Source organism: Taudactylus pleione, unplaced genomic scaffold, assembly GCF_031769625.1.
Source record: "Taudactylus pleione unplaced genomic scaffold, aTauple2 ptg000585l, whole genome shotgun sequence".
Lineage (NCBI taxonomy): Eukaryota > Metazoa > Chordata > Amphibia > Anura > Myobatrachidae > Taudactylus > Taudactylus pleione.
In genome coordinates, this window is record NW_028284987.1 from 3,807,431 (window position 1) to 3,879,519 (window position 72,089).

Sequence of the window (72,089 nt, forward strand, 5' to 3'; positions counted from 1 at the left end):
TATCCCTTTCTCATTGTGGCTTTTCAAATTTATCTGTCATTGGCTAAACAAAAATAGGGGAGGAGCATACAAAGCCATAGGAAAACCTCTTAGATGTCTTCACAATTATTTCTTATTACATTATAAGTCATATCCCTCACTCTCATGTCAAAACACTGATGGTTAAAATATCTCTGAAAAAAGAAGCAGACTGGGTGTATTCCATTCCCTGTGCTGCTTCTGGACCAGATAGCTCTCAGCTAAATATAACATATATATTTCTATTAATACATTATCTGTATTAGGCAGAGTTATAAAAAAAAACTTATTAGACCTGCAAATGCAGGATTTCCAGAGGTACATAGGTGCCAGTGGTCCCAATGAGTGTGTGTGGCCGGTCCATGAAGAGGTCTCATAATTAACACTTAATAAGCTATAGTCTGCCTCAAAGGGAATCGGTATAAAATCCCCACAGTCGGGATGCCTGCTGTCATTATACCGACAGCGGCATCCCAATGCTCAGGATCCCGACAAGGATCCGGTACGTATGGTAATTTTTCCCCCTTCTCCCTCTAACACTAACCCTCCCTACCCTGCACCCTAACCCTCACTGTTAGTGCCTAAACCTGACCCTCCCCTCTAGTGGTGCCTAATTCTAGCCCACCCCATGGGGTACCTAACGCTACCCTCACCCCAAAGTCTAACTCTAATATCCATGATGCCTAAACCTAACCCCCTCGCGGCTTAGACCTAATCAGCCCCGCTATACTTATGATAAGAATCCCGGCTGTCGGGATTCCGGCGTTGGCATATCCATGACTTTCGGGATTACAGTGCAGGTCTTCCGGCTGGGTAGTGGCATTTCGTTGTCGGGATTTCGTTAGACAGGATGCCGGCTGTAGGTATAATAACTGCATCCCGGTAAGACACCTGTCTCCTAGCTGGCAGCTGCTCTCTGTTCTCTCTAAGCTGATGAGTACTCAGAATCACACACACAGCACACTTGGTAAGAGAAACTATGAGCACTGGGCATGTACAGCAGCTTTGTACTATCCCCTAAACTGCATATTGTATTAAATCATTTAATATAGTTCTGATAATGTGGCAACTTGAAACCCCTGTGTTTTCCTATGTGCTATGCCAAATACATGTTTTAAAAATATGTTTTTATAGAGAACCGATACATGTTCATTGAACATGTTATACATTCTTCAAATTCTATTTCTCTTATGTATCAAAAATGGGTGATAACATTAATTTTAAGTACCTCTGGTCATATCAGGTCAGTAAAATACATGATGACACCTGATAGCTACTCTGCACCTGTTTGTTTCCTGCAGATATATTTGCACTCTCCGTGATGGACTGCATGAAGACAGACTGGAGCTTCTGGGGAGAGCTGGCTCTGTGTGTCCTCTGTGCAGTGGACAGTGCTGCCATATTCACCATGGCCTACGTTAACAATATCTGGGTGGGATATGCTGGCTACATTGTATGTAAGGCCTCCTATAAGATACTTACCACAATAATAATGTAAGTATGCACTCTGTACCACTACTACTGTCATGCCTATGAATGTCATATTTCTACCATGTATAGATCTATAACAGTCACAGACTATTTAGTTTCTTTTGCATATAAAATAAGCAACTTCATTATTATCCCGTTTGTTAGTCATTATATGCCCCAATGTGCTGTGTACAATGGCCCTGAGTCAGAGATGGACACAATGCTGCTGTTTGCACAGTTATAGTAATTACCTGTAACCTGCACACACATATGAGTCACACTGCGCATGCGTCTCGTGTCATTACTGATGTTGCTGATGTCACTCGCAGTCAGGATTTATTCACAAAGTGATTGCCTGGAAGGGATCGTTTATGGGCGACAATGCGGAGGTGACGACTGAAATGCAGACGTGACGCGGCCGTTTTCAGTCTCTGTCAGTGACTGAGATCCTGTATGCAGAAAAAATGGCTCCAGCGTCTCAGTTCCTGCGCCCATTCTGTATGACCATAGGGTTACTTTGAAGTCAGATAATCAACTGATCTGCGTCCGAGCTGTTGTTTGGATTTGCCAGGCTGCAGATGTGACGTCTCATTACAAATCCTGGCAGCTGTGGCATTTGCATATTTTTGCACAGCCGCTGTGTACAAATCCGCAGTCACTGTGGCATTAGTGTATATTACTGAATCAGGCCCAGTACCACTTACACATTAGAACAATCCGCAGTCACTGTGGCATTAGTGTATATTACTGAATCAAGCCCTGTACCACTTACCCATCAGAACAATCCGCAGTCACTGTGGTATTAGTGTACATCTCTGACCTGGGGCATTTTAAGAGAGGAAGGGGTCCGCGTGCACTACACGTGCGGGGCCCCCTCCTCTCTCCCTGGTGGCTGGCAGCCGACTGACGCAGCTGGCCAGCCACCGGAGCATTAGTAGACTCCAGGCACTAGAGTGTGCCCGGAGTCTACTGCGCATGCACAGAACGCCAGAAAATTGGCCACGGCAGCCATTTTCCGGCGTTCTGTGCATGCGCAGTAGACTCCGGGCACACTCTAGTTCCTGGAGTCTACTGTGCATGTGCAGAACACCGGCAAATGGCCGCGGCGCCCATTGTTCTGGTGTTCTGAGCAGCAGTGACACCCGACTCGGGACCTCAGACAGGTAAGTTTAAAAAAAATATGGGTGCAGTGTGTGCGGTGCAGGGCCCCCCTGGACCCGGGGGCCCGTGTGCCCTGCACACACTGCACCCATTATAGATGCGCCACTGCCTCTGACTCTGGCCCAGTACCACTTACCCATCAGAGCAATGCTGATTTACAGTTGTAGTACCCTACAGTTCTAGCACCAATGATGATTATGTATAAATACTATTGAAATGTACAAATCATCAGTACCAATCACAGCATATAATCAGACGTCTGATTTAATGACCTAACTTACACCATACTTTCTGACATTAGAAAACTCCTCTTGCGGAGCCCTGTTCCAGTCCTGTATAACACAATGATATATGTCTGGTCACACTGCTATGACTTACAGTACCCACAGTATCACCATGTCTTGTTCTGTGTTATATAACTGGTGCATGTCCCACTCCTATCCTAGGGTGAATATTGCTGTGAGTGTGAGAAAGGAAAGATACGCTTTGGTTTCTGGGATAAACAATTTTGCATCCCTGCTGCTGCTAGCGATTGTGAATATAATAATGACTGGCATCAAGCAAGATATCCACAATCAGGTAAGGACACCATGGCCACCATCACATTGCTTCCAATAAATATGTGCAAACTATTAGGTATATTAGGATGTGGCCCTGTGACATGTCCCCATTGTCATCACTCTAATGGTGTGCCCAGCACTCCCAAAGATGCTGGGCTGCCCCCAGGCTCCCAGTGCTCCCCCTAAACTTCCTGCCCTGTCTGCGGGAAACTGTGACCCATGAGTGGGATGGCAGGACAGTCCTAGAAAAGTGGGACAGTTAGGAGGTATGCAATAAATAGGCCCCTAGACTACTTGCTACTATAATAATTTCTCGGCTCATACTGTAACTTTACTTTTGTAAGATTATATTTTCTCTGTTGTGTTTCTTTTAGTTTATCATCTATGCCAGCTATTTCCTTATACTATCAGGGATCATTGGTTTCATCGCAGTCTGCATAATGACTAGCAAAAGGAAAAAAAACATCAGAGACCAGCAGATCACCGATAACAGCACAGGGTGTCCATAACACAATGCCATCAAATATTTCTGGCGGGTGGTCCCAGCATCCAGCGTATCTAAGCAGAGCTTCTCCACCCTCCAGGTGGCTAAAACATCTTTACACCCAGAGGATACCCTCAGGCAAGAGCAGCATGCTGCCATGGTCCCTGTATCTATCTCTGACTCAGATTCCAACTCTGCAAGGGTGAGGTGCTGCTATGGTCCCCATTCTTGATCAGCAGCTTGGTATTTCCCAACACCTGTACTCAGTAGAAGGTGGAAGAGTCCCGGGACCTAGGCTGGTAATACTTGGAAAAGGTTCACCAGCAGCGACAAGTCACCAAAGTCATCTATCGAGAGGTAATAATAAGTGCTATTACTGTATCAATGTGGGAATAGGGAGGTTACTAAACAGTTGTCTAGAAGCAATGAGCAGTGATGTTTAGCGAGTTTAATAGTTGGGGTAGTTTAGCAGTTACTGATGGTCATGATAAAATGCAAGGACCAATGCAAAGCCCCTCTCACTAAACTGCATGTCATCCAGGCTTGCCTACCCTCCCGATTTGGCCGGGAGTCTCACGATTTTCGGGTGCCGCTCCCTGCTCCCCGGAAAGGCAGGCAAGCCTCCCGGCAGCCAGCAACCCTCCCGACCTCAGCCCAGAATAAACTGGAAACTCCCGCAGTGGGGGTGCCAATGACACGATTTGCGCTGAATTGCGTCATCGTGGCCCCGCCGCCTGCTTCACAATGCTGAAAATAACGGTATTGTGAAGAGGTGGCAGGGCCACGATGACGCGATTGCGCATCTCCGCCCCCACTGTGATGACGATGACCGGGCACGCCCCCAGCTGTTAGCCGACAATTAGCTCCCTCTCGGAAGAAGGGAGCTAATTGTCATCAAGAATGATGTCATCTACTGTAGTTGGTGTAGCTGGACAGCACAGTTTGAATCAGCAATTAAGCTTTGCTCCAGTGCTGGTCTGAATCATGTCATCTAGAGGGATATATGAAGATCATCTCCCATCACTGCAACTTTGCATGCACTGTCCAGTCAGTGTGGAGTGTGCAGCACATATTCTTCTCTCCAGTCCTGGACTGCTGGGGGCTGTTGCCCCTCCTCTGTGTACCATGTGACAGGGGCTTTGAAATTGTGACATGTCCAATGGCCATTGTAACAGCATCCAGCTATAGATCATACAATACTACTACTTGCAGTGTTTGGAGCCTCCTACCGGTGAATGTGGTCTGTGCTGACAGTGTTGTCCAAATGTCTGCCTAGAAAAAGTCCAGCACCCTGCCCTGCACTGGCACCCAGGGCACATTACGCCACTGCACTGGCCCCACCCACATTACACCACTGCCCATCATACATATTCTTAAAAGGCAATACTTGAAGTACTCACAAATAATCACATTCATGTTTGTTTTTTATAATAATCTTATTAAATGAGGACTTTTTTTGCAAACTGCAAATAAATGCAAATAATACTGATCAACTTAATTTTCAATAAAATATTCCTAAATATATGTAATAGAAAATATTAAAGATTTATTTCACCCTCAAAAATATAAATAAGCACACATAAGATAAAACATACTTATTAAAAGTAAGCTATAACATAATAACATAATAACATAAATAATAAATAATAATAAATAATAACATAAACTTATTAAAACTACTGTATAACTGTTAACTTTCCAATGAGGCAAGGCCCACACTGTAGTCCAATGAACTTCTAATCTCAGAAATGGCAGGTGTGGATGTCCTGGTGCAAAGTTGAGTGTTAATATAGGGCCCCTCATATTGGTGGTGTGTTCCCTTTTGAAATGACAGATAGGAGGTAGGGAGGTAAACATGGCGTATAGTGTTCCTGTTGTAGCCTAGGAGGCATCTCCATTAGGACACTATAAGGGGTAAGTAGGCCTCTGGTCCCCTTATATAGCACATCAGCCAATATCCTCTCTGCCTCAGCTCTGTTGCTGTCATTCAATTTTCTCAGCTTCTATGCTATATTGGCTGCCACAACGTCATACTCATCTGCATTCTTTTCAATTAGTCAGTTGGTGGACTCCAGAATCCAACAAGTCATGACCTCTGTGCTCTCCCCTAACTCACATAGGGGTCTATTTACTACGCTGTGTTAGGAGATAAAGTGAACGGAGGTAAGGTACCAGCCAATCAGCTCCTGTCGTTTTTCAAACACAGCCTGTGACTTGGCAGTTAGGAGCTGATTGGCTGGTACCTTATCACCGTTCACTTTATCTCCTATCACAGCTTAGTAAATAGACCCCATGGTCTTTTCCTTACAGTATAGAAAAGGCAGATTGTTGTGGGTTAGGCGAGGCAGGAAGTACTGAGACTTGGATAGATGGAGGTAGGGTCACTTGGGTGGCAGTTGTAGCCTCATCTGCTTTAGTCACTATCATAGTTGATGCTTCATCAGTAAAAGCCGATGGTTTTTGGGGAAAAAAAATACAAATAATTTAAATTAATGTTCTAACAAATCATTTTGTTCTTGTCATTTAACATTTACATTTTGTCTTTTCAGTTACCATCAACTCCGAGGAATGGCCTGCAATGGCCCATTTTCTGGATTTTCCACACTGCAATAAACCTGTACCTTGATAGACTTTGTGGTGCAGGCATGTTGTGCCATACACACCTATATTCATCGCAAAGCCTCAACCGCACAGCACAACATCCTGTTTTAGTGACATTGCAGAATATCCAGAGTATGACGTAGGATTTACACCAGTGGAGCCAAGTGAAGTGCGAAACATCAGTGTTGAGGCAAATTAAATAGGGAGCAGTATTTCAATTACTGCAATGGTGAACTATTGACCCTGTTCTTGTAATGTTTCCATATTTTACATATATCTTGTATAATAAACATTGCATACAAATTTGTTGTTATTGTTTTTTTTTTTTCAAAATAATTTTTATTGAAACACTGCACATATTCACATTCAAGAATTTCAATCAGATCAGTACACAGCATTTAAAGACATCAGAAATGTAACACAATTACATAGTATTGTCACTATGTTCACAAGTTTTTGAGATCATATAAACCTTATAGCCGTATTGCTCTGTCAGATGTTACATAATACAGACTTCATAATAGTATATTGTAATATTCAATCTAGTCACATCACAATTTTTCATATAACATAAGAAATTCTTAATATGCATACAAATACAGTCAATAATGAACATTAACTAAAGAAAATAAAGAAAAATAAATAAATAGAAACTCTCTCTTGCCCTCCCCCCGACCAAAACCAGAAGAGTCCAGATTCCGTATGTTTAGTGACCAACCGAAGTGACATCTATTGGAGGGTTATTTCCAATGGTTTGAAGTGTGTACCATGAGGTATCCTTCACACTATTATAAATTTGCCATCGCATTTCCAGGGACAGAGTAGATATAAATGATTCCCATGTGTTAAAAAATTTCTCCACTTTGATTTCTTTTTCTAATATTACCTCTACCCAATCCATTCGAAAAACATTAAATAATTTTATCTTAAATAATGCAAAAGATGGGGCAGTGGACGAGATCCACTCTTGTAGTATCGTCTTGCATGCTGCCGCACTGATTGCTAAGAGCATTCTCCTACTCCCCTTACTCGCCCTCATATCTGTGGGAATAATGCCAAAGATTGCCCACTCTGCCATGAAAGGGACATAATTGAGTATTGATGATTCCGCATATCTTTTTATTTGTAACCAGAATCCTCTAACCAATGGGCACGACCAAAAACAATGATATAAATCGGCATTACTTTCCCCACACCTATAGCAGCAATGAGAAGTCGTGCGTCCCATTAAGTAACTTCTGTGCGGTGATAAATAAGCTCTGTGGAAAATGTTTAAGAACATCTCCACATAGATAGTTGATGTTAGAGTTTTACAAGAGTAATTAAGGGCAGCCATTAAATCTTCAATTGTGTACGTAGGAAATTTCTGAATCCACTGCGACAGTCCCCTAGTATTGGATGCATGATCCATGTTTGTTTTAAAACACAGATAATAGTTAGAAATGGCTTTCCTCAAAATTGGTGGTTTGGAAAGAAGACTATCTATTGGATTGTTCCAATCTCCCTCTGCAAACACCTGTATCACAGAATTAACATAATGTTTTGCCTGTAGGAAGGCCACAGGGTATCCTGATAAAGTATTATATTTTTCCAAGGCTTCACAATATGTCCTATGTGCCTCTCTATCTACCAAACATCCTATTCTCTGTATACCTCCTACTTGCCATAGTGTAAATGGGTATGTTGCCTGTCCATTTTGAAAATCGGGGTTTCTTACAAACGGAAGAAATAATGATTTATGTGAATTTAGACCTGCCTCATGTCTCAATTGATGCCATAGTCGTTTTGTTTTCCACAATAGTGGGTTATTCCTCACAGAGGCAGAAAGTTCTTGATCGTGAAGATGCAAAAATGTAATTAGGTCCCTTTGTTCAAGAAACTCCCGTTCAAGTGACGTGTTGGCATAGTTTTCTGTTTCGTTTATCCAGTCGGACAGATAACGAAACATAACTGCTTTATTATATAACTTGATATCTGGAAAGCCTATTCCCCCATTTAATTTAGATTGTTGTAATTTCAAGAGGCTTATCTTAGGTCGCTTACCATTCCAAACAAAAGATCGAAAAATCTTATTCAGGAGTTGCAAATCTTTTGCTGTAACAAACAAAGGCAAGGCCTGAAGCAAGTACATCAGTCTCGGGAATGAGATCATTTTGATTAAACATGCACGTCCCATATATGATAGGCAGAGGTCCCTCCATCCCTCTAGCTCGTCCGAGATTTTTTTTATAATAGGTTTGTAGTTAAAGGAATATAAATTTGCTAAGTTTTTAGGAAGTATAATACCCAAATATGTGATCCTGTCACTAGCCCACCTAAGTGATATGTTTTCTGGTAGGTGTGGTATTGTATTGCGCGTACCGAGATAGAGCGCTTCCGATTTACTTATATTAACTGCAAATCCTGAAATTTCTTCAAAACTTTTTAACACTTCAAATATGTGGATCATACTTTCATGAGGATTAGCGATATAGAGCATTATATCATCAGCGAATGCTGTTAGTTTTATTGTTCTGGAGCCTATATTAATCCCCTTAAAAATACTATCTTTTTCTAATATTCTTATTAACGGGTCTATGGTCAAATCGAATAAAAAGGGTGAAAGGGGGCACCCCTGTCTTGTACCCCTAAACATCTCTATTGGGGTGCTGATATAACCATTTATTAGAAGTGTCATCATGGGGGATAAATATAAATATTTAATTAAATCAATAAATGTTGACCCAAATCCACGCATTTGTAATATCTTAAATAAGTGAGGCCATAGCACTGTGTCAAACGCCCTTGACGTGTCAAGACTCAACAGGGTATTAGTGGAACTTGAGGATATTCCTGACGTTACCACCACTGCTGCTATTGCCGCTCTAACCCCACGGACCGAATGTCGCCCTTTCACAAATCCCAGTTGATGGGGAGTTAATATATCAGGTAAAATAGTTTGCAAACGATTCGCCATGATTTTGGCCAATAGTTTGGCATCCGTATTTAACAGATTAATCGGTCTGTACGAATCTAGTTTTTGTGTGTCTCTTTGTGGTTTGGGAATCAACACTGTAGTAGTATTTGTGAAGTATTGAAATGGGGATTTGTTATCTATCATATCATTAAACAACTCCTTAAGGATCGGAGCCACCTGTTGCTGCAATAGTTTGTAGTATTCATTTGAGAATCCGTCTGGTCCAGACGACTTCCCTAGTTTTAGTTCTGATATGACAGACAGCACTTCAGTTAATGTCACTTCTCCTGAAAGTGCCTCTTGTTGTTCTGTAGTTAATGGAGGCAACAAATCCTCAGTGATTAAAGTATCATGTTGGAGCTGATTAAAGGAAAGATCGCTATATAATTCCCTATAGTATTCCTCGAATTTCTGTACAATATCATTATTGGTAGTGAGTAAAGTGTTAGTGCGTGGATCCCTAATGGCTGTGATATAATTCCTTTTCCGCCATGATTTGGACATGTTAGCAAGCAGCTTTCCTGCTTTGTTCCCCCATCTGTAAAACTTATGCTTAGCATATAGTACATCTTTTTTAGCTTGGGACAGGAGGTGTGTGTCTAATATTTGCTTCGCCTGAACATATGTTTCTCTAGTTAGCTCAGTAGGATCTGCAATATAATTCTGTAGAGCTAAAGTGAGGGCCTCTGACATTGATCTATACTCAGCGGTTTGTGCCTTACGTTGTTTAGAAACAAAATCGATGAACCGTCCTCGCATTACAGCTTTAGATGCACCCCAACAAATGGTTGGTGTATCCCACGCTTCTAAGTTGTCATCCTGATAGTTCATCCACTGTGTAAGTAAATATTCCTTAAAGTTAGTTGATTTGTATAAATAGGACGGAAATCGCCAATGTCTTAGGCCGCCCGTTGATTGCGGTATAGTCAATGTTATGGTAATGGGTGCGTGATCAGAGATTAAAATTGAATGTATCCCGGAATCTTTTATTTTAGACACTATGCTGTCCGACACAAGAAATAGATCAATTCTTGACCAAGATCTATGTACGGCAGAGTAAAAGGTGTATGATTTATCTGTGGGGTTTAATAATCTCCAGACATCTGTAATGTGATGGTTTGCTTTAAGAGACTGGAATTGTCTCCATACTGCCGAATTAGATGATTGTGGGGTCGGTTGTCTATCTATTGATGGGTTTTCTACCGAATTGAAATCTCCTGCAACTATTAAGGAGTAATTAGTGCGCTGTGCCAAAATACCCATTATCTGTCCGATAAAATCTTGAGGTGAAACATTCGGTGCATATAAGTTTACTAGGGTATACCGGGAGCCCCAAATTTCCACATCTATAATTAAAAACCTACCATTGGGGTCGGCTATGGTGTTTATGATAGTATACTGTAAATTTCTCTGAAATAGTATAGTAACCCCTCTGACTCTTCTGCCGCAACCAGCTTTTACGCACTCCCCTATCCAGGATGCCTTCAAAGTAGAGAAGTCGCCCTCTGCCCAATGCGTTTCTTGTAAAAACATAATATCTGCTTTAAATTTTTTTAGGTGAGTAATTACTCTTTTTCGCTTAATTGTGGAATTTAAACCCCCCACATACCAGGATAAAAATTTCAGCTTACCATCATGTATCCCAGAAAACCTGGTGCTCATGTTTAGGGACATATCTTATCCAATACCCTGTTGTGAGATAAAAAATGTATTGAACATTATCAAAGCAAAGTACAGAACTCTGCCCCAGCCAACAGAGACCGTCATTTTTGATACAATGAAACCCCATATTCCCAGTATCCTCCAGGATGGGAGGGTGAGAGCGAGAGAGAATCCAACAAAAACAAAACAATAAAGAACATAGAAAAGAATAAACCAACTGAAATCAAAGGCATTACACAATTTTGTGCAGCGCTTCCACCTTTTTCTTTTATTTTCCCAACTATGGCCCTCATTCAGAGCCGTTCGCTATTTGTGGTCGCTCGTTTAAAAACAAGGGGTGGCTATTCAAATGATCCGTACGCACATTGTAGTCTGTTCACACCTCTAAGTCTGAACGAGCGAGCAAAACATACGCTCGTTTATTTGTTAAAAACGCCCCCTGGCCGCTCGCATCCTACGTCATGTCCGCTATTTATTAGATTAATCGAGTACATCGACCAGCGTATGAACTGCTCGCTATTCTTGTGGTTGGTGTTTGCTACCACAAGTTTGCGAGCAGTTCTGGCTAAAAAATAACCCAGTGACGTGGTCACTGACGCTGCTGTTTTAAATATGCACACCCATAAAACGCCCGTTTTGACCTTTAAGCACGCCTGCGTTCGGATCTCCACTCCCCATTTTCAAGCACCTTCCCCTGTTACCACCCACATACGCCTCATTCTGTCACTCAAAATAGCAGGCACTCGCTATATTGCGTACCAACGATTTTCGGCCGCACTGACTGGTTCGCGCATGCGTACTAAAAACCGTACGCATGCGCAGATGTGCAAACATCGCTCGGAACGAGCGTACTGCCGCTAACGAGCGGCTCTGAATGAGGGCCTATATTTCCATGTGGTGTTCATCACCTGTAACTTGTGATGTACACCAGAACTTTGTAACATATTCTACTCATTGAAATGAGGAATGCCTCTTCATGTGAATAAAACACAACATTTTAAATAGCAATTATCATCTTGCAGATTATCATCAAGTATAGAAATGACAACAATCCACTCCTGTACATATCCCTATTGATTACTGAATTAGAACTATACTCTGAACTGTATCAGTACTGTCCATCTTTTCATCTACGTGGTGATCTTTCTCGGTTCACGTCAATACCAAAGTGAGTCTTGGCTGTCTTAGGATCAGTGAAATATAACGTTTGATCTCCATCTTCCACTCTCAATTTGGCTGGGTATAGTAGTGCAAATTTAGTATTGCGCTCATACAGTAATTTGCAAACCTCAGTGAATTCCCTTCTTTTCTGTGTAACTGCTGCTGAAAAGTCTTGGAATATTAGTACCTTATAACCATCTATCATCAGTGTGGATGTTTTTCGGTATCCAATAAGAATCCTCTCTTTCATTCTATAATCTAGATACTTTGCTATTACTGGTCTGGATCTGGCATTTGGCCCTGGTCTATCTGGGCCTATTCTATGCACTCTTTCTACATGAGGCAGGATTGGGCTCTCAGATAAATTTAAGGCTTCAGGTATTTTATGAACTACAAGTTGCACCAAGGCCTGGCCACTTATTTGTTCAGGTATCCCAATGAACCTTAAGTTACTGCGCCTAAGTCTATTTTCCATGTCATCAATTTTAACCATGTGTTGTTATTGTTTTAATACTTACTATGCCACTGCAAGCTATTTTAAACTTCCAAGTTGGTGACAAATGCTGAAGGAAGCTCCTTGTTGGCCATAAATAATAGCAAATCAATATACCAGAGTCTTGGCTCATGCACCTCATCTGCTCCTGCAGCGGATCTTCTGTTCAGTTCTTTCTTGAACACTGTGTGAAGGTTTGAGATCTTTGTCCTAACCCATGTAATGTTGGCAGAAGGGTGATAATGCGGGCATACCTTCTGCTGCTCTTCCATGGCCATAGCCCTCATTATCCTATTATAATAATGCAGTGATTTTGTTTTCCAAAAGCATAGATGTGCTCTGTAGGCTTCTATCAAATCATGGAGGAAGTCGTGACTTGTTTCTGTAGCCAATTCCTGTGTTAAAATTAATGAATAGACCTGCGGATGGCTTAGATAGAGGATTTCTGTGAAATAACATTGTGAAGTCTCTAGTACAGCCTATGGGATGTAGTCAGGAAGCCGGTGGTCGGCTGTAAACTCCCGGCATGGGACTAATGATAGGCATCTAAATACTACATAATGACGCCTATCATCAGCCCCATGCCGAAATCCCAACATCCGGCATACCGATCGTAGGTAAGCCGGGCGTCCAGAGTGGATAGCCGTGCAGTGGGGAGGGTTAGGTTTACAGTCTCCTGGGGGGACTAAAGGCCCCCACACAACTAGTTGGCTGGTTGGAATGATAATCGTCTCTAGTGTGTGGGAGCAAACGATTGTCAGCCGTTTGCTCCCACATGCTGAAAAACGTCCAGAAACGGTCGTTCCAACTAGTTGGTGAAAATCAAACATGTTTGATTTTCACCAACTATCGTTCTAGTGTAGGGGGAACACTCCCCCCAACTGAACGATAAGTAGGCGGACACCTGGCCGCTAGTGTCCGCCTACTTCACTACCGGCTGTGCTGCCCCTGTCAGCTTTGGATCCTCCTGCCTGTCACTGATACAGATAGCGGGCCTGCCTGAGTGTGAGGAGAGGATCAGTGCAGCTGCTGCACACAGGTCCTCAAGGTAAGTCTCTCCAACCCCCTACGATCACAGATGTACACCCACCCCCTGCAGGTGCTTCCCCCCTGCCCCCATGCGATCAAAGATGTCCCCTCCCCGCGGGTGCTGCTCCCCCATGATCAAAGATGTACACCCTGCGAGTGCTGCCCCCCGCCACGATCAAAGATGTACCCCCTGCGGGTGCCACCCCCCCATGATCACAATGTCCCCCCCGTGGGTGCTACCCCCCCGCGATCACAATGTACCCCCCCGCGGGTGCAGCCCCCCCGCGATCAAAGATGTACCCCCCGTGGGTTCAACTGCCCCCCCTGCGATCACAATGTACCCCCCACTGTCACAATGTACCCCCCCGTGGGTGCTGCCCCCCGCGATCAAAGATTCCCCCCGCAGGTGCTACCCCCCGCGATCATCGAAGATGTAAGCCCACCCGCGGGTGCTGCACCCCCCCAATGGTCACAATGTACCCCCCCATGAGTGCTGCCCCCCCACGATCAAAGATCTCCCCCGCGGATGCCCCCCCCCGCAATCACAGATGTCCTCCCCCCAGTACATGTGGGGCTTACCTTCAACTCTGCCGCTTGTGAGAAGGGGGGTGGGAGTAGTCTGCAAACAACTCTCGGCCTCTCTATGTGCCCCATCCTCACTCACCTCCACTCCTACAGTTACAGGCGATGGCTGAGCCTTATTAATTTTTTAGTATTGACATAACAGCTGGTGTGGTAGGCTAGTGGTTACAGTGCAGGTAACTTGATGCAAGGGTCCAGGCTTCAATCCCAGGGATAAACAGACTATTTTTATTTAAATATTTATATTTATAGACTTAATATTCTTTTTATAGTTTAACAATTTTCCAGGGAGTGAGGGGGAAGCTGGGGACAGAGATGGGGAATGTGCTGATTACTTAATGTGTCATCCACTGTACTGCCTGACAACCTGTGCGCCCGTGTAATGCCTGGCCCTGACACCCTTCTCCTGACAAGGTGCTCACCCATATAGTACCTGACCCTTATGATACAGTAGTACCTGAATCCTCTCCCCTATAACCCCGTGTGCCCATATAGTACCTGACACCTCCTAACATCACCTGGGCACACATGACACCCTCTCTCATGTGACCCTGATTCAGAAATGGACATAATGGCGATTTTTACGCAGATTCGACAATTGTTTGCTATTGTGCATGTGCGAATGCAGCCCTGTGCATGCGCAGCTATTGCAGCGCTATCATACAAAGTGAGTGACATGTAGTCAGCATTTGGGGATGGAAATGGGTGGGGGGGTGGTTAGAAAAACTGAGGCGTGTGTGACTATTTAGTGTTCACTCTAGCTCCGGCGGCAGGCTGGGCGTCCGAGTTAGAGAAGGCACAGGTGCGTGCACCCCCGAAAAGGGGGCGTGTCCATTGAAAAAGGGGCATGTCTATAAGACGTGTCACCCTTTTCATCACTCTTGGGGGGGATACTTATCACCGGAGAATTCATCATTGCTCTGATGCAGGGACAGCTGCTCCGAAAAAAAGCTGACCCCCGTATCCCCAGAAGTAGCAACGATCCTTACCTTCCCCGTCACCAGGTTCTACGTATGTGTGACCTGAGGTCACACATGTGCAATGTCGCCTGGGAATCAGTGAGGAGGTGGCAGAGGGATCCGCTCGTATTCCTCTTCACATCCCCAGAACTCCTTCACATAGGAATGAGCGGGGCTACGAGAACAAATGACATCTGAAGATGAAGATTGTTCTCGCTGGCAAACTCCAAAAACTTTCCATTTTCAGAGTTTGCTGGATATCAGGTGGTCCTACCGGACCCCTGATGATGAATGGCCCGTTAACTTAAATATATTTCCGCATGGTTACCGGGCCATTTAAGTGTTGATGAATAGGCCCCTGAAAGGCCTAAAATAAAACTTGGTCTTGGGGCCAGGTACCACTGGATCTATTCATTATCAATTAATTTCAACAAAAGCTGGTACAAATGAAGATTTTTACCTGCTTTTGTAGAAATTAAGTTTTGGGGCCAGTCATCATAAAGGTAACGCAGGAGATATCACAGTTATGTACTGCTTACCTTTCACTCCCGATGTGGCCTGCTGTCCCCATACACTAGTATTTGGGATCCCTCCACCTTTGTCTGGCTCCTTCCGCCGGACGCTGGGGCTTTGTGCGCCTGCACAAACTCTATTTCGCGCAGGCGCACTAGCACTGCCGAGTTAGATTCTGCAATACTAGGTTTCACTGCTCTGAAATAGCAGTGAAAGCTTTTGGGGAGACAGAATATCGGACCCCGATAATTAATATAATGAATAGGAATGTGCGCCGACTCCCGTGTTTTGGTTTTAGTTTTGGATCTGTATCTCCTTCGTGTTTTGGATCTGGATTGGTTTTTGCCAAAACCGCACTTGTGAAAATTGGTTCTGGTTTTACATCTGCATTTTTTCTAAAAACAGCTGAAATCACATGTTTGCCCTGTTTTTGTTCCTACAGTATTATTAACCTAAATAACATTTATTTCCAGCCATTTCCAGTCACTGCTCACAATATTGATTTCATCCAGTTTAGGCCAAAAGGTTGCATCGAGCTAGCTGGTGGACTAAGCTAAGCGACAGTCGTGGGTGGCACTAAAATGTGGCAGTTCAGTTCAACATTCCAAATTAGGAAACAAATGTTTTTTATTAATCAAGACTGAGGCCAGAGGCAGTTGGAGTGTGAGGTTCTGAATTTGTTGTGGACCTGGGGTGGTGATAGGAGCAGACACAGAAGCCGACTTAAATGAAAAAGTGGGTTTTTTAATAAGGGACTTAGAAGACATGGGAATGACAAATGAAAAAGTCCAGGTATAGCACTAAAGTGCACTTGATAACTGTAGTGGGGGTTAATGGAGAAATGTCCAGATAGTGACAGGCAGGAACAGTCCAGTATACAATTATAGTGAGCTGTAACAGAATGCAGGTATGATGAGCTGTAACTGAATGCAGGTATGGTGAACTGTAACAAATGCAGGCTAGAGGTAATGAAATCCAGCTGGGAGTGAAATGAGGCAAGGTGCATGGAAACAGCAGGTTCAGGTGCTCAGGCAGGTGGGAAGGTATATGGAGGGTGCAGGGTAAGTCCAGCAGGTTGGAGCAGGCAAGGTTCAAGCTAGAAGCATATAACAAGCAGGCAGGTAAGGTAAAGGTACTCTCTCTCAGCCGCAGCTGAGAAACATCAGCAGCAGTTCGAGTTGCACTACTTTTGAGTAATACACACTGTGCTCCCCTTTCCTGCACTCCACATCCCACACTGTGCTCCCCTTCCCCCCTACACATCCCACACACTGTGCTCCCCTTTCCTGCCTCCATATCCCACACTGTGCTCCCCTTCCCCCTCCATATCCCACACTGTGCTCCCCTTCCCCCTCCATATCCCACACTGTGCTCCCCTTCCCCCCTCTACATCCCACACTGTACTCCCCTTCCCCCCACTATATCCCACACTGTGCTCCCCTTCCCCATATCCCCCCTCTACTTCCCACACTGTGCTCCCCTTCCTCCCTCTACATCCCACACTGTGCTTCCTTTCCCCCTCCACATCCCACACTGTGCTCCCCTTCCCCCTCTACATCCTACAATGTGCTCCCCTTCCCTCCTCTACATCCCACACTGTGCTCCCCTTCCCCCTCTACATCTCACACTGTGCTCCCCTTTCTCCCTCTACATCCCACACTGTGCTCCCCTTCCCCCTCCACATCCCACACTGTGCTCCACTTCCCCCCTCTACATCCCACTGTGCTCCCCTATCCCCTTCTACATCCCACACTGTGCTCCCCTTCCCCCCTCTACATCCCACACTGTGCTCCCCTTCCCTCCTCTACATCCCACACCGTGCTCCCCTTCCCCCTCGACATCCCACACTGTGCTCCCCTTCCCCCTCTACATCCCACACTGTGCTCCCCTTCCTCCCTCTACGTCCCACACTGTGCTCCCCTTCCCCCTCTACATCCCACACTGTGCTCCCCTTCCACCTTTACATCCCACACTCTGCTCCCCTTCCCCTCTCCATATCCCACACTGTGCTCCCCTTCCCCTCTCCACACCCCACACACTGTGCCCCCCCACCACATCCCACACTATGCTTCCCTCCCCCCACCACATCGCACACTGTGCTCTCCTCCCCCCCTCCACATCCCACACTGTGCTCCCCTCCCCCCACCACATCACACACTGTGCTCCCCTCCCCCCTTCACATGCCAAACTGTGCTCCCCTCCCCCCACCACATCCCACACTGTACTCCCCTTCCCCCCTCTACATTCCACACACTGTGCTCCCATTCCCCTCTGCCAATCTTTGTTATTGTTTCAAATATTTACATTCTTTAGATTAGTTGAATATTTTTTCATAGTAAACATGTATGTATGAGTGCTTTGTAGCCATTATTATGTGATCCTTCATATGCTGAGTGATCCACTAACATACTAATTCTGTATGTAACACGCAGAGCCAGATTAGCAGGGATTGTCAGGGATAAACTGCTATTTAGCACCAGCGGCTCCTAGGCACAGGCATACAATGCTTAGGGCTAAATCCAGGCCTTATATATTACTTTTACAGACATCTTATTGCTACATTCTGAAACCAAGCTATTGACAAGATTAACCTACAGTATATTTTTTGGCTAATGTAAAAATAAGTTGTATATAATTGAGTTTGCAAGGGAAACTTCCATTGCTGAATTGAAATGCCTCCCATCTTTGTCTTCTCTGCTCCAAAGATTATGGAAAGACATTGCTCAGTCGTATACCTCCGCGCATTATTAATATTAAAATGTGGTCAAAATAAGCCACACCCATGAGCCACCTAAATCACACCCCCATCTGCATAAACCAGATCTACATAACCACGCCTTCTTTTTAAAATGTCATGCCAGTTTTAGGGGGGAATTCAATTAGCCGCAGTAATTTAACTTGGGCTAATTGATCCCCCGGGGCGTTTCAATTAGCTCTGAAGTGCAGAACTTATCCAGGATTTATTTTCACCACTGCACAAACAGTGAAAATAATCCTGTAAAACTAGGTGGTTATCAGGTACCGCGTCCCTTTTAACGCACGAGTCCATGAACTGTTCACGGTTTCTGTATGTTAACGCCCATTAACTCTTGTTAACGCCCACTAACATGTCAATTTAACAATAGTTAACAAAGGTATAGGGTGAAAAAGTGAATAGCCTTGGGTGATAAAGCCCAAAGATACTTCAGTTTTTCCCTCGTGATAACTTATCACTTGTAAATGAATTCCCCCATAGGTTCTATCAGGACTGTATTGGATGCTATGTAGTTGACTTAAATATGCCCACATACAGTAGCATAACCAGTAATTATTATTATTATTACCATGTCAAGGAATAGGGGAGGTGCATTTTTAAACACATTTATCACCTTTTACTGCACATGATTCCCAAGCCCTTAACATTAATAAATTGTCCAGAGAAGCCCGTTCACCAACATATCCACTTTAATCTCATTGAGGGACCTATTCATCATCAGGGGCCGTATGGCCCCCGATGATTAAGTATCCACCTTGCTTCGGGGGATATTTATCACCGGAGAATTCATCATTGCTCTGATGCAGGGACAGCTGCTCTGAAAAAAAGCTGTTCCCCGTATCCCCAGAAGTAGCAACGATCCTTACCTTCCCCGTCACCAGGTTCAACGTATGTGTGACCTGAGGTCACACATGTGCAATGTCGCCTGGGAATCAGTGAGGAGGTGGCAGAGGGATCCGCTCGTATTCCTCTTCGCATCCCCAGAACTCCTTCACATAGGAATGAGCGGGGCTACGAGAACAAACGACATCAGAAGATGAAGATTGTTCTTGCTGGCAAACTCCAAAAACTTTCCATTTTCAGAGTTTGCTGGATATCAGGTGGTCCTACCGACCCCTGATGATGAATGGCCCGTTAACTTAAATATATTTCTGCATGGTTACCGGGCCATTTAAGTGTTGATGAATAGGCCCCTGAAAGGCCTAAAATAAAACTTGGTCTTGGGGCCAGGTACTACTGGATCTATTCATTATCACTTAATTTGAACAAAAGCTGGTACAAATGAAGATTTTTACCTGCTTTTGTAGAAATTAAGTTTTGGGGCCAGTCATCATAAAGGTAACGCAGGAGATATCACAGATATGTACTGCTTACCTTTCACTCCCGATGTGGCCTGCTGTCCCCATACACTAGTATTTGGAATCCCTCCACCTTTGTCTGGCTCCTTCCGCCGGATGCTGGGGCTTTGTGCGCCTGCACAAACTCTATTTCATGCAGGCGCACTAGCACTGCCGAGTTAGATTCTGCAATACTAGGTTTCACTGCTCTGAAATAGCAGTGAAAGCTTTTGGGGAGACAGAATATCGGACCCCGATAATTAATATAATGAATAGGAATGTGCGCCGACTCCCGTGTTTTGGTTTTAGTTTTGGATCTGTATCTCCTTCGTGTTTTGGATCTGGATTGGTTTTTGCCAAAACCGCACTTGTGAAAATTGGTTCTGGTTTTACATCTGTATTTTTTCTAAAAAAATCATAAAAACAGCTGAAATCACATGTTTGCCCTGTTTTTGTTCCTACAGTATTATTAACCAAAATAACATTTATTTCCAGCCATTTCCAGTCAATTTTGACCACCTCACTGCTCACAATATTGATTTCATCCAGTTTAGGCCAAAGTTGCATTGAGCTAGCTGTTGGACTAAGCTAAGCGACAGTAGTGGGTGGCACTAAAATGTGGCAGTTCAGTTCAACATTCCAAATTAGGAAACAAATGTTTTTTATTAATCAAGACTGAGGCCAGAGGCAGTTGGAGTGTGAGGTTCTGAATTTGTTGTGGACCTGGGGTGGTGATAGGAGCAGACACAGAAGCCGACTTAAATGAAAAAGTGGGTTTTTTAATAAGTGACTTAGAAGACATGGGAATGACAAATGAAAAAGTCCAGGTATAGCACTAAAGTGCACTTGATAACTGTAGTGGGGGTTAATGGAGAAATGTCCAGATAGTGACAGGCAGGAACAGTCCAGTATACAATTATAGTGAGCTGTAACAGAATGCAGGTATGGTGAACTGTAACAAATGCAGGCTAGAGGTAATGAAATCCAGCTGGGAGTGAAATGAGGCAAGGTGCAGGGAAACAGCAGGTTCAGGTGCTCAGGCAAGTGGGAAGGTATATGGAGGGTGCAGGGTAAGTCCAGAAGGTTGGAGCAGGCAAGGTTCAAGCTAGAAGCATATAACAAGCAGGCAGGTAAGGCAAAGGTACTCTCTCTCAGCCGCACCTGAGAAACATCGGCAGCAGTTCGAGTTGCACTACTTTTGAGTAATACACACTGTGCTCCCCTTTCCTGCACTCCACATCCCACACTGTGCTCCCCTTTCCCCTTACACATACCACACACTGTGCTCCCCTTTCCTGCCTCCATATCCCACACTGTGCTCCCCTTCCCCCTCCATATCCCACACTGTGCTCCCCTTCCCCCCTCTACATCCCACACTGTGCTCCCCTTCCCCCCACTATATCCCACACTGTGCTCCCCTTCCCCATATCCCCCCTCTACTTCCCACACTGTGCTCCCCTTCCTCCCTCTACATCCCACACTGTGCTTCCTTTCCCCCTCCACATCCCACACTGTGCTCCCCTTCCCCCCTCTACATCCCACACTGTGCTCCCCTTCCCCCTCTACATCTCACACTGTGCTCCCCTTTCTCACTCTACATCCCACACTGTGCTCCCCTTCCCCCTCCACATCCCACACTGTGCTCCACTTCCCCCCTCTACATCCCACACTGTGCTCCCCTATCCCCTTCTACATCCCACACTGTGCTCCCCTTCCCCCCTCTACATCCCACACTGTGCTCCCCTTCCCTCCTCTACATCCCACACCGTGCTCCCCTTCCCCCTCGAAATCCCACACTGTGCTCCCCTTCCCCCTCAACATCCCACACTGTGCTCCCCTTCCTCCCTCTACATCCCACACTGTGCTCCCCTTCCCCCTCTACATCCCACACTGTGCTCCCCTTCCCCCTTTACATCCCACACTCTGCTCCCCTTCCCCTCTCCATATCCCACACTGTGCTCCCCTTCCCCCCTCCACACCCCACACACTGTGCTCCCCCACCACATCCCACACTGTGCTTCCCTCCCACCTCCACATGCCACACTGTGCTCCCCCCCACCACATCCCACACTGTGCTCCCCTCCCCCCTCCACATCCCACACTGTGCTCCCATTCCCCTCTGCCAATCTTTGTTATTGTTTCAAATATTTACATTCTTTAGATTAGTTGAATATTTTTTCATAGCAAACATGTATGTATGAGTGCTTTGTAGCTATTATTATGTGATCCTTCATATGCTGAGTGATCCACTAACATACTAATTCTGTATGTAACACGCAGAGCCAGATTAGCAGGGATTGTCAGGGATAAACTGCTATTTAGCACCAGCGGCTCCTAGGCACAGGCATACAATGCTTAGGGCTAAACCCAGGCCTTATATATTACTTTTACAGACATCTTATTGCTACATTCTGAAACCAAGCTATTGACAAGATTAACCTACAGTATATTTTTTGGCTAATGTAAAAATAAGTTGTATATAATTGAGTTTGCAAGGGAAACTTCCATTGCTGAATTGAAATGCCTCCCACCTTTGTCTTCTCTGCTCCAAAGATTATGGAAAGAATTTGCTCAGTCGTATACCTCCGCGCATTATTAATATTAAAATGTGGTCAAAATAAGCCACACCCATGAGCCACCTAAATCACACCCCCATCTGCATAAACCAGATCTACATAACCACGCCTTCTTTTTAAAATGTCATGCCAGTTTTAGGGGGGAATTCAATTAGCCGCGGTAATTTAACTTGGGCTAATTGATCCCCCGGGGCTTTTCAGTTAGCTCTGAAGTGCAGAATTTATCCGGGATTTATTTTCACCACTGCACAAACAGTGAAAATAATCCTGTAAAACTAGGTGGTTATCAGGTACCGCGTCCCTTTTAACGCACGAGTCCATGAACTGTTCACGGTTTCTGTATGTTAACACCCATTAACTCTTGTTAACGCCCACTAACATGTCAATTTAACAATAGTTAACAAAGGTATAGGGTGAAAAAGTGAATAGCCTTGGGTGATAAAGCCCAAAGATACTTCAGTTTTTCCCTCGTGATAACTTATCACTTGTAAATGAATTCCCCCATAGGTTCTATCAGGACTGTATTGGATGCTATGTAGTTGACTTAAATATGCCCACATACAGTAGCATAACCAGTAATTATTATTATTATTGCCATGTCAAGGAATAGGGGAGGTGCATTTTTAAACACATTTATCACCTTTTACTGCACATGATTCCCAAGCCCTTAACATTAATAAATTGTCCAGAGAAGCCCGTTCACCAACATATCCACTTTAATCTCATTGAGGGACCTATTCATCATCAGGGGCCGTATGGCCCCCGATGATTAAGTATCCACCTTGCTTCGGGGGATATTTATCACCGGAGAATTCATCATTGCTCTGATGCAGGGACAGCTGCTCTGAAAAAAAGCTGTCCCCCGTATCCCCAAAAGTAGCAACGATCCTTACCTTCCCCGTCACCAGGTTCTACGTATGTGTGACCTGAGGTCACACATGTGCAATGTCGCCTGGGAATCAGTGAGGAGGTGGCAGAGGGATCCGCTCGTATTCCTCTTCGCATCCCCAGAACTCCTTCACATAGGAATGAGCGGGGCTACGAGAACAAATGACATCTGAAGATGAAGATTGTTCTCGCTGGCAAACTCCAAAAACTTTCCATTTTCAGAGTTTGCTGGATATCAGGTGGTCCTACCGGACCCCTAATGATGAATGGCCCGTTAACTTAAATATATTTCCGCATGGTTACCGGGCCATTTAAGTGTTGATGAATAGGCCCCTGAAAGGCCTAAAATAAAACTTGGTCTTGGGGCCAGGTACCACTGGATCTATTCATTATCACTTACAACAAAAGCTGGTACAAATGAAGATTTTTACCTGCTTTTGTAGAAATTAAGTTTTGGGGCCAGTCATCATAAAGGTAACGCAGGAGATATCACAGATATGTACTGCTTACCTTTCACTCCCGATGTGGCCTGCTGTCCCCATACACTAGTATTTGGGATCCCGCCACCTTTGTCTGGCTCCTTCCGCCGGACGCTGGGGCTTTGTGCACCTGCACAAACTCTTTTTCGCGCAGGCGCACTAGCACTGCCGAGTTAGATTCTGCAATACTAGGTTTCACTGCTCTGAAATAGCAGTGAAAGCTTTTGGGGAGACAGAATATCGGACCCCGATAATTAATATAATGAATAGGAATGTGCGCCGACTCCCGTGTTTTGGTTTTAGTTTTGGATCTGTATCTCCTTCGTGTTTTGGATCTGGATTGGTTTTTGCCAAAACCGCACTTGTGAAAATTGGTTCTGGTTTTACATCTGTATTTTTTCTAAAAAATCATAAAAACAGCTGAAATCACATAAGTTTGCCCTGTTTTTGTTCCTACAGTATTATTAACCTAAATAACATTTATTTCCAGCCATTTCCAGTCAATTTTGACCACCTCACTGCTCACAATATTGATTTCATCCAGTTTAGGCCAAAAGTTTGCATCGAGCTAGCTGTTGGACTAAGCTAAGCGACAGTAGTGGGTGGCACTAAAATGTGGCAGTTCAGTTCAACATTCCAAATTAGGAAACAGATGTTTTTTATTAATCAAGACTGAGGCCAGAGGCAGTTGGAGTGTGAGGTTCTGAATTTGTTGTGGACCTGGGGTGGTGATAGGAGCAGACACAGAAGCCGACTTAAATGAAAAAGTGGGTTTTTTAATAAGTGACTTAGAAGACATGGGAATGACAAATGAAAAAGTCCAGGTATAGCACTAAAGTGCACTTGATAACTGTAGTGGGGGTTAATGGAGAAATGTCCAGATAGTGACAGGCAGGTACAGTCCAGTATACAATTATAGTGAGCTGTAACAGAATGCAGATATGATGAGCTATAACTGAATGCAGGTATGGTGAGCTGTAACAAATGCAGGCTAGAGGTAATTAAATCAAGCTGGGAGTGAAATGAGGCAATGTGCAGGGAAACAGCAGGTTCAGGTGCTCAGGCAGGTGGGAAGGTATATGGAGGGTGCAGGGTTGGAGCAGGCAAGGTTCAAGCTAGAAGCATATAACAAGCAGGCAGGTAAGGCACAGGTACTCTCTCTCAGCCGCAGCTGAGAAACACGTTGCACTTGCAAAGGAAGGAAGGCTCTGGACCTTCCTTAATACTCAGTGCCACGCTGTGACTGGCTGTAATGAGCACAACACCTACCAGGATTGGACAGCCAGAATCACATGGCCACAAGCAAGATGGCAGCGCCCATGCCAATGGAATGGAAAGACTGCCAGACCTCACCAGGCCAAGTAACAATGTGCCCGCACAGAACCATGTGCAGCCAATGCCCCTCGCCAAACACCAGCACTGCTGTCAGAGACCCCCCGTCATAACAACCTCACAGGTAATACGTGGTGACTACCATGTCGAGAAACCCTGGCCGTGACATGGAGTACATATGTAGTTGAAGGCAGGAAAAGGAAGGGTTGATTCGTAGTAAATTTAATTTAAGTTTTGTATTCCAAAGCAAATTTATGAGGAAGGAGGGTAGAGCATGGGTGAACAATATGACCCATGTTTTACCCACAAAATCAACTTGGTGGTTCAAAATATTTTTTTAAATTAAAGGGGCGTGCAGGAGATGCTGTCTGTGGCCATAAATATTACTGGACATTTTCGACATTCAGCAACCACATGTAGAAGACTTCAGCGGCTGTGGCAGTGGCACTGCAGTGGCAGAATGGATGGCAGTTTAATAAACTATAAAATTAAAAATGTCAGGCAGTAATAGCCAAACAGCACATAATACAAAGAAAAGAGGTGAAAGATGGAATTGTCCCTCCCACCCATCCTAATGTTGTATATATTAAACAGGACATGCACAGTTTAACAAACCAACCACTTCAGCTACAGGGACTGCCAATTGTGGCTGAAGCAATTGGTTTGTTTGAGCCCCCACAAAAGAAGCTACCAATGGGCAGCTGACATTGCTGGCAATGATCTCTGCATTCAAAAACTGACTTTACAATATAGGTATGATCAGATGTCGTAATCGTCATCATCATCCCCATCAGTGTGTACATCCTCTTCTTCACACAATATTAATTTGTCCCCGCTATAATCCACCATTACAGACGCCTCTGTATTTTTTTTGTCTAAATTGCTAGTACAGGTCTTCCTTGTGGAATTTGTATCTCATTTGGGTGAACATCGTCTTTTCCACATTTTGGGGAAGTAACCTCCTACGCCGATCGCTGACAAGGTTCCCGGCTGCGCTGAAAACTCTTTCAGAGTACACACTGGAGGGTGGGCAACATAAGTAAAGCAAAGCCATTTTGTGTAAGGGACTCCAAATTGCTTCTTCTCCCTGCCAGTAGTGAAACGGACTGTCTGACATGCCTATTTTGATGCTATCCCTACAATAATCATCCACCATTCTCTGAATGGTGACAGTATCAGACGAAGTCACGATAGACATATCATTAATTGCAGGCAGTGCTTTCAGACCCGACCAGATGTCATATGGTCATGATTGAGGATGTTTATGATGATGCAGGTGTTGGTGGTTGAGATTGCAGGAGCTTGGATCTAACAGAGCGAATGGAGCAGCTAAGTGGCGCTGGACTGATTGTTATGTTTTTAGCCAAAGTTTCTGAATTTGAAAAATACTTTTCAATTTGATGAATGCGCTGCAATTGACGTAACAGGGAGGAGGTTCCTAGATGGTGAAGTCCTTACCTCTACTCACTCTTGCTTTGCAAATGTTATAGATGGCTTGACAATTGTTGTCCGTATTTGGATGGAAATTATTCCACACATGAGAGGTGGATTTTTTTGCCTTTTGCCCTGACATGACAATGGGATTTTTCATACCATGGGCAACATCTGTTGCCTGATTTACATAAACAATATCTTTGGCATCAACATCCTCATCATCTACATCCTCATCATCCTTATTAGCGCCAACTACAGAAATATCCTCATCCTCCTGGTGCAATTCCACAGAAGCATCCTTGATTTCTATGTCAGATTTGTGCTGCTCATCCCCACATTTTGCAGAGGGCAACCAAATGGTGGAAGGAGGATCTTCTTCAAGTAGAGTATTGGAAATGTCAGCCTCACACATGGCAACCGTGGACACACTTGAACTTTCCTCAGGGATCTGTGACTTTTCTGAGCACACAGTTGGTTCATGTGCCTTAGCAATTTTCATTTTTTTGACACATCTACAGGGACAAGAGCTAACTTCATCATAAGATGCAGAACCACCAGTCATAAATAAAGGCCAAGGGCTTATCCTTTCCTTGCCACTTCGTGTAGTGAATGGCATATTGTCAATTTTTTGTTTCTCGGCAGCATACTTAGCTTTTGATTTTTTTCTTTAACACTGTAAAATATTGCTTGTTTGATTTTACATGCTCTGACTTAAACCCTTGGGCACCAGCCTTCGTAGATGACGTCGAGGGCCTTGTATCTTCATTATGACTGCTGGCAGCACTAGTATGTGGTTCCTGCTCCCCTCTCATTTGATTGTCCTCCATATCGACAAACTTACACTGCAGTCTGACCGGCAGTGTCACCGAACAATAATAGTGTAACCACTAAGTAGCACACACACAAAAAATAAATCAAAAGAGATTCTTTTTTTGTGGAATGCTAATTTATTTACCTTTTTTTTTTTTACACTGGGGAAGAGCACCCCTGGACGAGGCAGCAGCCCCTTAGTGAACAACACAGCACCCCTGCTGAGCAGCGGAGTGCGGATGCGGACAGACTACCTGCAGAGTCACAAATATGTGGATGATAAACTGCAGCCTGGCCGGCAGTGTCACCGAACAACAATAGCGTACCTACTGGCTAGAGTACTAAAGTAGCGCACACACACACACACACAAAAATCAAAACAGATCTTTTTTTTGTGGAATGCTAATTTATTTAACTTTTTTTTTTACACTGGTGAAGACCACCCCTGAATGAGGCAGCAGCACCTTGATGAAATACACAGCACCCCTTTAAGGACAAGAAAGCACCCCTACGGAGCAGCGGAGTGCGGACGGACCACCTGCAGATTCACAAGTATGTGGATGATAAACTGCGGTCTGGTTGGCTGTATCACCGAACAATAATAGCTTAACTAGTTACTAACTAGTAGCTACCTAGCACACACAAAAAAATGAAAAAAATAATAAGATTTGAATTTGAACTTTTTTTAACAATTTTTTATACTGGGGAAGAGCACCCCTCGATGACACAGCATCCCTTTACGAACTGTAGCCTTAACCCCTTGATGGGCAGGTTAACACAGCAGCACCCATTTATGTACTGCAGCCCAAGCCCCTTTATGGACAACACAGCAGCAGCCCTTTATGTATTGCAGCCCCTGCCCCTTGATTGAGAGGACAACAGTGAGTGACATAACAGCACCCCCCACTTTATGTACTGCAGCCCCAGCCTGACAACACTGCACCATTGAACAAATAGTGACAAGTCACTGACAACAACACACAATACTGACTGCACCCTAGAAGAACAGAGCACGTCTGCTCTGTACACTCTCCACATTTGGAGTGAAAATGGTGCCGATCACCTGGACCTTTATAGAATCCAAAACCTGCAAGAATCCGATCATGGGAGGATGACGTTTTGCCTCATTTTTAGATACGAGTCACGTGGGAAAACCTAAGCTGGATGAGCTCGTATCACGCTTATCTCTAATCTATCTATCTATCTATCTATCTATCTATCTATCTATCTATCTATCTATCTATCTATCTATCTATCTATATTATGAATCACTCCTACAATATCAGCTGTTGCTGCACACAGGCAGGGATTTCTGAAAGGACATAGGACCTGATTCAGAGTTGGGAATAGAGTGAGATATCGTTCTCAACTGTGAACCTGAACAAACCATATTGCAATGCAAGGGGTGTAAATACTTACATTATTTTTTGACATGTGGGGTAAATACTGGCTTCTTTTGCATGTAGACCACAAATACTGCACAGCTTTATTATTACTCTACAATTTAGAAGTCAGATGTCAGTTTGGAAACACTCCTCCCAAATCTAAATCTCTCTGCACATTTTAAATCTGCCCCACCTGCAGTGCAGCATGGTTTCACCAAGATGATCAGTTGAGAGAGATATCTCTCTCTATTCCCAAGTCTGAATCAGGCTCTGAGTCTGTTCACTACCCCATCTGTGTCACCCTTGTCTATCTACTCCTACCCTTTAGAATGTAAGCTCTCACGCACAGGGCCCTTTTCTCCCATGTGCTTTTCCTTCTCTTACTATTACCTTCAGCACCTAACGCTTAACTTCTGCCACTGTACTACTAACTTGAGTGTTATGACCGCTGTTGCAGCAATGTTTATATATCATGTACTTATCCTGTATTGTCTTGTGCTGTAAGTCACTGTTCTCTTGTTCTGCTTTGTAAGGTGCTGCGGATCCCTTGTGGCACCATAGAAATAAAGGCTAATAATAATAATAATAATAATATAATAGTTATGTCCGGGAGACAAAGATCCAAGTTTCGGCTCTGCCTGCACCCACTTTTATTCTCTCCCTGTCTCTCCCCCATCTCCCATCTCTCTAGCTCTCAGCCCTGATTTCCCATTTGCCTCTCTCTGTCACAATATGGAGAAGATGAAGTAATGACTACATCAGTGCGCTGGTGAGATGCAGCCATTATTTTGTATCACATCTCCTCATGGTAAATGATACTTTCTAATAAGGCTTGTATGCAATTAGTTTCGCACCCGCAATACTTTTTCGCATGCTGAACTTTTTGCCTACATCGCGTATTTTAGCTGTGAAAACTTATCGCGCACATCCCCGCGATTCGCCATATTCAATTTCAAAACACGCGGAAACGCAATCGGTGAATGCAAACCAGGCGAAAAGTGCTGTCTGAATTGGGGAAATCAACCTGACACCCCTAAAAGATGCACTAACATAAAGCTATTTGGGGTACTTAAGGGGTGTCATTTTCTTCTAATTAGCGTCTTTGAACAATTGGTGAAGAAAAGTATTTAGCAGTTTTTTAGGTGAAAATAAGTTGTCCAGTCAAAATTGGGGTACCTGAAATTGGGTGCAAGCATGATTTAATGTCTTCAAAGTGAACTTTTAAATAATGCGAATTTGCACCCCCCAAAATGCACTTGCAATCCCCAAAACACTTGACCCCAGCACCTTATTTCGCTAGTTTGAAAACTTGTCCCCCCAATTTGCACTTTTTCACCCCCAAATTCAAACTACTTTTATGTGGTGTTATTAATTTTTTTTTAGGTTTTTTTTAACGCAGTTGTCCTTTGGGGGCTGTCCCAAGGGTTCTGAGTGGTGTCTCCACCTTTGTACCCTCATACAAAATAATTGCACTTCTTTTCTCCACCCATTCAGAGGCAAAACATTTTCACCTATTACATTGCATTGCGTTTTCACGTATGCAAAAAGCGGATGGTATTGAATACAGCGATACTTTTCCAACAGATGAAAAGTCGCAATCGGCGATACTTTATAGCGAATCCCGGCTTTTCGCACCTAATTGAATATGGACCACAGTATGTAAATCCTTTACATTCATTGGTGAAATATAGGCAATGTGAGGATGATTGTGACAGACAGCTTTTGTGATGTCACTAAGCCTATAAAAGTCACTGCCTGGCATAGGACACTGAGTTATTAGCTGAGTGTGTGTAGTATCTATATCTATAGATTGTTTCTTAGCGCTATAACTCTTTCCGTATATTGGATATCTTACAGTCTCAGGTAAGTTTATCTTAACCTAAATAATGTTACTAGCTGTTAGCCTACCAGGCCACAAGTTCTGGTGCTGGTATTAATTTGGTGATTGTGGAGGTGGTGGAGCGGATTACTTTATGTTTTATTTGTTTTTCATTATTTTACCTGCTAGTCATCATCATCATTCATGGGGTTTTATTTATTCACATTTTACTTTTTTGGGGCTTTTCACCCTTATAATTTAAAAATTAATCTAAAAACATATTTCAGCAGTTTCAGGATTATAGCTCTTAATTTGCTCTTATGTTCTTCTGCAAATTGTATCCTTAATTGTGCACCCATAAATTATAATATTAATGTGTTATCTGTGCTAATAAAACATTTGCTATTCTCTATATTATGGAGTTAGATTATATGTAATTATCTTAATCTATATTATGTTAACATACTGTAATTACATGTATTTAATGTGCTTCGGTCGTCTCCTAACCTTTAATACGACTGGATCATAGAGGGAAGTTCATTAAAACATCCCCCGTCTATTAGAAGTAAATATTTCCGTTATGTGGAGTAAGACAACATTAAGAAAGATGTATTATTAGTTTTTACTTCATAATAACTTCTAATTATGAATCTCATATTGTTCTATGTACTTGTTGTAATTCAAAAATAAAATGAAAAAGTGTATTATAATGCAATTTAAAAAACATAGATTAATAGTATTAAAAAGCAGCTGGCCGGGGAACGGTATAATTAATCATCATTAATTGATCTGATCTGCCAATCACTATATATCTCTGTTTTGCAATGTCAGATTTTCATTTTATATGAATGAATTAGTTGTAGATTAAAATAAAATATAAACTACACTGCTATATATATATATATATACAAAAGAATTGCTAGGAAAACACCTGCTTTTCTGAGAGCCTCTGTCAGCCCTGCTCACCCTACACTCCGTTCTATGCATTGCTAGTGGGAATATGGCAATAAAGTTTAAAACATGGATCCATCTTTCCACTAAAATGCATATAATAGTGTCTGGTATGTGTATGTATAGTTACACAGCCATCATGTGTCTGCATAATATATATATGTTTTAAATGTTTAAATTTCACTGCTCCTAGCCTGGTCGCTCTAACAGGCGTCTCAGCCACCAGCTTTTAGTAGCATCTGAGCCACCGGATGGCGTTTATCAGCATCTGTGTTATTTTATTATGACTGACGACATTCAGACTGTAGACATTTTGACCCTGTCGACATTTTAGTTGTCATTGTTATGACAGTCAACATTTTAACTGTGTACACTTTGTCTACATTTAGACCCTGTCGACAGATTGAATATCAACATTTTGATTGTTGACATTTCTGTATTCATTGTCAATATTTTGACTGTGTCTGCACTGTTAACCTTATGACCCTGTCAAACTTATGTCCATGTCGACTTCTTTTGTTGTCGACATTTTGCCATTTGACCTTTTGATTGTCTAAGTTTTGACTGTTTGAATTTTTACTACATCCCATTGTAACATTTCCCAGCAGTTTGTCTGCTAACTGACACTATTCAGTTGCTATGCTGCAGTGACAGCTCATTGTACAGTACTTCAGCATCATGTAAGATGAGTCTTGTTTTATGCCCACTATGGAATGGATTGAAAATACCTGTATATATGTAATGTAGGTAAAAAGCCAAAAACATGAATAAGTTATAGCAACTCAAATTATATTTTATTTGTTTCAGTTATTTGACAACCATTGTGTTTATCTTTCAGAAGAGACTTTACCATCAGTTCCACAAATTCTGTGCGCTATTAAATAGCCATGAATTTAAGACTTCCTTTTAAGAACATGTTTCAAGAGCATCCAGTGTTCTTATTATGTCTATATGGTTTCTTCTTCCACCTGAGACCTGCAGAACCCTTTTACACATCATATATGACTGGGCCTAACAAAAAGTTCACCATGGAAGAGGTACGAGAACGCAATTCTTATTTATATCAGTAACATATAAATTATGTGAAATTGTAATGCACTCTATGGGTGAGTTGTATGAAAGTCAGGGCCGTAACTAGGGTAGTGCGACCAGTGCCATGGCACAGGGCACCGCAGGGCAGGGGGTGCTGTTTGGGCCTGTCAAATTTCCTGTTTTTTATGAATCTCACTTGTAGTTTTCTCTTCTTTTATCCCCAGCATCTCCTGGCCTCCCCTATCTTTTCCCTGGCCCTTCCCCATGAGGCCATTGCCCTTTTTCAGTTGCCTTTTTTTATGTCTGTATTTAAAAAATGGGGGACAGATGCTTATTGGAGCAGCTGTCTGGCTAGGAGGTCATTAATAAATTGCCTCAAAAGCAGTTCCATAATATATTTATATGTAAAACTTTCCTAAAATAAAATAATAACAATAATAATATTAATTATATGTCAAAATTAAAAGTTTCCAACACCAGTAGCATATGTGCCAGGTTGATGTCAGGGGTACTTACACCCAACAAAGTCATAGACACAGGAAAGGTTCTTTAACACTTGACTGATAATTTAAAAAAATAATTTGCTGTTAAATTTAATTTAAATAATAAAAAACACCTATACTACAGCAATTATAATTGGGGAATGAAGCCTCCCTGGAGGAGTAAAATGTAGTCTGCACAGTTTGTGTTTTCCATCATCAACACTACTGACCAGCATATATGCACCTCTGTGAAGGTTTACCTTACCCATAGTAACATGAAAATGCCCTTTCTGTACCTGGACTACATTTCAAATCCCCTTTCCCTGCTCTTCCACTCCAAACAAAAGGATGCGCAAGTGTATGATGTGACCAAGTCTGCATATGGACATAGGCGTGCGCTTTATTGTGGATGAGCATAGTATAAATTTGCATATTTTACATAAAACAAATGGGTGAACGTCTAACTCAGCATTTTTTTTTTTAATGGAGGAACTCTGTCTGTGAAAATACTCTGATTATATCTCTTATAATGGAATTATAATTCTACTAAGGATCTTGTCTCCTGGTCATACAATGTGTTAATACCTAATTTGCCTTTGAAAATATGACAACTGATACTCAAACTCTGTTTTCACTAACATATTGCTTATAATGTGTCTTCTTTCTCCCCAGGTCACGAATAAGCTCTCCCCAATATGTACAAACAGTTTGCTGCTTCTCCAGCTGCTAGTGCTCCTCTTTACTGACCTCTGCCGATACAAACCAGTCATTGTGTGTCAGGGCCTGTGCCAAGTCATCAGCTACAGCCTACTGTGCTTTGCTTCCAGTTTCCGGGCCATGCAGTTCCTTCAGGTTACCTCAGCCATGGTCTCTGCATGTGACATTGCCATCTTCTCATATGTACACAGTGTGGTGGCTGCTGATCGATATGAGAAGACCATTGTCTATATCCGAGGGTATAGCTTGCTAGGCTACACCATAGGTGCTGTGTGTGGTCAGCTCATGGTGTCAGTTGGTCATTTCTCCTACTATTACCTGAACATTATTACCTTGGAAAGTGCATCAATGGCTTTCATCATCTCCATTTTCTTGCCCATGCCCAGCAAGGATCAGCCATGTTCAGAGTGTACAAATGACCACATCAAACACAGACACATGAACGCTGTGCACAGCTGTTGTAAAATGGTGGCCAAGTTCTTCAAGCAGCAGTGGCTGGACTTCCGCGAGTGCTATTCCTGCAGCATCATTACCTGGTCCTCATTGTGGGCACTTGTGTCAGTTGGATACTACCAAGTGATTGGCTCTTCCCAAACACTCTGGGATAGCTTGGAACACTCTGAAAGTGTCTTTGTGCTTAATGGAGGCGTGGAAGCTGCTGCAGCTTTGCTAGGTATGAAATAGATTACACAGTCTGAGTAATTATGTGTCTCCATCACACTAATCTCTAACCCTATACACTAACTAGGGAGGACAAGGTCCTAGGCAAATATCCCTTTCTCATTGTGGCTTTTCAAATTTATCTGTCATTGGCTAAACAAAAATAGGGGAGGAGCATACAAAGCCATAGGAAAACCTCTTAGATGTCTTCACAATTATTTCTTATTACATTATGTCATATCCCTCACTCTCATGTCAAAACACTGATGGTTAAAATATCTCTGAAAAAAGAAGCAGACTGGGTGTATTCCATTCCCTGTGCTGCTTCTGGACCAGATATCTCTCAGCTAAATATAACATATATATTTCTATTAATACATTATCTGTATTAGGCAGAGTTATATAAAAAAACTTATTAGACCTGCAAATGCAGGATTTCTAGAGGTACATAGGTGCCAGTGGTCCAAATGAGTGTGTGTGGCCGGTCCATGAAGAGGTCTCATAATTAACACTTAATAAGCTATAGTCTGCCTCAAAGGGAATCGGTATAAAATCCCCACAGTCGGGATTCCTGCTGTCATTATACCGACAGCGGCATCCCAATGCTCAGGATCCCGACAAGGGTCCGGTACGTATGGTAATTTTTCCCCCTTCTCCCTCTAACACTAACCCTCCCTACCCTGCACCCTAACCCTCACTGTTAGTGCCTAAACCTAACCCTCCCCTCTAGTGGTGCCTAACTCTAGCCCACCCCATGGGGTACCTAACGCTACCCTCACCCCAAAGTCTAACTCTAACATCCATGATGCCTAAACCTAACCCCCTCACGGCTTAGACCTAATCAGCCCCGCTATACTTATGATAAGAATCCCGGCTGTCGGGATTCCGGCATTGGCATATCCATGACTGTTGGGATTACAGCACAGGTATTCCGGCTGGGTAGTGGTATTCCAGTGTCGGGATTTCGTCAGATAGGATGCCAGCTGTAGCTATAATAACTGCATCCCGGTAAGACACCTGTCTCCTAGCTGGCAGCTGCTCTCTGTTCTCTCTAAGCTGATGAGTACTCAGAATCACACACACAGCACACTTGGTATGAGAAACTATGACCACTGGGCATGTACAGCAGCTTTGTACTATCCCCTAAACTGCATATTGTATTAAATCATTTAATATAGTTCTGCTAATGTGGCAACTTGAAACCTCTGTGTTTTCCTATGTGCTATGCCAAATACATGTTTTAAAAATATGTTTTTATAGAGAACCGATACCTGTTCATTGAACATGTTATACATTCTTCAAATTCTATTTCTCTTATGTATCAAAAATGGATGATAACATTAATTTTAAGTACCTCTGGTCATATCAGGTCAGTAAAATACATGATGACACCTGATAGTTACTCTGCACCTGTTTGTTTCCTGCAGATATATTTGCACTCTCCGTGATGGACTGCATGAAGATATACTGGAGCTTCTGGGGAGAGCTGGCTCTGTGTGTCCTCTGTGCAGTGGACAGTGCTGCCATATTCACCATGGCCTACGTTAACAATATCTGGGTGGGATATGCTGGCTACATTGTATGTAAGGCCTCCTATAAGATACTTACCACAATAATAATGTAAGTATGCACTCTGTACCACTACTACTGTCATGCCAATGACTGTCATATTTCTACCATGTATAGATCTGTAACAGTCACTGACTATTTAGTTTCCTTTGCATATAAAATAAGCAACTTCATTATTATTCCCAGTTTGTTAGTCATTATATGCCCCAATGTGCTGTGTACAATGGCCCTGAGTCAGAGATGGACACAATGCTGCTGTTTGCGCAGTTATAGGAATTACCTGTAACCTGCACACACATATGAGTCACACTGCGCATGCGTCTCGTGTCATTACTGATGTCGCTGATGTCACTCGCAGTCAGGATTTATTCACAAAGTGATTGCCTGGAAGGGATCGTTTATGGGCGACAATGCGGAGGTGACGACTGAAATGCAGACGTGACGCGGCCGTTTTCAGTCTCTGTCAGTGACTGAGATCCTGTATGCAGAAAAAATGGCTCCAGGGTCTCAGTTCCTGCGCCCATTCTGTATGACCATAGGGTTACTTTGAAGTCAGATAATCAACTGATCTGCGTCCGAGCTGTTGTTTGGATTTGCCAGGCTGCAGATGTGACGTCTCATTACAAATCCTGGCAGCTGTGGCATTTGCATATTTTTGCACAGCCGCTGTGTACAAATCCGCAGTCACTGTGGCATTAGTGTATATTACTGAATCAGGCCCAGTACCACTTACCCATCAGAACAATCCGCAGTCACTGTGGCATTAGTGTATATTACTGAATCAGGCCCTGTACCACTTACCCATCAGAACAATCCGCAGTCACTGTGGTATTAGTGTACATCTCTGACCTGGGGCATTTTAAGAGAGGAAGGGGCCCGCATGCACTACACGTGCGGGGCCCCCTCCTCTCTCCCTGGTGGCTGGCAGCCGACTGACGCAGCTGGCCAGCCACCGGAGCATTAATAGACTCCAGGCACTAGAGTGTGCCCGGAGTCTACTGCGCATGCACAGAACGCCAGAAAATTGGCCACGGCAGCCATTTTCCGGCATTCTGTGCATGCGCAGTAGACTCCGGGCACACTCTAGTTCCTGGAGTCTACTGTGCATGTGCAGAAGACCGGCAAATGGCCGCGGCGCCCATTGTTCTGGTGTTCTGAGCAGCAGTGACACCCGACTCGAGACCTCAGACAGGTAAGTTTAAAAAAAATATGGGTGCAGTGTGTGCGGTGCAGGGCCCCCCTGGACCCGGGGGCCCGTGTGCCCTGCACACACTGCACCCATTATAGATGCGCCACTGTCTCTGACTCTGGCCCAGTACCACTTACCCATCAGAGCAATGCTGATTTACAGTTGTAGTACCCTACAGTTCTAGCACCAATGATGATTATGTATAAATACTATTGAAATGTACAAATCATCAGTACCAATCACAGCATATAATCAGACGTCTGATTTAATGACCTAACTTACACCATACTTACTGACATTAGAAAACTCCTCTTGCGGAGCCCTGTTCCAGTCCTGTATAACACAATGATATATGTCTGGTCACACTGCTATGACTTACAGTACCCACAGTATCACCATGTCTTGTTCTGTGTTATATAACTGGTGCATGTCCCACTCCTATCCTAGGGTGAATATTGCTGTGAGTGTGAGAAAGGAAAGATACGCTTTGGTTTCTGGGATAAACAATTTTGCATCCCTGCTGCTGCTAGCGATTGTGAATATAATAATGACTGGTATCAAGCAAGATATCCACAGTCAGGTAAGGACACCCTGGCCACCATCACATTGCTTCCAATAAATATGTGCAAACTATTAGGTATATTAGGATGTGGCCCTGTGACATGTCCCCATTGTCATCACTCTAATGGTGTGCCCAGCACTCCCAAAGATGCTGGGCTGCCCACAGGCTCCCAGTGCTCCCCCTAAACTTCCTGCCCTGTCTGCGGGAAACTGTGACCCATGAGTGGGATGGCAGGACAGTCCTAGAAAAGTGGGACAGTTAGGAGGTATGCAATAAATAGGCCCCTAGACTACTTGCTACTATAATAATTTCTCTGCTCATACTGTAACTTTACTTTTGTAAGATTATATTTTCTCTGTTGTGTTTCTTTTAGTTTATCATCTATGCCAGCTATTTCCTTATACTATCAGGGATCATTGGTTTCATCACAGTCTGCATAATGACTAGCAAAAGGAAAAAAAACATCAGAGACCAGCAGATCACCGATAACAGCACAAGGTGTCCATAACACAATGCCATCAAATATTTCCCAGCATCCAGCGTATCTAAGCAGAGCTTCTCCACCCTCCAGGTGGCTAAAACATCTTTACACCCAGAGGATACCCTCAGGCAAGAGCAGCATGCTGCCATGGTCCCTGTATCTATCTCTGACAGATTCCAACTCTGCAAGGGTGAGGTGCTGCTATGGTCCCCATTCTTGATCAGCAGCTTGGTATTTCCCAACACCTGTACTCAGTAGAAGGTGGAAGAGTCCCGGGACCTAGGCTGGTAACACTTGGAGAAGGTTCACCAGCAGCGACAAGTCACCAAAGTCATCTATCGAGAGGTAATAATAAGTGCTATTACTGTATCAATGTGGGAATAGGGAGGTTACTAAACAGTTGTCTAGAAGCAATCAGCAGTGATGTTTAGCGAGTTTAATAGTTGGGGTAGTTTAGCAGTTACTGATGGTCATGATAAAATGCAAGGACCAATGCAAAGCCCCTCTCACTAAACTGCATGTCATCCAGGCTTGCCTACCCTCCCGATTTGGCCGGGAGTCTCGCGATTTTCGGGTGCCGCTCCCTGCCCCCCCGGAAAGGCAGGCAAGCCTCCCGGCAGCCAGCAACCCTCCCGACCTCCCCCCAGAATAAACTGGAAACTCCCGCAGTGGGGGTGCCAATGACGCGATTTGCGCTGAATTGCGTCATCGTGGCCCCACCGCCTGCTTCACAATGCTGGAAATAACGGTATTGTGAAGAGGTGGCGGGGCCACGATGACACGATTGCGCGTCTCCGCCCCCACTGTGACGACGATGACCGGGCACGCCCCCAGCTGTTAGCCAACAATTAGCTCCCTCTCGGAAGAAGGGAGCTAATTGTCATCAAGAATGATGTCATCTACTGTAGTTGGTGTAGCTGGACAGCACAGTTTGAATCAGCAATTAAGCTTTGCTCCAGTGCTGGTCTGAATCATGTCATCTAGAGGGATATATGAAGATCATCTCCCATCACTGCAACTTTGCATGCACTGTCCAGTCAGTGTGGAGTGTGCAGCACATATTCTTCTCTCCAGTCCTGGACTGCTGGGGGCTGTTGCCCCTCCTCTGTGTACCATGTGACAGGGGCTTTGAAATTGTGACATGTCCAATGGCCATTGTAACAGCATCCAGCTATAGATCATACAATACTACTACTTGCAGTGTTTGGAGCCTCCTACCGGTGAATGTGGTCTGTGCTGACAGTGTTGTCCAAATGTCTGCCAAGAAAAAGTCCAGCACCCTGCCCTGCACTGGCACCCAGGGCACGTTACGCCACTGCACTGGCCCCACCCACATTACACCACTGCCCATCATACATATTCTTAAAAGGCAATACTTGAAGTACTCACAAATAATCACATTCATGTTTGTTATTTATAATAATTTTATTAAATGAGGACTTTTTTTGCAAACTGCAAATAAACGCAAATAATACTGATCAACTTAATTTTCAATAAAATATTCCTAAATATATGTAATAGAAAATATTAAAGATTTATTTCACCCTCAAAAATATAAATAAGCACACATAACATAAAACATAACCATAAACTTATTAAAACTACTGTATAACTGTTAACTTTCCAATGAGGCATGGCCCACACTGTAGTCCAATGAACTTCTAATCTCAGAAATGGCAGGTGTGGATGTCCTGGTGCAAAGTTGAGTGTTAATATAGGGCCCCTCATATTGGTGGTGCGTTCCCTTTTGAAATGACAGATAGGAGGTAGGGAGGTAAACATGGCGTATAGTGTTCCTGTTGTAGCCTAGGAGGCATCTCCATTAGGACACTATAAGGGGTAAGTAGGCCTCTGGTCCCCTTATATAGCACATCAGCCAATATCCTCTCTGCCTCAGCTCTGTTGCTGTCATTCAATTTTCTCAGCTTCTATGCTATATTGGCTGCCACAACGTCATACTCATCTGCATTCTTTTCAATTAGTCAGTTGGTGGACTCCAGAATCCAACAAGTCATGACCTCTGTGCTCTCCCCTAACTCACATAGGGGTCTATTTACTAAGCTGTGTTAGGAGATAAAGTGAACGGAGGTAAGTTACCAGCCAATCAGCTCCTGTCGTTTTTCAAACACAGCCTGTGACTTGGCAGTTAGGAGCTGATTGGCTGGTACCTTATCACCGTTCACTTTATCTCCTATCACAGCTTAGTAAATAGACCCCATGGTCTTTTCCTTACAGTATAGAAAAGGCAGATTGTTGTGGGATAGGCGAGGCAGGAAGTACTGAGACTTAGATGGATGGAGTTAGGGTCACTTGGGTGGCAGTTGTAGCCTCATCTGCTTTAGTCACTATCATAGTTGATGCTTCATCAGTAAAAGCCAATGGTTTTTGGGGAAAAAAAATACAAATAATTTAAATTAATGTTCTAACAAATCATTTTGTTCTTGTCATTTAACATTTACATTTTGTCTTTTCAGTTACCATCAACTCTGAGGAATGGCCTGCAATGGCCCATTTTCTGGATTTTCCACACTGCAATAAACCTGCACCTTGATAGACTTTGTGGTGCAGGCATGTTGTGCCATACACAACTATATTCATCGCAAAGCCTCAACCGCACAGCACAACATCCTGTTTTAGTGACATTGCAGAATATCCAGAGTATGACGTAGGATTTACACCAGTGGAGCCAAGTGAAGTGCGAAACATCAGTGTTGAGGCAAATTAAATAGGGAGCAGTATTTCAATTACTGCAATGGTGAACTATTGACCCTGTTCTTGTAATGTTTCCATATTTTACATATATCTTGTATAATAAACATTGCATACAAATTTGTTGTTATTGTTTTTTTTTTTTTCAAAATAATTTTTATTGAAACACTGCACATATTCACATTCAAGAATTTCAATCAGATCAGTACAGAGCATTTAAAGACATCAGAAATGTAACACAATTACATAGTATTGTCACTATGTTCATAAGTTTTTGAGATCATATAAACCTTATAGCCGTATTGCTCTGTCAGATGTTACATAATACAGACTTCATAATAGTATATTGTAATATTCAATCTAGTCACATCACAATTTTTCATATAACATAAGAAATTCTTAATATGCATACAAATACAGTCAATAATGAACATTAACTAAAGAAAATAAAGAAAAATAAATAAATAGAAACTCTCTCTTGCCCTCCCCCCCGACCAAACCAGAAGAGTCCAGATTCCGTATGTTTAGTGACCAACCGAAGTGACATCTATTGGAGGGTTGTTTCCAATGGTTTGAAGTGTGTACCATGAGGTATCCTTCACACTATTATAAATTTGCCATCGCATTTCCAGGGACAGAGTAGATATAAATGATTCCCATGTGTTAAAAAATGTCTCCACTTTGATTTCTTTTTCTAATATTACCTCTACCCAATCCATTCGAAAAACATTAAATAATTTTATCTTAAATAATGCAAAAGATGGGGCAGTGGACGAGATCCACTCTTGTAGTATCGTCTTGCGTGCTGCCGCACTGATTGCTAAGAGCATTCTCCTACTCCCCTTACTCGCCCTCATATCTGTGGGAATAATGCCAAAGATTGCCCACTCTGCCATGAAAGGGACATAATTGAGTATTGATGATTCCGCATATCTTTTTATTTGTAACCAGAATCCTCTAACCAATGGGCACAACCAAAAACAATGATATAAATCGGCATTACTTTCCCCACACCTATAGCAGCAATGAGAAGTTGTGCGTCCCATTAAGTAACTTCTGTGCGGTGATAAATAAGCTCTGTGGAAAATGTTTAAGAACATCTCCACATAGATAGTTGATGTTAGAGTTTTACAAGAGTAATTGAGGGCAGCCATTAAATCTTCAATTGTGTACGTAGGAAATTTCTGAATCCACTGTGACAATCCCCTAGTATTGGATGCATGATCCATGTTTGTTTTAAAACACAGATAATAGTTAGAAATGGCTTTCCTCAAAATTGGTGGTTTGGAAAGAAGACTATCTATTGGATTGTTCCAATCTCCCTCTGCAAACACCTGTATCACAGAATTAACATAATGTTTTGCCTGTAGGAAGGCCACAGGGTATCCTGATAAAGTATTAAATTTTTCCAAGGCTTCACAATATGTCAGAGTCCTATGTGCCTCTCTATCTACCAAACATCCTATTCTCTGTATACCTCCTACTTGCCATAGTGTAAATGGGTATGTTGCCTGTCCATTTTGAAAATCGGGGTTTCTTACAAACGGAAGAAATAATGATTTATGTGAATTTAGACCTGCCTCATGTCTCAATTGATGCCATAGTCGTTTTGTATTCCACAATAGTGGGTTATTCCTCACAGCGGCAGAAAGTTCTTGATCGTGAAGATGCAAAAATTTAATTAGGTCCCTTTGTTCAAGAAACTCCCGTTCAAGTGACGTGTTGGCATAGTTTTCTGTTTCGTTTATCCAGTCGGACAGATAACGAAACATAACTGCTTTATTATATAACTTGATATCTGGAAAGCCTATTCCCCCATTTAATTTAGATTGTTGTAATTTCAAGAGGCTTATCTTAGGTCGCTTACCATTCCAAACAAAAGATCGAAAAATCTTATTCAGGAGTTGCAAATCTTTTGCTGTAACAAACAAAGGCAAGGCCTGAAGCAAGTACATCAGTCTCAGGAATGAGATCATTTTGATTAAACATGCACGTCCCATATATGATAGGCAGAGGTCCCTCCATCCCTCTAGCTCGTCCGAGATTTTTTTTATAATAGGTTTGTAGTTAAAGGAATATAAATTTGCTAAGTTTTTAGGAAGTATAATACCCAAATATGTGATCCTGTCACTAGCCCACCTAAGTGATATGTTTTCTGGTAGGTGTGGTATTGTATTGCGCGTACCGAGATAGAGCGCTTCCGATTTACTTATATTAACTGCAAATCCTGAAATTTCTTCAAAACTTTTTAACACTTCAAATATGTGGATCATACTTTCATGAGGATTAGCGATATAGAGCATTATATCATCAGCGAATGCTGTTAGTTTTATTGTTCTGGAGCCTATATTAATCCCCTTAAAAATACTATCTTTTTCTAATATTCTTATTAACGGGTCTATGGCCAAATCGAATAAAAAGGATGAAAGGGGGCACCCCTGTCTTGTACCCCTAAACATCTCTATTGGGGTGCTGATATAACCATTTATTAGAAGTGTCGTCATGGGGGATAAATATAAATATTTAATTAAATCAATAAATGTTGACCCAAATCCACGCATTTGTAATATCTTAAATAAGTGAGGCCATAGCACTGTGTCAAACGCCCTTGACGTGTCAAGACTCAACAGGGTATTAGTGTAACTTGAGGATATTCCTGACGTTACCGCCACTGCTGCTATTGCCGCTCTAACCCCACGGACCGAATGTCGCCCTTTCACAAATCCCAGTTGATGGGGAGTTAATATATCAGGTAAAATAGTTTGCAAACGATTCGCCATGATTTTGGCCAATAGTTTGGCATCCGTATTTAACAGATTAATCGGTCTGTACGAATCTAGTTTTTGTGTGTCTCTTTGTGGTTTGGGAATCAACACTGTAGTAGTATTTGTGAAGTATTGAAATGGGGATTTGTTATCTATCATATCATTAAACAACTCCTTAAGGATCGGAGCCACCTGTTGCTGCAATAGTTTGTAGTATTCATTTGAGAATCCGTCTGGTCCAGACGACTTCCCTAGTTTTAGTTCTGATATGACAGACAGCACTTCAGTTAATGTCACTTCTCCTGAAAGTGCCTCTTGTTGTTCTGTAGTTAATGGAGGCAACAAATCCTCAGTGATTAAAGTATCATGTTGGAGCTGATTAAAGGAAAGATCGCTATATAATTCCCTATAGTATTCCTCGAATTTCTGTACAATATCATTATTGGTAGTGAGTAAAGTGTTAGTGCGTGGATCCCTAATGGCTGTGATATAATTCCTTTTCCACCATGATTTGGACATGTTAGCAAGCAGCTTTCCTGCTTTGTTCCCCCATCTGTAAAACTTATGCTTAGCATATAGTACATCTTTTTTAGCTTGGGACAGGAGGTGTGTGTCTAATATTTGCTTCGCCTGAACATATGTTTCTCTAGTTAGCTCAGTAGGATCTGCAATATAATTCTGTAGAGCTAAAGTGAGGGCCTCTGACATTGATCTATACTCAGCGGTTTGTGCCTTACGTTGTTTAGAAACAAAATCGATGATCCGTTCTCGCATTACAGCTTTAGATGCACCCCAACAAATGGTTGGTGTATCCCACGCTTCTAAGTTGTCATCCTGATAGTTCATCCACTGTGTAAGTAAATATTCCTTAAAGTTAGTTGATTTGTATAAATAGGACGGAAATCGCCAATGTCTTAGGCCGTCCGTTGATTGCGGTATAGTCAATGTTATGGTAATGGGTGCGTGATCAGAGATTAAAATTGAATGTATCCCGGAATCTTTTAAAAGGTGTATGATTTATCTGTGGGGTTTAATAATCTCCAGACATCTGTAATGTGATGGTTTGCTTTAAGAGACTGGAATTGTCTCCATACTGCCGAATTAGATGATTGTGGGGTCGGTTGTCTATCTATTGATGGGTTTTCTACCGAATTGAAATCTCCTGCAACTATTAAGGAGTAATTAGTGCGCTGTGCCAAAATACCCATTATCTGTCCGATAAAATCTTGAGGTGAAACATTCGGTGCATATAAGTTTACTAGAGTATACCGGGAGCCCCAAATTTCCACATCTATAATTAAAAACCTACCATTGGGGTCGGCTATGGTGTTTATGATAGTATACTGTAAATTTCTCTGAAATAGTATAGCAACCCCTCTGACTCTTCTGCCGCAACCAGCTTTTACGCACTCCCCTATCCAGGATGCCTTCAAAGTAGAGAAGTCGCCCTCTGCCCAATGCGTTTCTTGTAAAAACATAATATCTGCTTTAAATTTTTTTAGGTGAGTAATTACTCTTTTTCGCTTAATTGTGGAATTTAAACCCCCCACATTCCAGGATAAAAATTTCAGCTTACCATCATGTATCCCAGAAATCCTGGTGCTCATGTTTAGGGACATATCTTATCCAATACCCTGTTGTGAGATAAAAAATGTATTGAACATTATCAAAGCAAAGTACGGAACTCTGCCCCAGCCAACAGAGACCATCATTTTTGATACAATGAAACCCCATATTCCCAGTATCCTCCAGGATGGGAGGGTGAGAGCGAGAGAGAATCCAACAAAAACAAAACAATAAAGAACATAGAAAAGAATAAACCAACTGAAATCAAAGGCATTACACAATTTTGTGCAGCGCTTCCACCTTTTTCTTTTATTTTCCCAACTATATTTCCATGTGGTGTTCATCACCTGTAACTTGTGATGTACACCAGAACTTTGTAACATATTCTACTCATTGAAATGAGGAATGCCTCTTCATGTGAATAAAACACAACATTTTAAATAGCAATTATCATCTTGCAGATTATCATCAAGTATAGAAATGACAACAATCCACTCCTGTACATATCCCTATTGATTACTGAATTAGAACTATACTCTGAACTGTATCAGTACTGTCCATCTTTTCATCTACGTGGTGATCTTTCTCGGTTCACGTCAATACCAAAGTGAGTCTTGGCTGTCTTAGGATCAGTGAAATATAACGTTTGATCTCCATCTTCCACTCTCAATTTGGCTGGGTATAGTAGTGCAAATTTAGTATTGCGCTCATACAGTAATTTGCAAACCAAGGCTTGGCCACTTATTTGTTCAGGTATCCCAATGAACCTTAAGTTACTGCGCCTAAGTCTATTTTCCATGTCATCAATTTTAACCATGTGTTGTTATTGTTTTAATACTTACTATGCCACTGCAAGCTATTTTAAACTTCCAAGTTGGTGACAAATGCTGAAGGAAGCTCCTTGTTGGCCATAAATAATAGCAAATAGCAAATCAATATACCAGAGTCTTGGCTCATGCACCTCATCTGCTCCTGTAGCGGATCTTCTGTTCAGTTCTTTCTTGAACACTGTGTGAAGGTTTGAGATCTTTGTCCTAACCCATGTAATGTTGGCAGAAGGCTGATAATGCGGGCATACCTTCTGCTGCTCTTCCATGGCCATAGCCCTCATTATCCTATTATAATAATGCAGTGATTTTGTTTTCCAAAAGCATAGATGTGCTCTGTAGGCTTCTATCAAATCATGGAGGAAGTCGTGACTTGTTTCTGTAGCCAATTCCTGTGTTAAAATTAATGAATAGACCTGCGGATGGCTTAGATAGAGGATTTCTGTGAAATAACATTGTGAAGTCTCTAGTACAGCCTATGGGATGTAGTCAGGAAGCCGGTGGTCGGCTGTAAACTCCCGGCATGGGACTAATGATAGGCATCTAAATACTACATAATGACGCCTATCATCAGCCCCATGCCGAAATCCCAACATCCGGCATACCGATCGTAGGTAAGCCGGGCGTCCAGAGTGGATAGCCGCGCAGTGGGGAGGGTTAGGTTTACAGTCTCCTGGGGGGACTAAAGGCCCCCACACATCAGAACGATATTGTTCCAACCAGCCAACTAGTTGGCTGGTTGGAATGATAATCGTCTAGTGTGTGGGAGCAAACGATTGTCAGCCGTTTGCTCCCACATGCTGAAAAACGTCCAGAAACGGTCGTTCCAACTAGTTGGTGAAAATCAAACATGTTTGATTTTCACCAACTATCGTTCTAGTGTAGGGGGAACACTCCCCCCAACTGAACGATAAGTAGGCGGACACCTGGCCGCTAGTGTCCGCCTACTTCACTACCGGCTGTGCTGCCCCTGTCAGCTTTGGATCCCTCTGCCTGTCACTGATACAGATAGCGGGCCTGCCTGAGTGTGAGGAGAGGATCAGTGCAGCTGCTGCACACAGGTCCTCAAGGTAAGTCTCTCCAACCCCCTACGATCACAGATGTACACCCACCCCCTGCAGGTGCTGCCCCCCTGCCCCCATGCGATCAAAGATGTCCCCTCCCCGCGGGTGCTGCTCCCCCATGATCAAAGATGTACACCCTGCGAGTGCTGCCCCCCGCCACGATCAAAGATGTACCCCCTGCGGGTGCCACCCCCCCACGATCACAATGTCCCCCCCGTGGGTGCTACCCCCCCGCGATCACAATGTACCCCCCCGCGGGTGCTGCCCCCCCGCGATCAAAGATGTACCCCCCGCGGGTTCAACCGCCCCCCCTGCGATCACAATGTACCCCCCACTATCACAATGTACCCCCCCGTGGGTGCTGCCCCATGCGATCAAAGATTCCCCCCGCAGGTGCTACCCCCCGCGATCATCGAAGATGTAAGCCCACCCGCGGGTGCTGCACCCCCCCCCATGGTCACAATGTACCCCCCCTGCGAGTGCTGCCCCCCCACGATCAAAGATGTCTCCCCCACGGATGCCCCCCCCCGCAATCACAGATGTCCTCCCCCCAGTACAGGTGGGGCTTACCTTCAACTCTGCCGCTTGTGAGAAGGGGGGTGGGAGTAGTCTGCAAACAACTCTCGGCCTCTCTATGTGCCCCATCCTCACTCACCTCCTCTCCTACAGTTACAGGCGATGGCTGAGCCTTATTAAATTTTTAGTATTGACATAACAGCTGGTGTGGTAGGCTAGTGGTTACAGTGCAGGTAACTTGATGCAAGGGTCCAGGCTTCAATCCCAGGGATAAACAGCCTATTTTTATTTAAATATTTATATTTATAGACTTAATATTCTTTTTATAGTTTAACAATTTTCCAGGGAGTGAGGGGGAAGCTGGGGACAGAGATGGGGAATGTGCTGATTACTTAATGTGTCATCCACTGTACTGCCTGACAACCTGTGCGCCCGTGTAATGCCTGGCCCTGACACCCTTCTCCTGACAAGGTGCTCACCCATATAGTACCTGACCCTTATGATACAGTAGTACCTGAATCCTCTCCCCTATAACCCCGTGTGCCCATATAGTACCTGACACCTCCTAACATCACCTGGGCACACATGACACCCTCTCTCATGTGACCCTGATTCAGAAATGGACATAATGGCGATTTTTACGCAGATTCGACAATTGTTTGCTATTGTGCATGTGCGAATGCAGCCCTGTGCATGCGCAGTTATTGCAGCGCTATCGTACAAAGTGAGTGACATGTAGTCAGCATTTGGGGATGGAAATGGGTGGGGGGGTGGTTAGAAAAACTGAGGCGTGTGTGACTATTTAGTGTTCACTCTAGCTCCGGCGGCAGGCTGGGCGTCCGAGTTAGAGAAGGCACATGTGCGTGCACCCCCGAAAAGGGGGCGTGTCCATTGAAAAAGGGGCATGTCTATAAGACGTGTCACCCTTTTCATCACTCTTGGGGGGGATACTTATCACCGGAGAATTCATCATTGCTCTGATGCAGGGACAGCTGCTCCGAAAAAAAGCTGACCCCCGTATCCCCAGAAGTAGCAACGATCCTTACCTTCCCCGTCACCAGGTTCTACGTATGTGTGACCTGAGGTCACACATGTGCAATGTCGCCTGGGAATCAGTGAGGAGGTGGCAGAGGGATCCGCTCGTATTCCTCTTCGCATCCCCAGAACTCCTTCACATAGGAATGAGCGGGGCTACGAGAACAAATGACATCTGAAGATGAAGATTGTTCTCGCTGGCAAACTCCCAAAACTTTCCATTTTCAGAGTTTGCTGGATATCAGGTGGTCCTACCGGACCCCTGATGATGAATGGCCCGTTAACTTAAATATATTTCCGCATGGTTACCGGGCCATTTAAGTGTTGATGAATAGGCCCCTGAAAGGCCTAAAATAAAACTTGGTCTTGGGGCCAGGTACCACTGGATCTATTCATTATCACTTAATTTCAACAAAAGCTGGTACAAATGAAGATTTTTACCTGCTTTTGTAGAAATTAAGTTTTGGGGCCAGTCATCATAAAGGTAACGCAGGAGATATCACAGATATGTACTGCTTACCTTTCACTCCCGATGTGGCCTGCTGTCCCCATACACTAGTATTTGGGATCCCGCCACCTTTGTCTGGCTCCTTCCGCCGGACGCTGGGGCTTTGTGCACCTGCACAAACTCTATTTCGCGCAGGCGCACTAGCACTGCCGAGTTAGATTCTGCAATACTAGGTTTCACTGCTCTGAAATAGCAGTGAAAGCTTTTGGGGGGACAGAATATCGGACCCCGATAATTAATATAATGAATAGGAATGTGCGCCGACTCCCGTGTTTTGGTTTTAGTTTTGGATCTGTATCTCCTTCGTGTTTTGGATCTGGATTGGTTTTTGCCAAAACCGCACTTGTGAAAATTGGTTCTGGTTTTACATCTGTATTTTTTCTAAAAAATCATAAAAACAGCTGAAATCACATAAGTTTGCCCTGTTTTTGTTCCTACAGTATTATTAACCTAAATAACATTTATTTCCAGCCATTTCCAGTCAATTTTGACCACCTCACTGCTCACAATATTGATTTCATCCAGTTTAGGCCAAAAGTTTGCATCGAGCTAGCTGTTGGACTAAGCTAAGCGACAGTAGTGGGTGGCACTAAAATGTGGCAGTTCAGTTCAACATTCCAAATTAGGAAACAGATGTTTTTTATTAATCAAGACTGAGGCCAGAGGCATTTGGAGTGTGAGGTTCTGAATTTATTGTGGACCTGGGGTGGTGATAGGAGCAGACACAGAAGCCGACTTAAATGAAAAAGTGGGTTTTTTAATAAGTGACTTAGAAGACATGGGAATGACAAATGAAAAAGTCCAGGTATAGCACAAAAGTGCACTTGATAACTGTAGTGGGGGTTAATGGAGAAATGTCCAGATAGTGACAGGCAGGAACAGTCCAGTATACAATTATAGTGAGCTGTAACAGAATGCAGTTATGATGAGCTGTAACTGAATGCAGGTATGGTGAACTGTAACAAATGCAGGCTAGAGGTAATGAAATCCAGCTGGGAATGAAATGAGGCAAGGTGCAGGGAAACAGCAGGTTCAGGTGCTCAGGCAGGTGGGAATGTATATGGAGGGTGCAGGGTAAGTCCAGCAGGTTGGAGCAGGCAAGGTTCAAGCTAGAAGCATATAACAGGCAGGCAGGTAAGGCAAAGGTACTCTCTCTCAGCCGCAGCTGAGAAACATCAGCAGCAGTTCGAGTTGCACTACTTTTGAGTAATATACACTGTGCTCCCCTTTCCTGCACTCCACATCCCACACTGTGCTCCCCATCCCCCCTACACATCCCACACACTGTGCTCCCCTTTCCTGCCTCCATATCTCACACTGTGCTCCCCTTCCCCCCTCTACATCCCACACTGTGCTCCCCTTCCCCCCACTATATCCCACACTGTGCTCCCCTTCCCCATATCCCCCCTCTACTTCCCACACTGTGCTCCACTTCCTCCCTCTACATCCCACACTGTGCTTCCTTTCCCCCTCCACATCCCACACTGTGCTCCCCTTCCCTCCTCTACATCCCACACTGTGCTCCCCTTCCCTTCTCTACATCCCACACTGTGCTCCCCTTCCCCCCTCTACATCTCACACTGTGCTCCCCTTTCTCCCTCTACATCCCACACTGTGCTCCCCTTCCCCCTCCACATCCCACACTATGCTCCACTTCCCCCCTCTACATCCCACACTGTGCTCCCCTATCCCCTGCTACATCCCACACTGTGCTCCCCTTCCCCCCTCTACATCCCACACTGTGCTCCCCTTCCCTCCTCTACATCCCACACCGTGCTCCCCTTCCCCCTCGACATCCCACACTGTGCTCCCCTTCCCCCTCGACATCCCAAACTGTGCTCCCCTTCCTCCCTCTACATCCCACACTGTGCTCCCATTCCCCTCTGCCAATCTTTGTTATTGTTTCAAATATTTACATTCTTTAGATTAGTTGAATATTTTTTCATAGTAAACATGTATGTATGAGTGCTTTGTAGCCATTATTATGTGATCCTTCATATGCTGAGTGATCCACTAACATACTAATTCTGTATGTAACACGCAGAGCCAGATTAGCAGGGATTGTCAGGGATAAACTGCTATTTAGCACCAGCGGCTCCTAGGCACAGGCATACAATGCTTAGGGCTAAATCCAGGCCTTATATATTACTTTTACAGACATCTTATTGCTACATTCTGAAACAAAGCTATTGACAAGATTAACCTACAGTATATTTTTTGGCTAATGTAAAAATAAGTTGTATATAATTGAGTTTGCAAGGGAAACTTCCATTGCTGAATTGAAATGCCTCCCATCTTTGTCTTCTCTGCTCCAAAGATTATGGAAAGACATTGCTCAGTCGTATACCTCCGCGCATTATTAATATTAAAATGTGGTCAAAATAAGCAACACCCATGAGCCACCTAAATCACACCCCCATCTGCATAAACCAGATCTACATAACCACGCCTTCTTTTTAAAATGTCATGCCAGTTTTAGGGGGGAATTCAATTAGCCGCGGTAATTTAACTTGGGCTAATTGATCCCCCGGGGCTTTTCAATTAGCTCTGAAGTGCAGAATTTATCCGGGATTTATTTTCACCACTGCACAAACAGTGAAAATAATCCTGTAAAACTAGGTGGTTATCAGGTACCGCGTCCCTTTTAACTCACGAGTCCATGAACTGTTCACGGTTTCTGTATGTTAACGCCCATTAACTCTTGTTAACGCCCACTAACATGTCAATTTAACAATAGTTAACAAAGGTATAGGGTGAAAAAGTGAATAGCCTTGGGTGATAAAGCCCAAAGATACTTCAGTTTTTCACTCGTGATAACTTATCACTTGTAAATGAATTCCCCCATAGGTTCTATCAGGACTGTATTGGATGCTATGTAGTTGACTTAAATATGCCCACATACAGTAGCATAACCAGTAATTATTATTATTATTGCCATGTCAAGGAATAGGGGAGGTGCATTTTTAAACACATTTATCACCTTTTACTGCACATGATTCTCAAGACCTTAACATTAATAAATTGTCCAGAGAAGCCCGTTCACCAACATATCCACTTTAATCTCATTGAGGAACCTATTCATCATCAGGGGCCGTATGGCCCCCAATGATTAAGTATCCACCTTACTTCGGGGGATATTTATCACCGGAGAAATCATCATTGCTCTGATGCAGGGACAGCTGCTCCGAGAAAAAGCTGTCCCCCGTATCCCCAGAAGTAGCAACGATCCTTACCTTCCCCGTCACCAGGTTCTACGTATGTGTGACCTGAGGTCACACATGTGCAATGTCGCCTGGGAATCAGTGAGGAGGTGGCAGAGGGATCCGCTCGTATTCCTCTTCGCATCCCCAGAACTCCTTCACATAGGAATGAGCAGGGCTACGAGAACAAACGACATCTGAAGATGAAGATTGTTCTCGCTGGCAAACTCCAAAAACTTTCCATTTTCAGAGTTTTCTGGATATCAGGTGGTCCTACCGGACCCCTGATGATGAATGGCCCGTTAACTTAAATATATTTCCGCATGGTTACCGGGCCATTTAAGTGTTGATGAATAGGCCCCTGAAAGGCCTAAAATAAAACTTGGTCTTGGGGCCAGGTACCACTGGATCTATTCATTATCACTTAATTTCAACAAAAGCTGGTACAAATGAAGATTTTTACCTGCTTTTGTAGAAATTAAGTTTTGGGGCCAGTCATCATAAAGGTAACACAGGAGATGTCACAGATATCTACTGCTTACCTTTCACTCCTGATGTGGCCTGCTGTCCCCATACACTAGTATTTGGGATCCCTCCACCTTTGTCTGGCTCCTTCCGCCGGACGCTGGGGCTTTGTGCGCCTGCACAAACTCTATTTCGCGCAGGCGCACTAGCACTGCCGAGTTAGATTCTGCAATACTAGGTTTCACTGCTCTGAAATAGCAGTGAAAGCTTTTGGGGAGACAGAATATCGGACCCCGATAATTAATATAATGAATAGGAATGTGCGCCGTCTCCCGTGTTTTATTTTTAGTTTTGGATCTGTATTTCCTTCGTGTTTTTTATCTGGATTGGTTTTTGCCAAAACCGCACTTGTGAAAATTGGTTCTGGTTTTGCATCTGTATTTTTTCTAAAAAATCATAAAAACAGCTGAAATCACGTTTGCCCTGTTTTTGTTCCTACAGTATTATTAACCTAAATAACATTTATTTCCAGCCGTTTCCAGTCAATTTTGACCACCTCACTGCTCACAATATTGATTTCATCCAGTTTAGGCCAAAAAGTTGCATCGAGCTAGCTGGTGGACTAAGCTAAGCGACAGTCGTGGGTGGCACTAAAATGTGGCAGTTCAGTTCGACATTCCACATTAGGAAACAAATGTTTTTCATTAATCAAGACTGAGGCCAGAGGCAGTTGGAGTGTGAGGTTCTGAATTTGTTGTGGACCTGGGGTGGTGATAGGAGCAGACACAGAAGCCGACTTAAATGAAAAAGTGGGTTTTTTAATAAGTGACTTAGAAGACATGGGAATGACAAATGAAAAAGTCCAGGTATAGCACTAAAGTGCACTTGATAACTGTAGTGGGGGTTAATGGAGAAATGTCCAGATAGTGACAGGCAGGTACAGTCCAGTATACAATTATAGTGAGCTGTAACAGAATGCAGTTATGATGAGCTGTAACTGAATGCAGGTATGGTGAACTGTAACAAATGCAGGCTAGAGGTAATGAAATCCAGCTGGGAGTGAAATGAGGCAAGGTGCAGGGAAACAGCAGGTTCAGGTGCTCAGGCAGGTGGGAATGTATATGGAGGGTGCAGGGTAAGTCCAGCAGGTTGGAGCAGGCAAGGTTCAAGCTAGAAGCATATAACAAGCAGGCAGGTAAGGCAAAGGTACTCTCTCTCAGCCGCAGCTGAGAAACACGTTGCACTTGCAAAGGAAGGAAGGCTCTGGACCTTCCTAAATACTCAGTGCCGCACTGTGACTGGCTGTAATGAGCACAACACCTGCCAGGATTGGATTACAGGTAATACGCAGTGACTACCATGCTGAGAAACTCTGGCCATGACATGGAGTACATATGTAGTTGAAGGCAGGAAAAGGAAGGGTTGATTCGTAGTAAATTTAATTTAAGTTTTGTATTCCGAAGCAAATTTATGAGGAAGGAGGGTAGAGCATGGGTGAACAATATGACCCATGTTTTGCCCACAAAATCTACTTGGTGGTTCAAAATATTTTTTTAAATTAAAGGGGCATGCAGGAGATGCTGTCTGTGGCCATAAATATTACTGGACATTTTTGACATTCAGCAACCACATGTAGAAGACTTCAGCGGCTGTGGCAGTGGCACTGCAGTGGCAGAATGGATGGCAGTTTAATAAACTATAAAATTAAAAATGTCAGGCAGTAATAGCCCACACAGCACATAATACAAAGAAAAGAGGTGAAAGATGGAATTGTCCCTCCCACCCATCCTTATTTTGTATATATTAAACAGGACATGCACAGTTTAACAAACCAACCACCTCAGCTACATGGACTGCCAATTGTGGCTGAAGCAATTGGTTTGTTTGAGCCCCCACAAAAGAAGCTACCAATGGGCAGCTGGCAATGATCTCTGCATTCAAAAACTGACTTTACAATATAGGTATGATCAGATGTCGTAATCGTCATCATCTTCCCCATCAGTGTGTACATCCTCTTCTTCACACAATATTAATTTGTCCCCGCTAGAATCCACCATTACAGACGCCTCTGTATTTTTTTTGTCTAAATTGCTAGTACAGGTCTTCCTTGTGGAATTTGTATCTCATTTGGGTGAACATCGTCTTTTCGCTGACAAGGTTCCCGGCTGCGCTGAAAACTCTTTCAGAGTACACACTGGAGGGTGGGCAACATAAGTAAAGCAAAGCCATTTTGTGTAAGGGACTCCAAATTGCTTCTTCTCCCTGCCAGTAGTGAAACGGACTGTCTGACATGCCTATTTTGATGCTATCCCTACAATAATCATCCACCATTCTCTGAATGGTGACAGTATCAGACGAAGTCACGATAGACATATCATTAATTGCAGGCAGTGCTTTCAGACCCGACCAGATGTCATATGGTCATGATTGAGGATGTTTATGATGATGCAGGTGTTGGTGGTTGAGATTGCAGGAGCTTGGATCTAACAGAGCGAATGGAGCAGCTAAGTGGCGCTGGACTGATTGTTACGTTTTTAGCCAATGTTTCTGAATTTGAAAAATACTTTTCAATTTGATGAATGCGCTGCAATTGACGTAACAGGGAGGAGGTTCCTAGATGGTGAAGTCTTTACCTCTACTCACTCTTGCTTTGCAAATGTTATAGATGGCTTGACAATTGTTGTCCGGATTTGGATGGAAATTATTCCACACATGAGAGGTGGATTTTTTTGCCTTTTGTCCTGACATGACAATGGGATTTTTCATACCATGGGCAACATCTGTTGCCTGATTTACATAAACAATATCTTTGGCATCAACATCCTCATCATCTACATCCTCATCATCCTTATTAGCACCAACTACAGAAATATCATCATCCTCCTGGTGCAATTCCACAGAAGCATCCTTGATTTCTATGTCAGATTTGTGCTGCTCATCCCCACATTTTGCAGAGGGCAACCAAATGGTGGAAGGAGGATCTTCTTCAAGTAGAGTATTGGAAATGTCAGCCGTCACACATGGCAACCGCGGACACACTTGAACTTTCCTCAGGGATCTGTGACTTTTCTGAGCACACAGTTGGTTCATGTGCCTTAGCAATTTTCATTTTTTTGACACTTCTACAGAGACAAGAGCTAACTTCATCATAAGATGCAGAACCACCAGTCATAAATAAAGGCCAAGGGCTTATCCTTTCCTTGCTACTTCATGTAGTGAATGGCATATTGTAAATTTTTTGTTTCTCGGCAGCATACTTAGCTTTTGATTTTTTTCTTTAACACTGTAAAATATTGCTTGTTTGATTTTACATGCACTGACTTAAACCCTTGGGCACCAGCCTTCGTAGATGACGTCGAGGGCCTTGTATCTTCATTATGACTGCTGGCAGCACTAGTATGTGGTTCCTGCTCCCCTCTCATTTGATTGTCCTCCATATCAACAAACTTACACTGCAGTCTGACCGGCAGTGTCACCGAACAATAATAGTGTAACTAGTAAGTAGCACACACACAAAAAATAAATCAAAAGAGATTCTTTTTTTGTGGAATGCTAATTTATTTACCTTTTTTTTTTACACTGGGGAAGAGCACCCCTGGACGAGGCAGCAGCCCCTTAATGAACAACACAGCCCCCCTTTATGGACAACAAAGCACCCCTGCTGAGCAGCGGAGTGCGGATGCGGACAGACCACCTGCAGAGTCACAAATATGTGGATGATAAACTGCAGCCTGGCCGGCAGTGTCACCGAACAACAATAGCGTACCTACTGGCTAGAGTACTAAAGTAGCGCACACACACACACACACACACACACACACACAAAAATCAAAACAGATCTTTTTTTTGTGGAATGCTAATTTATTTAACTTTTTTTTTTACACTGGTGAAGACCACCCCTGAATGAGGCAGCAGCACCTTGATGAAATACACAGCACCCCTTTAAGGACAACAAAGCACCCCTACGGAGCAGCGGAGTGTGGACGGACCACCTGTAGATTCACAAGTATATGGATGATAAACTGTGGTCTGGTTGGCTGTATCACCGTACAATAATAGCTTAACTAGTTACTAACTAGTAGCTACCTAGCACACACAAAATAATGAAAAAAATAATAAGATTTGAATTTGAACTTTTTTTAACTCTTTTTTATACTGGGGAAGAGCACCCCTGGATGACACAGCACCCCTTTACGAACTGTAGCCTTATCCCCTTGATGGGCAGGTTAACACAGCAGCACCCATTTATGTACTGCAGCCCAAGCCCCTTTATGGACAACACAGCAGCAGCCCTTTATGTATTGCAGCCCCTGCCCCTTGATTGAGAGGACAACAGTGAGTGACATAACAGCACCCCCCACTTTATATACTGCAGCCCCAGCCTGACAACACTGCACCATTGAACAAATAGTGACAAGTCACTGACAACAACACACAATACTGACTGCACCCTAGAAGAACAGAGCACGTCTGCTCTGTACACTCTCCACATTTGGAGTGAAAATGGTGCCGATCACCAGGACCTTTATAGAATCTAAAACCTGCAAGAATCCGATCACGGGAGGATGACGTTTTGCCTCGTTTTTAGATACGAGTCACGTGGGAAAACCTAAGCTGGATGAGCTCGTATCACGCTTATCTCTAATCTATCTATCTATCTATCTATCTATCTATCTATCTATCTATCTATCTATCTATCTATATTATGAATCACTCCTACAATATCAGCTGTTGCTGCACACAGGCAGGGATTTCTGAAAGGACATAGGGCCTCATTCAGAGTTGGGAATAGAGTGAGATATCGTTCTCAACTGTGAACCTGAACAAACCATATTGCAATGCAAGGGGTGTAAATACTTACATTATTTTTTTACATGTGGGGTAAATACTGGCTGCTTTTGCATGTAGACCACAAATACTGCACAGCTTTATTATTACTCTACAATTTAGAAGTCAGATGTCAGTTTGGAAACACTCCTCCCAAATCTAAATCTCTCTGCACATTTTAAATCTGCCCCACCTGCAGTGCAGCATGGTTTCACCAAGATGATCAGTTGAGAGAGATATCTCTCTCTATTCCCAAGTCTGAATCAGGCCCTGAGTCTGTTCACTACCCCATCTGTGTCACCCTTGTCTATCTACTCCTACCCTTTAGAATGTAAGCTCTCACGCACAGGGCCCTTTTCTCCCATGTGCTTTTCCTTCTCTTACTATTACCTTCAGCACCTAACCCTTAACTTCTGCCACTGTACTACTAACTTGAGGGTTATGACCGCTGTTGCAGCAATGTTTATATATCATGTACTTATCCTGTATTGTCTTGTGCTGTAAGTCACTGTTCTCTTGTTCTGCTTTGTAAGGTGCTGCGGATCCCTTGTGGCACCATAGAAATAAAGGCTAATAATAATAATAATAATATAATAGTTATGTCCGGGAGACAAAGATCCTAGTTTCGGCTCTGCCTGCACCCACTTTTATTCTCTCCCTGTCTCTCCCCCATCTCCCATCTCTCTAGCTCTCAGCCCTGATTTCCCATTTGCCTCTCTCTGTCACAATATGGAGAAGATGAAGTAATGACTACATCAGTGCGCTGGTGAGATGCAGCCATTATTTTGTATCACATCTCCTCATGGTAAATAATACTTTCTAATAAGGCTTGTATGCAATTAGTATCGCACCCGCAATACTTTTTTGCATGCTGGACTTTTTGCCTACATCGCGTATTTTAGCTGCGAAAACTTATCGCGCACATCCCCGCAATTCGCCATATTCAATTTCAAAACACGCGGAAACGCAATCGGTTAATGCAAACCAGGTGAAAAGTGCTGTCTGAATTGGGGAAATCAACCTGACACCCCTAAAAGATGCACTAACATAAAGCTATTTGGGGTACTTAAGGGGTGTCATTTTCTTCTAATTAGCGTCTTTGAACAATTGGTGAAGAAAAGTATTTTTTTTTTTTAGGTGAAAATAAGTTGTCCAGTCAAAATTGGGGTACCTGAAAGTGGGTGCAAGTATGATTTAATGTCTTCAAAGTGAACTTTTAAATAATACGAATTTGCACCCCCAAAATGCACTTGCAATCCCCAAAACACTTGACCCCAGCACCTTATTTCGCTAGTTTGAAAACTTGTCCCCCCAATTTGCACTTTTTCACCCCCAAATTCAAACTACTTTTTTGTGGTGTTATTAATTTTGTTTTAGGTTTTTTTTAACGCAGTTGTCCTTTGGGGGCTGTCCCAAGGGTTCTGAGTGGTTTCTCCACCTTTGTACCCTCATACAAAATAATTGCACTTCTTTTCTCCACCCATTCAGAGGCAAAACATTTTCACCTATTACATTGCATTGCGTTTTCACGTATGCAAAAAGCGGATGGTATTGAATACAGCGATACTTTTCCAACAGATGAAAAGTCACAATCGGCGATACTTTATAGTGAATCCCGGCTTTTCGCACCTAATTGAATATGGACCACAGTATGTAAATCCTTTACATTCATTGGTGAAATATAGGCAATGTGAGGATGATTGTGACAGACAGCTTTTGTGATGTCACTAAGCCTATAAAAGTCACTGCCTGGCATAGGACACTGAGTTATTAGCTGAGTGTGTGTAGTATCTATATCTATAGATTGTTTCTTAGCGCTATAACTCTTTCCGTATATTAGATATCTTACAGTCTCAGGTAAGTTTATCTTAACCTAAATAATGTTACTAGCTGTTAGCCTACCAGGCCACAAGTTCTGGTGCTGGGATTAATTTGGTGATTGTGGAGGTGGTGGAGCGGATTACTTTATGTTTTATTTGTTTTTCATTATTTTACCTGCTAGTCATCATCATCATTCATGGGGTTTTATTTATTCACATTTTACTTTTTGGGGGCTTTTCACCCTTATAATTTAAAAATTAATCTAAAAACATATTTCAGCAGTTTCAGGATTATAGCTCTTAATTTGCTCTTATGTTCTTCTGCAAATTGTATTCTTAATTGTGCACCCATAAATTATAATATTAATGTGTTATCTGTGCTAATAAAACATTTGCTATTCTCTATATTATGGAGTTAGATTATATGTAATTATCTTAATCTATACTATGTTAACATACTGTAATTACATGTATTTAATGTGCTTCGGTCGTCTCCTAACCTTTAATACGACTGGATCATAGAGGGAAGTTCATTAAAACATCCCCCGTCTATTAGAAGTAAATATTTCCGTTATGTGGAGTAAGACAACATTAAGAAAGATGTATTATTAGTTTTTACTTCATAATAACTTCTAATTATGAATCTCATATTGTTCTATGTACTTGTTGTAATTCAAAAATAAAATGAAAAAGTGTATTATAATGCAATTTAAAAAACATAGATTAATAGTATTAAAAAGCAGCTGGCCGGGGAACGGTATAATTAATCATCATTAATTGATCTGATCTGCCAATCACTATATATCTCTGTTTTGCAATGTCAGATTTTCATTTTATATGAATGAATTAGTTGTAGATTAAAATAAAATATAAACTACACTGTTATTTATATATATACAAAAGAATTGCTAGGAAAACACCTGCTTTTCTGAGAGCCTCTGTCAGCCCTGCTCACCCTACACTCCGTTCTATGCATTGCTAGTGGGAATATGGCAATAAAGTTTAAAACATGGATCCATCTTTCCACTAAAATGCATATAATAGTGTCTGGTATGTGTATGTATAGTTACACAGCCATCATGTGTCTGCTTAATATATATATTTTTTAAATGTTTAAATTTCACTGCTCCTAGCCTGGTCGCTCTAACAGGCGTCTCAGCCACCAGCTTTTAGTAGCATCTGAGCCACCGGATGGCGTTTATCAGCATCTGGGTTATTTTATTATGACTGACGACATTCAGACTGTAGACATTTTGACCCTGTCGACATTTTAGTTATCATTGTTATGACAGTCAACATTTTAACTGTGTACACTTTGTCTACATTTAGACCCTGTCGACAGATTGAATATCAACATTTTGATTGTTGACATTTCTGTATTCATTGTCAATATTTTGACTGTCTGCATCCTGTTAACCTTATGACCCTGTCAAACTTATGTCCATGTCGACTTGTTTTGTTGTCGACATTTTGCCATTTGACCTTTTGATTGTCTAAGTTTTGACTGTTTGAATTTTGACTACATCCCATTGTAACATTTCCCAGCAGTTTGTCTGCTAACTGACACTATTCAGTTGCTGTGCTGCAGTGACAGCTCATTGTACAGTACTTCAGCATCATGTAAGATGAGTCTTGTTTTATGCCCACTATGGAATGGATTGAAAATATCTGTATATATGTAATGTAGGTAAAAAGCCAAAAACATGAATAAGTTATAGCAACGCAAATTATATTTTATTTGTTTCAGTTATTTGACAACCATTGTGTTTATCTTTCAGAAGAGACTTTACCATCAGTTCCACAAATTCTGTGCGCTATTAAATAGCCATGAATTTAAGACTTCCTTTTAAGAACATGTTTCAAGAGCATCCAGTGTTCTTATTATGTCTATATGGTTTCTTCTTCCACCTGAGACCTGCAGAACCCTTTTATACATCATATATGACTGGGCCTAACAAAAAGTTCACCATGGAAGAGGTACGAGAACACAATTCTTATTTATATCAGTAACATATAAATTATGTGAAATTGTAATGCACTCTATGGGTGAGTTGTATGAAAGTCAGGAAAGTAACTAGGGTAGTGTGACCAGTGCCATGGCACAGGGCACCGCAGGGCAGTGGGTGCTGTTTGGGCCTGTCAAATTTCCTGTTTTTTATGAATCTCACTTGTAGTTTTCTCTTCTTTTATCCCCAGCATCTCCTGGCCTCCCCTATCTTTTCCCTGACCCTTCCCCATGAGGCCATTGCCCTTTTTCAGTTGCCTTTTTTTATGTCCGTATTTAAAAAATGGGGGTCAGATGCTTATTGGAGCAGCTGTCTGGCTAGGAGGTCATTAATAAATTGCCTCGAAAGCAGTTCCATAATATATTTAATTATTTATATGTAAAACTTTCCTAAAATAAAATAATAACAATAATAATATTAATTATATGTCAAAATTAAAAGTTTCCAACACCAGTAGCATATGTGCCAGGTTGATGTCAGGTATACTTACACCCAACAAAGTCATAGACACAGGAAAGGTTCTTTAACACTTGACTGATAATTTAAAAAAATAATTTGCTGTTAAATTTAATTTAAATAATAAAAAACACCTATACTACAGCAATTATAATAATCATTCTCATGTATGGATAAAAGTAGCAAATCCACAATCAGCCAATCAGAAGCAACTAGTTAGTACTGGGAACTGTCATTCTCATCATCAATGTGTATGCACCCCAAGTGATACAGCTACTTGTTGGAAATATGTGTGAACAGGTTGGATGATATAGCAGATATGTACACATATGCCCCCCCAGTTGCTTAACCAGTGGAAGGTTTATTGATGTTACATGAGCTACAGCTGTACTCACTGTTATACACACTGGTTGGATGGAGCTCACCAGCCAGTGATTGTATCCAGATACTGGGTAGTGGTGCAGGATCACAGGAAAGTGTCAATATTGCAGGTAATCTCTCAGGTCTCAAGGAGCTAAGTGGAAAACTTGCCTCTCCCATTGTGGCGCACTAACTCAGTGAACAAGATGTCATTGCGCATCTGCAGTAGTAGCCTTAGCAGCCATCTTGGTACGGGGAATGAAGCCTCCCTGGAGGAGTAATATGTAGTCTGCACAGTTTGTGTTTTCCATCATCAACACTACTGACCAGCATATATGCACCTCTGTGAAGGTTTACCTTACCCGTAGTAACATGAATATGTCCTTTCTGTACCTGGACTACATTTCAAATCCCCTTTCCCTGCTCTTCCACTCCAAACAAAAGGATGCGCAAGTGTATGATGTGACCAAGTCTGCATATGGACATAGGCGTGCGCTTTATTGTGGATGAGCATAGTATAAATTTGCATATTTTACATAAAACAAATGGGTGAACGTCTAACTCAGCATTTTTTTTTTTAATGGAGGATCTCTGTCTGTGAAAATACTCTGATTATATCTCTTATAATGGAATTATAATTCTACTAAGGATCTTGTCTCCTGGGCATACAATGTGTTAATACCTAATTTGCCTTTGAAAATATGACAACTGATACTCAAACTCTGTTTTCACTAACATATTGCTTATAATGTGTCTTCTTTCTCCCCAGGTCACGAATAAGCTCTCCCCAATATGGATTAACAGTTTGCTGCTTCTCCAGCTGCTAGTGCTCCTCTTTACTGACCTCTGCCGATACAAACCAGTCATTGTGTGTCAGGGCCTGTGCCAAGTCATCAGCTACAGCCTACTGTGCTTTGCTTCCAGTTTCTGGGCCATGCAGTTCCTTCAGGTTACCTCAGCCATGGTCTCTGCATGTGACATTGCCATCTTCTCATATGTACACAGTGTGGTGGCTGCTGATCGATATGAGAAGACCATTGTCTATATCCGAGGGTATAGCTTGCTAGGCTACACCATAGGTGCAGTGTGTGGTCAGCTCATGGTGTCAGTTGGTCATTTCTCCTACTATTACCTGAACATTATTACCTTGGAAAGTGCATCAATGGCTTTCATCATCTCCATTTTCTTGCCCATGCCCAGCAAGGATCAGCCATGTTCAGAGTGTACAAATGACCACATCAAACACAGACACATGAACGCTGTGCACAGCTGTTGTAAAATGGTGGCCAAGTTCTTCAAGCAGCAGTGGCTGGACTTCCGCGAGTGCTATTCCTGCAGCATCATTACCTGGTCCTCATTGTGGGCACTTGTGTCAGTTGGATACTACCAAGTGATTGGCTCTTCCCAAACACTCTGGGATAGCTTGGGACACTCTGACAGTGTCTTTGTGCTTAATGGAGGCGTGGAAGCTGCTGCAGCTTTGCTAGGTATGAAATAGATTACACAGTCTGAGTAATTATGTGTCTCCATCACACTAATCTCTAACCCTATACACTAACTAGGGAGGACAAGGTCCTAGGCAAATATCCCTTTCTCATTGTGGCTTTTCAAATTTATCTGTCATTGGCTAAACAAAAATAGGGGAGGAGCATACAAAGCCATAGGAAAACCTCTTAGATGTCTTCACAATTATTTCTTATTACATTATAAGTCATATCCCTCACTCTCATGTCAAAACACTGATGGTTAAAATATCTCTGAAAAAAGAAGCAGACTGGGTGTATTCCATTCCCTGTGTTGCTTCTGGACCAGATATCTCTCAGCTAAATATAACATATATATTTCTATTAATACATTATCTGTATTAGGCAGAGTTATAAAAAAAAACTTATTAGACCTGCAAATGCAGGATTTCTAGAGGTACATAGGTGCCAGTGGTCCAAATGAGTGTGTGTGGCCGGTCCATGAAGAGGTCTCATAATTAACACTTAATAAGCTATAGTCTGCCTCAAAGGGAATCGGTATAAAATCCCCACAGTCGGGATGCCTGCTGTCATTATACCGACAGCGGCATCCCAATGCTCAGGATCCCGACAAGGGTCCGGTACTTATGGTAATTTTCCCCCCTTCTCCCTCTAACACTAACCCTCCCTACCCTGCACCCTAGCCCTCCCTGTTAGTGCCTAAACCTAACCCTCCCCTCTAGTGATGCCTAACTCTAGCCCACCCCATGGGGTACCTAACGCTACCCTCACCCCAAAGTCTAACTCTAACATCCATGATGCCTAAACCTAACCCCCCACGGCTTAGACCTAATCAGCCCCGCTATACTTATGATAAGAATCCCGGCTGTCGGGATTCCGGCGTTGGAATATCCATGACTTTCGGGATTACAGTGCAGGTCTTCCGGCTGGGTAGTGATATTCCGTTGTCGGGATTTCGTCAGACAGGATGCCAGCTGTAGGTATAATAACTGCATCTCGGTAAGACACCTGTCTCCTAGCTGGCAGCTGCTCTCTGTTCTCTCTAAGCTGATTGAGTACTCAGAATCACACACACAGCACACTTGGTATGAGAAACCTTGACCACTGGGCATGTACAGCAGCTTTGTACTATCCCCTAAACTGCATATTGTATTAAATCATTTAATATAGTTCTGCTAATGTGGCAACTTGAAACCCCTGTGTTTTACTATGTGCTATGCCAAATACATGTTTTAAAAATATGTTTTTATAGAGAACCGATACCTGTTCATTGAACATGTTATACATTCTTCAAATTCTATTTCTCTTATGTATCAAAAATGGGTGATAACATTAATTTTAAGTACCTCTGGTCATATCAGGTCAGTAAAATACATGATGTCACCTGATAGCTACTCTGCACCTGTTTGTTTCCTGCAGATATATTTGCACTCTCCGTGATGGACTGCATGAAGACAGACTGGAGCTTCTGGGGAGAGCTGGCTCTGTGTGTCCTCTGTGCAGTGGACAGTGCTGCCATATTCACCATGGCCTACATTAACAATATCTGGGTGGGCTATGCTGGCTACATTGTATGTAAGGCCTCCTATAAGATACTTACCACAATAATAATGTAAGTATGCACTCTGTACCACTACTACTGTCATGCCTATGAATGTCATATTTCTACCATGTATAGATCTGTAACAGTCACTGACTATTTAGTTTCCTTTGCATATAAAATAAGCAACTTCATTATTATTCCCAGTTTGTTAGTCATTATATGCCCCAATGTGCTGTGTACAATGGCCCTGAGTCAGAGATGGACACAATGCTGCTGTTTGCGCAGTTATAGGAATTACCTGTAACCTGCACACACATATGAGTCACACTGCGCATGCGTCTCGTGTCATTACTGATGTCGCTGATGTCACTCGCAGTCAGGATTTATTCACAAAGTGATTGCCTGGAAGGGATCGTTTATGGGCGACAATGCGGAGGTGATGACTGAAATGCAGACGTGATGTGGCCGTTTTCAGTCTCTGTCAGTGACTGAGATCCTGTATGCAGAAAAAATGGCTCCAGCGTCTCAGTTCCTGCGCCCATTCTGTATGACCATAGGGTTACTTAGAAGTCAGATAATCAACTGATCTGCGTCCGAGCTGTTGTTTGGATTTGCCAGGCTGCAGATGTGACGTCTCATTACAAATCCTGGCAGCTGTGGCATTTGCATATTTTTGCACAGCCGCTGTGTACAAATCCGCAGTCACTGTGGCATTAGTGTATATTACTGAATCAGGCCCAGTACCACTTACCCATCAGAACAATCCGCAGTCACTGTGGCATTAGTGTATATTACTGAATCAGTCCCAGTACCACTTACCCATCAGAACAATCCGCAGTCACTGTGGTATTAGTGTACATCTCTGACCTGGGGCATTTTAAGAGAGGAAGGGGCCCGCGTGCACTACTCGTGCGGGGCCCCCTCCTCTCTCCCTGGTGGCTGGCAGCCGACTGACACAGCTGGCCAGCCACCGGAGCATTAGTAGACTCCAGGCACTAGAGTGTGCCCGGAGTCTACTGCGCATGCACAGAATGCCAGAAAATAGGCCGCGGAAGCCATTTTCCGGCGTTCTGTGCATGCGCAGTAGACTCCGGGCACACTCTAGTTCCAGGAGTCTACTGTGCATGTGCAGAACACCGGCAAATGGCCGTGGCGCCCATTGTTCTGGTGTTCTGAGCAGCAGTGACACCCGACTCGGGACCTCAGACAGGTAAGTTTAAAAAAAATATGGGTGCAGTGTGTGCGGTGCAGGGCCCCCTGGACCCGGGGGCCCGTGTGCCCCGCACACACTGCACCCATTATAGATGCGCCACTGTCTCTGACTCTGGCCCAGTACCACTTACCCATCAGAGCAATGCTGATTTACAGTTGTAGTACCCTACAGTTCTAGCACCAATGATGATTATGTATAAATACTATTGAAATGTACAAATCATCAGTACCAATCACAGCATATAATCAGACGTCTGATTTAATGACCTAACTTACACCATACTTACTGACATTAGAAAACTCCTCTTGCGGAGCCCTGTTCCAGTCCTGTATAACACAATGATATATGTCTGGTCACACTGCTATGACTTACAGTACCCACAGTATCACCATGTCTTGTTCTGTGTTATATAACTGATGCATGTCCCACTCCTATCCTAGGGTGAATATTGCTGTGAGTGTGAGAAAGGAAAGATACGCTTTGGTTTCTGGGATAAACAATTTTGCATCCCTGCTGTTGCTAGCGATTGTGAATATAATAATGACTGGTATCAAGCAAGATATCCACAGTCAGGTAAGGACACCCTGGCCATCATCACATTGCTTCCAATAAATATGTGCAAACTATTAGGTATATTAGGATGTGGCCCTGTGACATGTCCCCATTGTCATCACTCTAATGGTGTGCCCAGCACTCCCAAAGATGCTGGGCTTCCCCCAGGCTCCCAGTGCTCCCCCTAAACTTCCTGCCCTGTCTGCGGGAAACTGTGACCCATGAGTGGGATGGCAGGACAGTCCTAGAAAAGTGGGACAGTTAGGAGGTATGCAATAAATAGGACCCCAGACTACTTGCTACTATAATAATTTCTCTGCTCATACTGTAACTTTACTTTTGTAAGATTATATTTTCTCTGTTGTGTTTCTTTTAGTTTATCATCTATGCCAGCTATTTCCTTATACTATCAGGGATCATTGGTTTCATCGCAGTCTGCATAATGACTAGCAAAAGGAAAAAAAACATCAGAGACCAGCAGATCACCGATAACAGCACAGGGTGTCCATAACACAATGCCATCAAATATTTCTGGTGGGTGGTCCCAGCATCCAGCGTATCTAAGCAGAGCTTCTCCACCCTCTGGCTAAAAACATCTTTACACCCAGAGGATACCCTCAGGCAAGAGCAGCATCCTGCCATGGTCCCTGTATCTATCTCTGACTCAGATTCCAACTCTGCAAGGGTGAGGTGCTGCTATGGTCCCCATTCTTGATCAGCAGCTTGGTATTTCCCAACACCTGTACTCAGTAGAAGGTGGAAGAGTACCGGGACCTAGGCTGGTGACACTTGGAGAAGGTTCACCAGCAGCGACAAGTCACCAAAGTCATCTATCGAGAGGTAATAATAAGCGCTATTACTGTATCAATGTGGGAACAGGGAGGTTACTAAACAGTTGTCTAGAAGCAATCAGCAGTGATGTTTAGCGAGTTTAATAGTTGGGGTAGTTTAGCAGTTACTGATGGTCATGATAAAATGCAAGGACCAATGCAAAGCCCCTCTCACTAAACTGCATGTCATCCAGGCTTGCCTACCCTCCCGATTTGGCCGGGAGTCTCACGATTTTCGGGTGCCGCTCCCTGCCCCCCGGAAAGGCAGGCAAGCCTCCCGGCAGCCAGCAACCCTCCAGACCTCCCCCCAGAATAAACTGGAAACTCCCGCAGTGGGGGTGCCAATGACGCGATTTGCGCTGAATCGCGTCATCGTGGCCCCGCCGCCTGCTTCACAATGCTAAAAATAACGGTATTGTGAAGAGGTGGCGGGACCACGATGACGCGATTGCTCGTCTCCGCCCCCACTGTGACGACAATGACCGGGCACGCCCCCAGCTGTTAGCCGACAATTAGCTCCCTCCCGGAAGAAGGGAGTTAATTGTCATCAAGAATGATGTCATCTACTGTAGTTGGTGCAGCTGGACAGTACAGTTTGAATTAGCAATTAAGCTTTGCTCCAGTGCTGGTCTGAATCATGTCATCTAGAGGGATATATGAAGATCATCTCCCATCACTGCAACTTTGCATGCACTGTCCAATCAGTGTGGAGTATGCAGCACATATTCTTCTCTCCAGTCCTGGACTGCTGGGGGCTGTTGCCCCTCCTCTGTGTACCATGTGACAGGGGCTTTGAAATTGTGACATGTCCAATGGCCATTGTAACAGCATCCAGCTATAGATCATACAATACTACTACTTGTAGTGTTTGGAGCCTCCTACAGGTGAATGTGGTCTGTGCTGACAGTGTTGTCCAAATGTCTGCCAAGAAAAAGGCCAGCACCCTGCCCTGCACTGGCACCCAGGGCACGTTACGCCACTGCACTGGCCCCACCCACATTACACCACTGCCCATCATACATATTCTTAAAAGGCAATACTTGAAGTACTCACAAATAATCACATTCATGTTTGTTTTTTATAATAATTTTATTAAATGAGGACTTTTTTTGCAAACTGCAAATAATACTGATCAACTTAATTTTCAATAAAATATTCCTAAATATATGTAATAGAAAATATTAAAGATTTATTTCACCCTCAAAAATATAAATAAGCACACATAACATAAAACATAACCATAAACTTATTAAAACTACTGTATAACTGTTAACTTTCCAATGAGGCAAGGCCCGCACTGTAGTCCAATGAACTTCTAATCTCAGAAATGGCAGGTGTGGATGTCCTGGTGCAAAGTTGAGTGTTAATATAGGGCCCCTTATATTGGTGGTGCGTTCCCTTTTGAAATGACAGATAGGAGGTAGGGAGGTAAATATGGCGTATAGTGTTCCTGTTGTGGCCTAGGAGGTATCTCCATTAGGACACTATAAGGGGTAAGTAGACCTCTGGTCCCCTTATATAGCACATCAGCCAGTATCCTCTCTGCCTCAGCTCTGTTGCTGTCATTCAATTTTCTCAACTTCTATGCTATATTGGCTGCCACAACTTCATACTCATCTGCATTCTTTTCAATTAGTCAGTTGGTGGACTCCAGAATCCAACAAGTCATGACCTCTGTGCTCTCCCCTAACTCACATAGGGGTCTATTTACTAAGCTGTGTTAGGAGATAAAGTGAACAGAGGTAAGGTACCAGCAAATCAACTCCTGTCGTTTTTCAAACATAGCCTGTGACTTGGCAGTTAGGAGCTGATTGGCTGGTACCTTATCACCGTTCACTTTATCTTCTATCACAGCTTAGTAAATAGACCCCATGGTCTTTTCCTTACAGTATAGAAAAGGCAGATTGTTGTGGGTTAGGCGAGGCAGGAAGTACTGAGATTTGGATGGATGGAGGTAGGGTCACTTGGGTGGCAGTTGTAGCCTCATCTGCTTTAGTCACTGTCATAGTTGATGCTTCATCAGTAAAAGCCGATGGTTTTTGGGGAAAAAAAATACAAATAATTTAAATTAATGTTCTAACAAATCATTTTGTTCTTGTCATTTAACATTTACATTTTGTCTTTTCAGTTACCATCAACTCTGAGGAATGGCCGCAATGGCCCATTTTCTGGATTTTCCACACTGCAATAAACCTGCACCTTGATAGACTTTGTGGTGCAGGCATGTTGTGCCATACACAACTATATTCATCGCAAAGCCTCAACCGCACAGCACAACATCCTGTTTTAGTGACATTGCAGAATATCCAGAGTATGACGTAGGATTTACACCAGTGGAGCCAAGTGAAGTGCGAAACATCAGTGTTGAGGCAAATTAAATAGGGAGCAGTATTTCAATTACTGCAATGGTGAACTATTAACCCTGTTCTTGTAATGTCTCCATATTTTACATATATCTTGTATAATAAACATTGCATACAAATTTGTTGTTATTCTTTTAATACTTACTATGCCACTGCAAGCTATTTTAACCTTCCAAGTTGGTGACAAATGCTGAAGGAAGCTCCTTGTTGGCCATAAGTAATAGCAAATCAATATACCAGAGTCTTGGCTCATCACCTCATCTGCTCCTGCAGCGGATCTTCTGTTCAGTTCTTTCTTGAACACTGTGTGGAGGTTTGAGATCTTTGTCCTAACCCATGTAATGTTGGCAGAAGGGTGATAATGCGGGCATACCTTCTGCTGCTCTTCCATGGCCATAGCCCTCATTATCCTATTATAATAATGCAGTGATTTTGTTTTTCCAAAAGCATAGATGTGCTCTGTAGGCTTCTATCAAATCATGGAGGAAGTCGTGACTTGTTTCTGTAGCCAATTCCTGTGTTAAAATTAATGAATAGACCTGCGGATGGCTTAGATAGAGGATTTCTGTGAAATAACATTGTGAAGTCTCTAGTACAGCCTATGGGATGTAGTCAGGAAGCCGGTGGTCGGCTGTAAACTACCGGCATGGGACTAATGATAGGCATCTAAATACTACATAATGACGCCTATCATCAGCCCCATGCCGAAATCCCAACATCCGGCATACCGATCATAGGTAAGCCGGGGGTCCAGAGTGGATAGCCGCGCAGTGGGGAGGGTTAGGTTTACGGTCTCCTGGGGGGACTAAAGGCCCCCACACATCAGAACGATATTGTTCCAACCAGCCAACTAGTTGGCTGGTTGGAATGATAATCGTCTAGTGTGTGGGAGCAAACGATTGTCAGCCGTTTGCTCCCACATGCTGAAAAACGTCCAGAAACGGTTGTTCCAACTAGTTGGTGAAAACAAACATGTTTGATTTTCACCAACTATCATTCTAGTGTAGGGGGAACACTCCCCCCAACTGAACGATAAGTAGGCGGACACCTGGCCGCTAGTGTCCGCCTACTTCACTACCGGCTGTGCTGCCCCTGTCAGCTTTGGATCCCCCTGCCTGTCACTGATACAGATAGCGGGCCCGCCTGAGTGTGAGGAGAGGATCAGTGCAGCTGCTGCACACAGGTCCTCCAGGTAAGTGCTGCCCCCCCGCGATCAAAGATGTACCCCCCGCGGGTGCTATCCCCCCGTGATCACAATGTACCCCCCCCGCAGGTGCTGCCCCCCGCGATCAAAGATGTACCCCCCGCGGGTTCAACCGCCCCCCCTGCGATCACAATGTACCCCCCCGCTATCAGAATGTACCCCCCCGCGGGTGCTGCCCCCCGCGATCAAAGATTCCCCCCGTAGGTGCAACCCCCCGCGATCATCGAAGATGTAAGCCCGCCCGCGGGTGCTCCCCCCCCCCACGGTCACAATGTACCCCCCCGCGAGTGCTGCCCCCCCACGAACAAAGATGTCTCCCCCGCGGATGCTACCCCCCCCACAATCGCAGATGTCCTCCCCCCGGTACAGGTGGGGCTTACCTTCAACTCTACCGCTTGTGAGAAGGGGGGTGGGAGTAGTCTGCAAACAACACCCGGCCTCTCTATGTACCCCATCCTCACTCACCTCCTCTCCTGATGGCACCAGTTACAGGTGATGGTTGAGCCTTATTAATTTTTTAGTATTGACATAACAGCTGGTGTGGTAGGTTAGTGGTTACAGTGCAGGTAACTTGATGCAAGGGTCCAGGGTTCAATCCCGGGGATAAACAGCCTATTTTTATTTAAATATTTATATTTATAGACTTAATATTCTTTTTATAGTTTAACA